The sequence below is a fragment of the Aedes albopictus genome, chromosome 2 (assembly GCF_035046485.1).
Source record: "Aedes albopictus strain Foshan chromosome 2, AalbF5, whole genome shotgun sequence".
In the NCBI taxonomy this organism is placed as follows: Eukaryota; Metazoa; Arthropoda; class Insecta; order Diptera; family Culicidae; genus Aedes; species Aedes albopictus.
In genome coordinates this window covers 460,345,455-460,417,543 of record NC_085137.1, presented here as the reverse complement: position 1 = coordinate 460,417,543, position 72,089 = coordinate 460,345,455, and the positions used below count along the sequence as shown (strand labels likewise).

The 72,089-nt window shown below is 40.4% G+C and overlaps 2 protein-coding genes across 2 annotated transcripts; one reads left to right on the top strand and one right to left on the bottom strand.

Annotated features, from left to right (window-relative positions):
- Positions 1 to 35,516: 35,516 nt before the first annotated feature.
- LOC109407760 (uncharacterized) lies at positions 35,517 to 49,044 on the bottom strand. The gene is made up of 2 exons (XM_062849210.1): positions 45,750 to 49,044; positions 35,517 to 35,932 (listed from the first exon to the last, which is right to left on the bottom strand). Exon 1 carries the CDS (start codon positions 49,026 to 49,028, stop codon positions 47,325 to 47,327), a length of 1,704 nt encoding a protein of 567 aa, XP_062705194.1. The 5' UTR covers positions 49,029 to 49,044; the 3' UTR covers positions 35,517 to 35,932; positions 45,750 to 47,324.
- A 13,605-nt stretch (positions 49,045 to 62,649) lies between these two features.
- LOC109418906 (uncharacterized) lies at positions 62,650 to 64,561 on the top strand. Its single transcript, XM_019693130.3, has one exon. It carries the CDS (start codon positions 62,755 to 62,757, stop codon positions 64,477 to 64,479), a length of 1,725 nt encoding a protein of 574 aa, XP_019548675.2. The 5' UTR covers positions 62,650 to 62,754; the 3' UTR covers positions 64,480 to 64,561.
- The last annotated feature ends 7,528 nt before the right edge of the window (positions 64,562 to 72,089 follow it).

Sequence of the window (72,089 nt, the reverse complement as noted above, 5' to 3'; positions counted from 1 at the left end):
ATTATAAGCTTAAGTAATTCCAGCAATTGGAGATATATGCGTTATATTCATCAATATTACTAATTTAGGGTGAAATGGGGTAAAATACGCCACTTATTGGACTGAGCATAGCATGATGTCATCGTCATTCCATTTTGTAGATGTAATAGCTTGAAATTTCTTCATTCATATACAAAAAATCTGAATGAATTGAAGTTACAGGCATATATTCATAAAAACAATAATTATAGGGTGAAATAGGACAAAATGGGTCACTTATAAGGCTCAGCACTGCATGAACTCTTCATCAGTCTATTATGTAATCATAATATTGTCATATTCGTCAAAAAAATCAGCGGCGTGTAGAGTTATGGAAGTATACCCATTGAAAACGGCTGATTTAGGGTAAAATGGGGCAAAATGAACCCCTTCCTGAGGTCTGCACAGGATGAAACCATCACCATTCGATTTATCGGCCCATTTTACATGGAAAATGCATCAGTTCGAGTTTCAAAACCAGCGGCTTCTAAATAAGTCCGATTACGGGCCCGTTTCTGCTCACTGTGCATTGCATGAATTTGTACATTGTGTGGCAAATGCAATGATACACTATGCCCAGGGAATCGAGAAAATTTACCCAACTGGAACGGGTATGGAACCCGCCGTTTCTGGATTGGCGATCAATAACCTTAACCACTAGGCTAACTGGAGACCCCATAACGTCTGAACTTTACATATTCTGAAGAAACGCGTGGATGATCCCCTGAACGAATTCTCGTACAAATTTCTGCAAGAGTCTATGAAGGATCTTCTGTGGAAACCCATACATGCTCTTCTAGTAGAATTTTTGGATAAATTCTGATGACAAATGAAAAATAATTTGTTAAGAAATCCGCGGAAGATGTTTTAACTTTCAAAAACAATCTAAGACTTTTTGAAAGGAATCCGTGAGTAATTTCTGAATTATTTCAAAAGGAAGCCTTCCTTGGATTTCTTTTGAAATTAATCAAAAATTCTGAATGATGGAATTTTTTAATTAAATTTAGAAATAGTCTCTAGAAAACTTTGAAGAATATTTCAAAGGAAACAGTACATTTACTTAAAGAATCCCTGGAAGAATTTCTTAAGGAATTCTTTGAGAAATCTTCAAGGAAGTTCCTGCAAAAAATTCTCAAAAATTCCCTGTAGGAATAACCGGAGAAGTTTCTTTGGAAATATCTGTAAAATTTCTTACTGGAACCCATGGAGAACTATCTGAAGATATCCATGGATGATTTTCTAAATAGATCTTTCGATAAATTTCTTAAGCAATCTCTCATAAAACTTCTGAAATAATCCGAAAGGAATTCTGAACAAATTTAAGGAACTTTTGAAGCAATCGATGTTAAATTTTCCAAAATTTTCTTTTAAAAAGTTTCAGGTAAAAAGCTAGAGAAATATTTAAACAAATTCTGGAAACTGAAAATAAAATCCATTAGATAATTTCAAAAAAAATCTTCGATATATATATATTAAGAATCCCTTGGGAAATTTCTAGAGGAATTGTGAGAAATCCTCGAATACACTTCTGATAAAATTCCTAGACGAACTTTTCAAAGAATCCCTGTAATGTTCTTTTATTTTAGGGAATTTCTGGAGAAATCCCTGAAAGAAGTTCCAATTTACTAGAGCTTTTTTTATGCGGGTACAAATAAGTTGTATGACTCACAAAGGTAACTTTTTCAATACATTTAAGACCACAAGCAATTTGAAGCTGGTTTTCTTATATTTAGTAGGAGAACTTTCCAATGTATAAGGAAACACAAATATTGAATCACATGAAAAATAGAAAAAAAATATTCTGAAGAACGGAATAAAAATGCCCCAGTATGAAAAAGGTGTTTTTTACTATTTGGAGAAGCACAAGATTTAAAAAATGAGCGTACAATATGCTTAGGATGCAAAAGAATAATTTCTAATGTCATAATAGAGGCATCTCTTACACGTCTGTAGGCGCTAAAAGTTAAAATGTTCACAAAGGTTATTTTTCTGTAATTTTTAAAATCTTAAAATTTCGTGAGCGATTTTTCTATCATTAACAGAGCGAAAGATAAATATCACATAAAAGATATCTCATACAAGTATAAGAGAGCAAAAAAAAGTAGAAAGCCAATATTTCTCATATTTTTAAGGGCGCAACAGTATCAAAGAAATCACATAGGCAATTTACTTATATCCCACAGAGTGGAAGCAATTCTTAACTTTATTTAGAATGTCAATTTCTCGTTTTTCGCTTAGGCTAACCAAGCCAAGTGGTAATTACAACATTTAATTAATCTGACATTCATACACGCAACAGAAACCGCGTGTTTGATGAACATATAAAGATTTGAATTATGAAAAGAAATCTATGTGCTCCGGTGGGAATCGAACCCACGACTCCCAATTCGTTAGACAGGCGCTTCTTTCCTTCAAGCTACGGATCCATTTGACAATTTCCGTCCCCTGAAGACTCACAATTGAACTCGATTCCACAACAAAGACGTGTAGATGTTCACCTAATTCCATCCGAAGGATATTTGGATTGTAAACGGAACACAAACCATGTGCATTAGTGATTTGAGTTCAGTTCTGTGCCATCAGAGGACAAAGATGGTCAAGTGGCTACGTAGCTTGGGGGAAAGAAGCGCGCGTCTAGTGAATTGGTAGTCATGGGTTCGATTCCCACCGGACCACTTTGCTTTTTTTTATAATTCAAATCTAATTTGTTCATCAAACACGTGTATGTAAACATGATAAATGAAAATAACAATGCGTATGTAGGATAACTTTCCTAGATTTGCGAGAATGTTCATACTGGTTGTTGAAACTGTTTTTATATCTCAAGAACTGGTTACTCAGTGAGTAACTAGGAGTAACTTCAACGACACCACTGCATTGCACCCTCACTTCCCCATACTGCAGATTTCCGAACCATGTCGGATCGGGGAACCGACGGACGACTGCCTCTAGCGGAAAGTGAGATAATTTCATGTTTGACCCGAAAACTTCTTTGTCCGCTCCGTTCGGATTGGCCCCCGGGGCAAAAGTTTACCTCAAAAGTCTCCTCTGCCGAACGTCGGAATGTTCTTTACGGATTTGACTCGCACACTGAAACACACACACACACACATATATTCAAGCTTTTAGCACGTGACAGGAAGCAGGAGGAGCGGACACAAAAGGATTCGGTCCCGAATGCGATGCTGGGGAAGGTGAGCAGGTCACACTTGAGTTCAGGATGAGAGAGGGGAGTAGCAGACGCACTAATTTCAAATACCCAAGAGATATGCTGATGAACTTTTGAAGTTTGATTCGTTTCTATGGAATCACCTATCTGGATGGGATAGAGACAATAGGATAGAAACTAATGCTTCATTGATGTGGGGCTTTCAAGGATGCATGCAAGGCGTTTGTGTTTGGAATAGTCCAACGTCTTAAAAATAGTCTTGGTTGTACAGGAAGTGAACATGCTTCAAAGAACAATACGAATATGTTTTGCAGTTTTCATTACAATTATTGAAGCTGCCAATCAGCTGCATTGTTGGTTTATAGCCGGTGAATTGCATCCTTAACTGACGTAGTCGTTTCCTCCGTTGCCTCGGGGATCAGCGCCTACATTTTCCACGCCATGGATATGCTCATCTAAGAATTGCTTCTACCTTTCAATCATCTTACGTCCGTTCATCAGGAAGATCCCATTTTTATTTTTGCAGATTTAGGCTCGCAGCACTAAACCGTTGCGAGATGCGTTGAGCTTCTGGTAGGATTTCCGTGTTTATTGGGAATAGCAGTTTGTGGAATTCTGTGAAACCAAATTAATTTCCGTAACGTTCTCTGTTGCAGACTGTATAGATGAATCACTTTCAAAGAAAAACGTTGAAATGTCGAACAGTAGTTATTTTTTCTTGTTTTGTGATTGAGATCTCATAAAAACAAATATAGCCCACTTGAAGCACTTTTTTCCAGGCTGCGCCGAGACTCTCTTTTCGCAGAATATGACAGCTCTGATTGTGTCGCACTGTTTTGCTTTCCAATTTCCGCTATTGTCACGCGGCGATAAGATGTTTCATTTTTTCCATGAATGCAGGACTTTTATGTCACTGTTGTTCTACGATAAGGCCTCATGAAAATTTCAATTACCGGCCAGGTCGTAAATTTTCTTGCTTCTGGTAAATTGGCAAATGGCACAAGTGTTCGGCTCAACAACCGTCGTCGTTGAAGATGAGCAATAAATGTTAACCAAGTCAACGCAGCCTAATACTTACGCACGGTTTGATAATTATAGAAAATTGCTCCCAATTTAATCTGCGTACCCCGAAAGTTCACATTATAATTAAAATATAATGAATGTGACTCAAATTACGCCCATTCCAAGCGGAGGAAAGTTTATTCAGAACTGGTGATTCCTAATAGGAGTGGGGAGAGACTTTAAGTACTGCCAGGCTTACACGATCAAGAAACAGGCAAGTAAACATACCACACTGACCCGCCTCTCCTGTGAGGGTTACGGAGAGCAAATAAGGTTTTTGCGGCTATTAAAGTACAAATCTAATTTATAATTAATAGAAAATAAAAACTAAAAAATACATGTTAGTCAATGATGAATAGACGCGAATGACCCGCGAGGTTAAAGCGTCTTTAAGGCTGATACAAATTTTATTTTCACTTTTTGTCTCCCCCCCCCCCCCCTTCAAAAATTTTTGCCTGGATTTTGCATTTTGAGGGGGCAGATAAAAAATATTTATCAAAATATCGGGTCTTGGCAAAAATTCTTTAACAAATCCGAGGAGTTTTTAATATTTTTCAAAATAAATACTTTATTATTTTTATCCCCCCCCCCCCTCGACCAACCAAAGAGTGGTGGGACAAAAAGTGAAATAAATATTTGTAACGGCCTAATAAAAAAAAAATGATGAATAGCGCACCTCCTTCTTCATTCCTCGCCGAACCTCCTCGCGTAAACGGGTTCAACGTCGCTCCCCCTGTTACACCACACTCGATCACGTTGTAACTGTTGGTGGAAGCCATGTACGTTGAGTCCCCCTTAGAGTTGCTATCCCTCACTGCAAATGAAGTAGTCACTAATGTTCCTGGTGGTTATCTATGCAAGGAGGGAGCACGCCCAAGAGTTGGCTCAGGCCCTTATAGGGACGGGGCTCATAGATGGGTCAGCGCTAATCAGGAGTGTTCATCTGAACCTAATTCCACCCAGTTAATTTCATAATCTGGGCACAGGTCAGGAACGTACTTTAAGGCCACGCCGTGGTTTTATGGGACGGAAGACAGCGTCGACTTTAGCCCATCCGCCGTTCCAAGTCAGTGTCACTAGACCTTACTTAGATGATAGAATACCATATCAGTTTCCAATTACCAAGCATGACTAGTATATGTACCATAATCAGGAACTTACAGGTGTCGTTCCTGATGTGCCCGAGGCACTCCTAGCTGGGTTGTTACAATTTGGAAGCGATGCCTTAACGCTTATACAGAGATGCTTCTGGATGTGTGGAATTACAGAAGAGGACCATCAAAGCCCACTGCTGGTCCCCCACCACGCCTAGGCTTACTCCACTTCAGCAGTTCGTATGTCCCGGTATTCGGTCACTTACCGGTGCCAAAGGTGATAAGTCCACACTGATGTGTGGATATGGCTTGCTTAGGAAAGCGCTGTGGGGTGTTTTTTTCTTCTAAACCATAGGGGGATAATCTGCAAACACGTACCCTTATAACAAGGATAGGGTAGTGTGGAGCTGAGGCCGTCTTCTACTAGGGTAGTAAAAGCCAGGACTACTCTATCCGAGACCCACTAAACACATTCCCACCCAAGCAACACACATGTTATAATAAAGTTACGACAGCGCAAGTTTTGGTTGTATATAAGTTTATTTTACGTTATTTCAACACAATGTTAGAATTACGTAAAATAAACTTCTATACAACCAAAACTTGCGCTGTCGTAACTTTATTATAACATGTGTGTTGCTTGGGCATGGTCGCCAAACCCTACATCTCTCCGGAACCACCAAGAAGGTATTGCTTCAGAAAGGGGCTAGTGCACAGAGTCCGTCACAGTAGAATGCTGGCGCTTATCCAGTTTCCCGAGTGGTCCTCACCACTCCCTTTGTTCTCGGAACTGATGCCCACATGCAACCCGATCTGACCTGCCCGTAAGGAAGAGTATCACTACCCTTCAGGCCCTATCAGATGCACCAGAAGGTTGCAGACAGCAGGGTCTCCACCTACCGGGGACCCCTGTCCAACCGTGGGCTCGGATCCAATCCAGTAGGTCGACGCCACGACAGCACCGCTACCGGGATTTCCTCTCCGCGGCCACTTAATCGCTGTAAGGGTCGATCTCAACCGCAGGGCACCGGTATGACCTACGAAGCCGAGTCCAAAACCCTGGACTACCTCTTGTACCGCATCTGAACTAGCCATTCTCCGAGTCCACGCGCCACCTCCTATGTAGCTCCCAGACGATATGGATGATTGCCGTTGAAACGGCGTTCCAGCCAAACTCATCCCTACACATCCTCTAGACAAGATTGTCCGGAGTTGTATCCTCTCCGCATGTGGCAAGCATGCGGTCACGCATTGTGCGAAAACGCGGGCACACGAACAAAACGTGTTCCTCCGTTTCCTCTAAACCATTGCACACTGGGCATTCGGGAGAATCCACATGTCCAGAACGATGTAGATACTGTCGGAAGCAACCATGACCTGAAAGGACCTGTGTCAGGTGGAATGTAACTTCCCCATGGCACCTATCAATCCAACTATCTACCCTCGGTATCAACCTATGGTCCATCTTCCTTCGGTGGAACTGTCCCACGCGCGCTGCCATTTGTCCATAGAGGCCATCCTGGCAGGCCTGCGTATGTCCCTTGTTCCGCGCATTTCGAAGCACTCCATGTCTTCACTGATAAGGATGCCGATAGGCACCATACCAATAATGATACAGAGAGCGTCGTGTAACACGGTACGGTACGCACTCGCAACCCTCAGGCACATAAGCCTGTAAGTACTTTCCAGCTTCCGTCGGTAGCATTCAGTACTTAGCGCGGTGCCCCACGCCGGGCCGCCATACCTTAGTAATGGACATAGCGACACTAGCCAGGAGCTTACGCTTACTGGCGTACACCGCAGAGCTAAATATTGGAGATCATCCAGGACAGTGCCGCAATAGTTGTGGAGGCTCTTTTATAGGCATAATCAACGTGGCTACCGAAGGTAAGCTTATCGTCGATCATCACGCCCAAGTGTTTGACGGAGTACTTTGACGGGTGCACTCACCTACACTGATCACCGCCTGATGCTCCGACTTCCGGTTGTTAACAACCGTCACCTAAGTCTTGTGGTGAGCCAGCTCCAGTTTCCTGGACCACATCCACGCCTCCACAACCTTGATCGAGTGGTCGGTAGTCAACTTCACCTCCTCGATCGTTTCACCGTAGACTTCCAGCGTAATTTCGTCGGCAAATCCGACAATCCGATACTCCCACTGGGTACTCTAACCTCAACACCTCGTCGTACATAACATTCCATAACACCGGACACAGGATGGAACCTTGCGGGACTTCTGAGATTATGTAAAAGCACTTCCGACCCACCTCCATGTCGTAAACTTGTACTCGAGTCTGGAAGTAACTTCCGAGAATCTTGTACAGGTACCCGGGTATCCCCAGACGCAAGAGCGCATCGGCAATAGCAGACCAGATGGCGCTATTAAACTCATTCCTTACATCCAGTGTCACTACCGCACAGAAACGAATCCCCCTTCTCTTAGGCTCGAGTGCTTTCTCGGCAGTTTTTGTAACCGACAAGATAGCGTCTACGGTGGACCTCCCCTGTCGGAAGCCGTACTGGTTACTCGAAAGACCATTTTCGCCCGGAGGATGATCTTTTCGAGCACCTTTCCCGCCGTGTCAATCAAGCATATTGGTCTATATGTCGACGGGTCTCCGGGTGGTTTCCCCGCCTTTGGCAATAGTACCAGGCTCTGCCTCTTCCAAGCTTCTGGGAAAACTCCCTCGTCCAGGAATTTCTGCATAGCAGACCTGAACATCTCGGGAGCCTCTGCAATAGCTACTTTTAAGGCCAGGTTCGGAAGTCCGTCCGGACCTGGGGCCTTACCTACGCTAAGGGACTTAGCTATCCCCGCAAGTTCCACATCGGTGATCTCCTCATCAACAGCCCCAGTTCCCGACTGTCCCACGAAAAGAGGCCAAGGACTAGGATCATGATGCGGAAAAAGCCCTTCGATGATCCCCTCCAACATCTCTGAAGATTGCCCTACAGGAAACCCTGGCTGGGGTCCAACTTTCCAGCATTGTTGCCAGTCAGCTCCTCACCCGACGGCTGCCTATGCCTTGCCCGCTTCTGCGAGTGCTTGACACGCTTGTCACGAGCATTCGCATCAGCCACCTTACTCGGACTACCTGCGAAGGAAAAGGCCTCCGTTTGGGTTAACTTTGGCACTTCTCCTTCACCAGTTTCGCAGCTGCAGCAGTCAGCATCGCGAGTACCGCGTGCTCATGCTTGGCCTTATCAATGGACACCCTAAATCGATACAAGGCCGTTTTCAGGTCCTTGTTTATATTCGACTTAGTGGACGCAATGTCGATGATTTTGCCAAGCTGCCACTCAGTCACCTCTATTGTGGGCCGTCCTTTGTTCTCTTGGCTGACGGCCCTCAGCAGCCACGCTCCGTCCATTATCCCGGTATGGCTTGCCGGGGAGTGGACTGGAGTTCCCACGCTTGAGCTGCGTACGCAGCTACCCACGCCTGACTTCTCACTTCTCCTTGTCGGAGACCACATCAACCCGCTCCTTGCGAAGGGGTTGATCTCACCACTACTTCCTACACCTTGATTTTGATTTTTTTTTGCTTTGAATTGTTCATGTTTACATTCCACGAGTAGCACGGGGAAGAAGGTCCACCACGCCAGAGTCCTGCATTAACCCGGTAAGGGACAGCTTAATGCGGTGGGGGGGGGGGGGGGGGGGTCGGGGGAGTGCCCAGGTCTAGGCCCAGGTACCCCACAGGCTCTGGTAAAGATCCACCTCGATTAGGGGTTAGTAGTCCTATTCTTGGCTGGCGACTACGCGGCTGACTCGCAAGCGGAGGGGTTCGTAAGGCCCCAGGACTATAGTCCCTGCTGCGCTGTTGAGTGTGAATATAGCAAAATGACATTCCCCTAGCAAGCATCAGTGACAGCCAGCACCATGACGAGGTTGTCAGTGTGAAGCTGTCTCATTGAGGAGAGGAGCTTTGACGGAGCAAGTCGCCTTTTTCGGGACGTTCCGTTTTATACTGAGTGATTCTGCCGTGTTACAAAGATTTACGCAATATTCACCAGCGCCTTTTTTGTACCTTAGGTGTTATGCATTCCGTAGAGAATCAGGCTCTGTCTTATTTAGAACGTAACTTGTGAGCCCGTATCTCCCGCATCCCGTTATGTTATTTGTTAATTCGTGGAGCGGACCTGGTGTGATGGTGAAAGCCCGTGACTATCACGACGAGGATCTGGGATCCAATCCCACTGAGCATGAGTATAAGCATCGATGACCGTATAATTCGTAGTTAGTACTCCGTGTTTTACCAGAACAATCGAAATTGTACAAGGAATCAACAAACGGAGTGTGGGAGTAGCTACCGCTCAATGTGCATTTTCGAGAATACCAAACTTTATTAAGGGGGCATCCATTAAGTACGTCACGGTCCTAGGGGGGAGGGGGGTTTGCGAAAGTGTGACAAGCAATGTATTAGACATAGGAAGAACCCGTACAAAGGAGGGAGGGGGGGGTCGAATTCCAAAAAAAATGTTTTAGAAGCAAAGTCGTTGTGTCTTTGATTTAAAAAAATAAGTACTTTGAAATAAATATACCATTTTGCACAAGTGTATCGACCGCCATTTTGTTTTTATTGTCTTAAAACGCAAAAAAATGAACTCGCCGGACGAAATAGTTGAAGAAGAGGTCGTAGGGTAAACAGGTATAATATGCCCCCCTTAAGCGGAAATGGCAATATACCTCAAACTGGCGCCTTATTCCATCTATTGTCCACTGCAAATCGTTGTTCCTAAAGTCAGTGAAGTGTTGCATGTGAACTTTGCCTTTGGAGGGGCGGCTATGGAAGCTTTGGAACGTTTTTCGAAAACGTTCCAAAATTTGCCGTTTCAAAACAAACGGGGCAATACGCCCCATCAAAAGAAAAACGTCCAGCCCCGTGATAAAACAATTCCACCACATGCTTATCGTAGAAGGATCTTTTAGTAAGTGTTTAACTGCATAAAAGTTGCAAAATAACCCCAGCGAACAGAATTAACTGAGTTTACAATGAAGTCAGCTTACGGGAGGTAAAATATTACGCCAAAAGCCTCGATTTCAGACTTTTTGATATTTTTACTGCTTTTCTGTACCAATCAACTAACGGACCAGCTTGATGGCAATTATTCTTCAATATTTAAGATTTCTAATCGATCATGCATGCGAAAAGCGCTTGAATCGCTAGAAAATGAAGGGGGGCGTCTTGCCCCGGTGGGGCGCATTATACCCTTTTACCCTAGTCGAAACGCTCGGCACCGACGATCTAGAAACCTTAAATTTGTTGAAAACGTTTGGTTTATCGGATGACACAGTGGGTGTTTTCCTTGGTAAGTACGATAACGTGAAACTAATTACCGTGACATACCCTAATTCCAATCACCATGCAAAACAAATGGCGTAAACGGGAAGCGAAAGAAAAAGTTTGGAATTGGAACTAGGTTATGTCACAGAATTTATTTCTAAAATTTTCATCATTGACCTGCTCAAGATAACACTAGTCTACAGCATTTTTGAACTCGGTAAGCTGATGATCATTTTTGGTGTAGAATCATGCCCTGAGCTCGAAAACGCAAAAGAAAAAAAAAATACAGTAGAGCAGAAATTTTTTCGACTTTCCATACAAGGGTGATGATTTGAAATCGATTTTTGTTCTATTTTTAAGCAAAGTCGCTCACTTCAAACATCTCATTCTCCGTAATCAATGCTCCGATTGAGCTGAAATTTTTACTGTAACTCGCCCACGCATGATATATCAAATAAACGTCGAGAAAGAATTTTTAAACAGGGTTTTTTCTTATTGAAAAAAATACATTTCTTCAAAAAAAATTTGGGAATTTTGCTAAAAATTAAGGAGATCGTCCCTAAAACTCGCCAATATCTTGAAATTCATCAATCTGACGCAAAACCTGTATTCAGATGATCGAATGGTATTGTATTCAGCTTTTAATTTATGGAAAAATATTTAAAATTGGTTGAACAAAACGCGATATATTTGAATTTTAGTAAATTACACACTTTGAAAAGTTGTAAAACTCGATATTGAGCTAAAACTCAAAAACTATTCTACTTAAAATTTTTTGAAGGTCGGTTTCGAAATAAGCGCTAAATTGTGCTTCAAAAATTTTGGTCGTTGACAGAAGTTCACGACTTTCGTTTTATTTTGTAAACTAGTGTAATCGAGTGTAAGGAAGTTGAGGAACTCATCCCGCAGCCGGAGCGGAGAGGACGAAGTGCATCTACGGCATCAACGAATGGAGAAAAGGCCTGGTAAGCATCTGCTGCTGTTCGTTTATTTATTTATTTATTATTTATTTATTATTTTTACTAAGGTAATCCTTCTTGTGTGACAGAATCTTCCTCCACTATCCATTGATTCTTCCGCCGAATCCGCATCTGCCAGTACGCCGCCTCCACCCCCGCCGGCTGTTGCTGATGTAACGAGAGGGAACTGTACAGCAACTTACTTGCTACAAACATCAGCAAAAGGCAGGGCCATCATCGAGAAGTATAAAACTGCAAAGTACTTGACAAGATTCGATAAGCGCGTCATTACACAAATCGTGGTAGACGGCTTTAAGGCGAAACTGGAAGCATTTCCTCACTTTTTGGTTTTTGAATTTTTATTAAATAACAAAGCAATATTTTCAAAATCGGTTTTCGTACACATGTAGAGTATGGATCAAGGTATCTTCTGATTTTTTTTTTGTAGTGGAAAATGTTTTTCGTTTTTACAGAAACCATTTTTGAACAAAATTTCACAAAAAATGGTTTCTGCAAAAATGGAAAACATTTTCCATCTCAAAAAAATGCCTTGATCCATACTCTACATGTGTACGAAAACCGATTTTGAAAATATTGCTTTGTTATTTAATAAAAAATCAAAAACCGAAAAAATGAGAAAATGCTTCCAGTTTCGCCTTAAGGACCGGGTTTCAAAATTGACGTCCTCCGAACTGCAAAACAGAGCTGTTGAGCTGCATTCTCTTTTTCCAAGTATTCTGTATCTAACTCTTTTCTAATTGTACCATGGAAACTAAATATGTATCTAGAAAATAATTTGTTTAATTTTCGTTTTACAGGAGACTTGGTATCAACCTACATGGACGATTGATAACGCAGGTCGAAAAGTTCGACTGAGGAAATTGCCAAAAGGAACACTACGTGACCGCAACATAAATTACAAAGAAGAAAGGCTGGCGGTTCAGGACGCGAGCCAGGTGGCTGCTGTAGACTGTGAAAGGCCTGGCTCGAGCAACGACCTTACGCAAGCAGATTGTAAGTTTTAACTATATTAACTCATAATACTGAAACTAACAATAAGCATTTCTTCCAGCAACGGAATACCAATGCACCAAAAAGTGGATAACCCATAATCAGGACGACTGGGAGGAGGTAAAAATAAAGTGGAAGCAGACGACAAAAATAAGACTCATTGAATTATTTGGCGAAGAAAAACGTAATACCGCTTCGATTTTGTCTGAGTATCCTATACTAAGACATCACCAAGTATATCAGCTAATCCAAATAGATTTCCAACAACGTTTTCCGGAAAAGGAAAAGCTGCTGTTTGACCGATGGGAAACTTTTGTCGGGAAGGTATTGCCTGTTTTGGAAGCTGAAGTGACTGATACCGCCGGAAAAGCTCTACTAAGTTGCCTGAATGATGATGACATTTCTGACGGTAGGTTGAATAGAAGTTTACCCTCCAATGTCTACATTTGTAATATTGGAATTGTTTGATGTTTGAACTAATTTACATTAATTGTTTTTTTTTTAATAGATGGACGAGGGCTCATCACCATCTGGTTGTTGCACCATATCATGCCGAGTGCCATGCTCAGGACGCGATGGAAGCCTTCTTTTGTTGAATTTGGGAAAGCGTAGCGATTTTGGTCAAGGATTTGTCAGAGCTCCAAACTACACTTGCAAAGATATTGAAAACAACACGTGAACAAGGTGTCGAACTAGCTCCATTTATTGTGGCTCACGCAGAAGACCCAATAAATCCATCGGCGTTTTCTGTATGGAACAACGTTACATCTTACAAGCTACCGAGCTTTCGAAAAGCACTCGACGTATGCCTGAAAATTTACAAATCATACGGTATTGCTTTTCCCCGCCAATCATTGTCGGTTTGGCACTTGTTGGCAAATCTGATGTTTGATTTTGAGGTCCCTCGTGAACAAATCAACGTGGTAGCATTGTGTTCTTCGCTGCGTACCAGTGTTCAACAACCCTAGCAAGAATCATGATTCGATGTGTAGCGCCTCGGTGTACCTGGAAATCGCTATCAATTCATCGTTTACATAACCATCTAAATAAACACCATGGAAACCTAGATGTATACGAATGCAACATCGGTGATTGTTCCAGGAAATATAACGTCAAACACTCATTTTACCGACATCTTAACAAACATTTTAAGCGAACCGACAATACTGTAAGTGATGGCACAGTAGAGCTGCCATGTAATGAAGATTCTTTTACACGTACCGAAACAACAACAGACGAGACCATTCATCAAGCACCGGTCAATGACGGTCGACAGGCGATGATAACTGAAGATGGCCATGATGACAAAAACGACGAGCGCGAGGACGGGCGTTCATCTGATGAGACGACACATACTTCAATATTCACACATAATCTACATATGATCATCAATCAAATGGAAAATGCTTCTTTAAACTCAATCTTAAATACCTAAGTGCGAACACTCTTCCGAGAAAAGTAGTTTTTGATATACACCAAGATATTCAGAACATATTCTTGAACCCGCTTCGTAACATAATTGGATTATTGGAGTCTTCAGGATGCATTACGGCAGATGGTAAAACAGTATTTGATGAATTAATCAATAACATACGTTGCAACGAAACGGAATACAAATTCATTCAGTATCTGAAGAAAAACGATTTATATGCAGATCCGAAAGAGTTTGTACTTAGTAACGAATTACGTCCGGGCATCGTACGAAATGAACAACAAATGAGCAACGACCCCATTACAGGTGAAATATTAATTTGTTTAGCTACATGTTAGATACCCTATAATTCTTATTAATTTTCAGCTATTCTTATGCCCTTGCAATTTCAACTTCGGAAATACTTGGAATCAGATGGAGTTTTGGATATCATTCTACAAAACTTGACGCCTTCGAGTGACGGATGCATCCGTACCATGATCGATGGTAATCTCTGGAAGCAACGCACGGTGAACTGTGACAAGAAGCTGATTGTGCCTTTGAATGTCTTTTTTGATGATTTTACGACCGGTGATACCGTTTCATCTCACGCGTCAAAAACTTCAATTTGCGGAATTTATTACTATGTTCCCTGCTTGCCTGTACATATTTTGACAAAACTGTCGAACATCCATATAACAGGCTTTATATTGTCCGAAGACTGAAAGGAATTTGATAACAGTTATCTTTTTCGTAATTTAGTAGACATACTCATCGAATTAGAAAAAGAAGGGTTAGAGATTCACGTTAGAGGAGAAAAACTAGTAGTGCATTTTATGTTAGGATTCATTGCTGGCGATAACTTAGGACTTTCCGGTATTTCGGACCTTGTCGAGTCCGCCCGAGCCAATTATTATTGTCGACTATGTAAAAGAAACCGAACTCAGAGAGAAAACGATACAGTCGAGTACGAGTTGAGACGTTCAGAACTATTAAAAGTTATAAAGAAGATTTAATTTTAGACGATGTGTCGCTTAGTGGCATTAAACGAGATAGCATATTTAATGAGATCCCTTCCTTCCATGTAACTTACAATGTTTATTTTGACCTAATGCATGAACTTTGGGAAGGTGTATGCGTTTACGGACTTGGCCACTATTTTAATTATTTTATAAATATAAAGAAAATATTTTCACTTGAAGAATTGAATTTTAGAAAAAAAAAATACGTTTGTGTTCGGAAACCTAAACTCGTCCAATATACCCAGCGATATTAAAGATACAAACATATCGAAAAGTAAAATCAAAATGACTACAAGTGAAATTAAAACGTTAGTAAACTTCCTTCCACTTATTATTGGAATGCTCATACTTGAGAAAGATGAGGTTTGGAACCATTTTTGTCTGTTGCTGCAAATTTGTTATATTATTATGCTGCGTTAAATTCCAATTCAATATCTGGATAATTTAAAAAAGCTAATACAGGATCATCACTCACAATATTTGACATTGTTTAACGATACACTCAAACCCAAGCACCATAACTTGTTACATTATGCTACATCTATTATGCAATCAGGTGCACCACGACATCAGTGGGCTATGCGAGTAGAAGCAAAACATCGAGACTCAAAACAGTATAGCAGAGCGACTAACAACAAGATAAATTCGTGTAAATTTCTAGCAATCAAGGCGGGATTCAAATTTGCTTTTGACGTATTCTGTAAAAATTTTGTAGTGCCTGAAATAGATCTACGAGAATCTCAAATACTGAACTCACCACTAAGCGATGAACACAAACAGCTATTATGTGCTGATGGCATAGTGATTGGTGACGTCACTCGCTACATAGACAAATTTCAGAAGCACGGAATGATTTTTTGCAACGATATGTATTTTTATATAAAGTAGCATAATTTGATGAGCATTTTTTAGTTGGAAAAGATAATTTTGGATAATAACGACAAACTCATTCTGATTTGTTGTAGAATACAGTCCCGTCAATTTATTGATCATTTCCAGTCATTTGAAGTATACAAAACAAATGAAAAGCAAATCATTATCAACATTGAAAAGCTGCAGATGCGGTCAGTCAATTTACATAGAGTAAACGAAAAACTATTATTAAGATTTTGTAATTATGTAAATATAGTATATATTGTTCCCTAAAAGTCTTATTCATACGATCTCATAACTAATGAGAGCATTTCGACCAATGATCTCAGTAATTATAAGATCGCAATCAATCAAAGCAAGTAATCCATTTAAAAAATATTTTTTTATGGTCTTTTTGAAATACATTACTATCGAAAAAAAATATTTTTTAAAACAAAAAAAAATTGTTTTTGATTCTAAAATATGTGTTTTTTGCTTCAAAAATAGATATTTTTGAAATAAAGTCGTAAAATATTTGTTTCAATGAAATTAAATATTAGAAACAAATATTTTTCACTTTGAATTTACATTCAAGCTTAAGTAAGCTAGACTTAAAAACAACAAAATAAATGCTTTGATGCTAATACTCGTTGTTTTTGATTCAATGAAAATCGCACTTAGGCCGTGGATCAATGGTATTTTATTTTTGATTCAAAGTCGTTTATTTTAGAGTTTAATATATTTTTTTCTGCGTGTATAGACGGGGACAACCTCATTTTCTCCACCTCCAACCTCTTTGGTAAGTAATGTGGTTATTGCAACCTTTATTTGAATCAAAACAAGTATTCATTTTGAATAAAATGTTACACAAGTCGTCTTCGGATCCAATGCCACTCCCGAAAAACTCACAAAGTGTGACTTCTTCCTTCGGAAAAAAAATCGTAAGCGCAAATGTTTTGTTCGAGTAAATAACTCACAGAACAATATTTGCATTTTATGGGCGCATTTCGCAGACTACCATATCAGTCACCTTCCCAAAAGGGGAAAGAGGAAAAAATTACAAAGATTTAATTAAATTCAAGCTACGCACCAACCAGCAGCTTCCACAACAGCACCTGTCGAGCCATTTGGTTCGAGCAAACAAACACATTCTGGAAGGCGGCTGCCTGCCTCCAGTATCCAGCATCCACCGAACGAACGTCCGTCGTTGACTCCGTCGTTCGTACGCAAAAAGGGTTCCAATTTCAACGCAACAATACTGCGGTGGAGGAGAGGAATAGCATTCCACAAGTCACGTCCCCACAGAATAACAGCAGCAGCAGCAGCATATAGGCAAGGCAATAATTTCCAGGAAAATGGGTAAACTCGATTTCGCCAGGCCCATCGGCCTGGGCGTAGTTACCGGGAGATTCCGACAAACTGCTTGCAAACCAAATGTTTTGCCTACTACAGTATCGGTTTACAGTTATGGAAAATGTTGCTCGGGGCAAAGTTGTGGGAAAAATCGTGCAAATTGACGGTTATGGGATTTGGTGATCGTATTTCATTGTATTTTATGTGGAGATGATTGCTGATGGAAAGGTTTGAAGAGAGGGTGTGGGTTTTCAATATGGAAATTTGTTATTAAGAAACAATTTGGCAAGACGGTCCAACCTTATATAAATGAGACACTCAGGCAGAATATACAATTTTGGACTTTTCCCTACAGATCAGTAAGCTGAAAAGTAAGTTGTGCCATAGTTGTGGCTGAAGTACAGAAGAAACGCTACCAAAACGACGAAAACGCTTGAATCGTTGATAAGTTCATTTACATTATCCGATACTAATTTCCTGACAATTGCTTCCACCAAACCTGCATTCATCTCACATCAACTTCTCATCACCAAGCTCCCCAGCCATCACTTAACACTAAATATTCTTCCCAAACAAAAGCAATTATTTCCTACTTTTGATCCTTGTCCGATATAGCCCCGTCCCCTAGTAGTCCTAGTATGTACCTACTTCATCACTCGAAAAGCTCCCTCTCGAATCAAATTTGCATCAGCTCATTTATCACCATCATCAAGCAGCAGCAGAGCAGCAGCCAGCGTCCTCTTGGTCTTTGTTGTCGTCGTCGGTTCTCATCGATGATGGTTTCAGTTTTAGTCGTTTCATCGTCATAATTTTCCCATTACGGTGGCCAAAACTTCAGCAGCTCCCAGTCTGCACGGCATAACGTAAATAGAATAAGTTGCCCGAGTTCGAATCAGTAAATCCAACTTGCTGTGTGTTCTGTTTCGAGACACTACACTTCGCAAGTCAGGATGTGACGGTTTTGATTCCCATCCAGTGCAAAGTGCAGTCAAGACTTGGACGTCGACAACAGTGGCAGTCAACGGTGATGAGTGTCACAAGAAGATGCAAAGATCGACGATTTGATGAGGCTTTCGAGGCTTCCGGATTGACACTGGTGCTTATGAGAGTTGCTGATGACCGACAAGTTGTGAAGCATTTGAGGGTTTCACGAACAAAGCTGTCGAATGGTGTATGCCAGTCTCTGAGAAATGCTGAAACGTCATTTAAAGTTTGACAAAAAAATTTTTTGAAGCTACCGGAGCTTTTATACGCCATTTGTGACGGGTCCTCAAAATTGCTTTTCAAGAATAGTAGTTTGTTATCGAATACTACGGGCAAATCCACGCGAACCACGTCTTCTTGTACTGGTCGGATGACTCTCGAGAACCATTTTAGTCGGGTTGCTATCCGACATCCTAATGACGTGACCCGCCCACCGTAGCCTTCCGATTATGGCGGTGCGGACGATGGTTGGTTCTCTCAGCAGCTGATGCAGTTCGTGGTTTATTTGCCTTCTTCAAGTCCCGCCTTCTATCTGAACTCCACCGTAGATGGTAGGCAAAACCTTCCGTTCGAAAACTCCAAGTGCGCGTTGGTCCTCTACACGTAGGGTCCATAGAGGACTACCGGTCTAATCAGCGTTTCCTGCCAAAATGCGTCTCTGAATTTCTCTGCTGATGTCGTTGTCGGCAGTCATCAGTGAGCTCAAGTACACGAATTCTTCAACCGCCTCGATTTCATCACCGTCGATATAAATTCCGGGTGGCGGGCGAGGTGATTCCTCCCTGGAGCTCTTTGCCATCATGTACTTTGTCTTCGACATATTAATGACTAATCCGATTCGCCTGACTTCACTCTTTAGACGGATGTACGTTTCCGCCATCGTTTCAAATTTACGAGCAATAATATCGATATCATTAGCAAAGCCACATAGCTGAACGGACTTCGTGAAAATTGTTCTATTCGTGTTTATTTCCGCTCTCCTTATTGCACCTTGTAAGGCGATGTTAAACAGCAAGCATGAAAGACCATCGATCACCTTGCCGAAACCCTCTGCGAGATTCGAAGGAACTCGAGAGTGGTCCATCACTTGATTCATCCTCGCCTTGATCAATCGTATCAGTTTATCCGGGGATCCGTATTCATGCATAATCTGCTATAGCTGTTCTCGATCGATTATATCATACGCCGATTTGAAACCGATGAACAAGTGCACGCAGAAAAAAGCATGGTAAAATCAAAAATATTTCAAGTAAACTCAAATAAATTGTCAATTTGTTCTGGCAACAAAAATAAAACTGTTTGGAGCATATCGAACGTCACATTTGAAGCAAATTCAATCCATTTTTGAAACAAACATGCATCTTCTGACAGGTTATGTTAGAAACAAATGTAAATTTTTTTGTTTTTTTGTGACAGGTCGGCCCTACGGAAATATTTGTTTTCCAATTAATTTTACAAAGTAATTTCCTTCTCTAGGAAAACCCACTTCCCGCGTGGCACTTTCAATGCCAGCATCATGTAGATAACATACGCTCTCGAAATCAATGGGATTTCGTGGAAACTTTTTTTGCAAGAGGAAATCTTGTTTGGTGCTGCAGCTGGAACTTGAGAGTTTTGTTTATGTTCTTGACGGCGGAACGGGGGGCTCTTCAATGGGTATTGTAGAAATCAATATGTAATTGAGTTAGTTTTAAAAGTTAATATTTTAGTTTTAAAAATTTTATCAGTTTACCGAATAAACATGAATATTTTTGTTTCAAACGAACAAAATTTGCCTCCGTGTGATGTGTGGGCACGTTGTATTCGCGGCATTTCTGCAACACCAACATCTGGCAAACATCTTGTCCGTTGTAGCGCGTTCACCCATAAATCCAGCCTGATATTGCCCCACGAACTCTCTTGCAATCGGTGATAGACGGCGGCATAAAATTTGAGCGAGTATCTTGTAGGCAGCGCTCAGTAGTGTGATCGCGCGGTAGTTCCCGCAATTCAACTTGTCGCCCTTTTTGTAGATGGGACACACGATACCTTCCATCCACTCCTCCGGTAATACTTCCTCCTCACAAATTTTGGTAATGACCCAGTGTAGTGCACTCACCAGTGCTTCTCCACCGTATTTTAGAAGCTTCTGCTCCAGCGGCTTTGTTGTTTTTCAACCGGCCAACCTCCTCATCAATCTCTTGGAGGTCAGGGGTCGGAAGTTTTTCGTCCTGTGTACATACTCCTAGATCTGTTACCACGCCACCTTCGGTACTTGCAACGTCGCCATTGAGATGCTCATCGTATTGCTGCCACCACCTCTCGACCACCTCACGCTCGCTCGTGAGAAGATTCCCGTGATAGTCTCGGCACATGTCGGCTTGTGATACAAAGCTTCTGCGTGAGCGATTCAGCTTCTCGTAGAACTTTCGTGTGTCCTTAGCGTGGTACAGCTCTTCCATCGCTTCGCGATCTTGTTCTTCCTGCTGGCGCTTCTTCATCCGAAAGACTGAGTTTTGCCTGTTCCGCGCCTGTCTGTAACGTACCTCATTCGCTCTCGAACGGTGTTGCAGCATTCTCACCCATACTGCATTCTGCTCTTTTTTCAACTGTTCACATTCGCCGTCGTACCAGTCGTTTTTGTGATTCGGAGTCGCGAAGCCTAGTGCTGTAGCCGAGGTTCTACCTATTAGCCTGTGCATGCCGGCAGGATCGACATACGAATGACACTAATGAGTGGAGCTTTTTTTGTCGATCATTTAAAGCTTTCAACAGTGTTCGACATTAGATAAGAAAATCTTATTGGAATTTTATTGGAATCGTAAACAACAGCTTTTCCTATTGAACCCTCGTTGACTGAAATTCAATTCAACCGTTATTTTAATTTTAAGATTATAATATCTCACAGATCGCAAAAATCGCAATTTTAAATTTTTAGCAAATACACATCAAGAGGTATATTTTGGTGTTTTTGAAATATTTGATCTTTTGTAATAGTATTAAGAAAGGTGGTGCCTCTCCAAATTTTCGACAGTATGTACAACAATGTATGCCTAGTATGTATTAATGTGTATTTGCTAAAAAAAATCAGGTTGCAATTTTTTGGCGTTTTGTGAGATATATAATCTGAAAATTACACCATTTAATCTATATTCTATCTATATATATAAAAATGCAGTGGCATACGTGGGACCGCACATAACTTGCGAACGGAAGGTCCGATTTTGGTCGTCTTAGTTTTGTTCTGTTAGTTTTCATCCAAGGAAGGTTTATGAGGCCTAAAACATGGACAAATTGAGAGTTTTCGAAAAACGATTTTCTATACCTCTTCCACCGGCTACTTGGGCTTGGCTAGAAACTTGAAACGTCAAAAAACGCAGTAGGTAAGACAAAGTTTGCCGGGTACAGCTAGAATTAATAAATTAATTAAAGACATTTTGTTAGATGGAGGTCGTTACAATAAATAATTAAATTTAACTTCCAACCGTTGAAAAAATCACCTTTCTAGTTTGCAGTTTTGCATCAACCGTAGTGTGGCCAGCAATAAAAAAAAACACCCGTAGAATGTCAATAGGGTACCCGGGTACCCAGGAAACTGAAATGATCATATCTCCGTCAATTTTCCACCGATTTTTTTTTGGCTCATTCAACTCACAAACTCATTACCTATCGAGATAATATTTGGTTGGACCGGTCCGATCACCGTGGGTGAAAATCCGGATTTCGCCCATGTTTTTATACAAAACAATGCTCGGGATTTTCGGTAGGTTAGTAGCAATATCGGTATCAATCTTGCCTCAATTGCTTCAGCACATAGTGTCTGATCAGCCAGGGATCATAAAATGTGTTGACTTCGAAGCTGCAATTCCAGATCAGGCTTCCCGTGGGGGTTCTGGCTGGTCATGGCTACTTTACGGTATCCCAGCCAGGCTCAACAATGTGGGCTTCAATAAGCACATGCTCCCGAAAAAACGATGAAAAATTGACGAAGATATGATCATTTCAGTTTCGTGGGTACCCGGGTACCTTAGCGGCATTCCACGTAATAAAAAAAAACAAAAGCCACTCCCCTGACCCTCGTCACTTGAAAATTCGGTCATCCCCATTAATAGATACATTAATTAGATAATATTTACGAGTTCTTGGATCTAGCAGAGTTTCTACTTCCTATTCTCAATAATAATTTAAATATCGAGATTCGAAATCGAAAAAGGTACCCGGGTACCCTGCCGGTCACATAAGGGTTAATTTTAACGAAAAAATGTATTAAGAAGGATTGAATTTCCAGCTATTGTTATACTTGCAGTAACGTTACTGTTTCTAACTAATTTTGTTAGTTCTAATCTAATTTGATCTTCAATTATTTTTTCATTTAACGAATGAAACCTACCTTCACGTAAGTCTATTGTCGTCGCGGTTGAAACAATAAATTTTTCTTCAAATTAATATGTGAAACATAACGTCGGACGTAATGCGCTGGACAGCAGATATGGCCCTCTATCCAGCGCAATATGTTCGAAGTACGTCCAACATACGGTTATCGAAAAAATCAATTTTCGCGTGACAAAAAAAAAATCAAAATTCTATCTTTAAAATAACGGTTGAATTAAATTTCAGTCAATGATGGTTCAATGGGAAAATCTTATTGGAATCTTATTGGAATCGTAAACATACGATTCTAATAAGATTTTCTCATCGAATGTCGAACACTGTCAAAAGCTTTGAATGGTCGACAAAAAAGCTCCACTCATTAGTGTCATTCGTATGTCGATCCTGCCGGCATGCACAGGCTAATGGCGGATCGGATGTCTCTCCAGCCATCTTCAAGTGTAGCTGCGTCAAGCTACTCTTCCCTTAGTACGGCCACTGCTAACTGATGCGCGTAGTCTTGAGCCACTTCTACGTTACGCAGCTGCTCGATGTTGAGCCGCAGCGTTCGACTTCGACGCGTGGTAATAACTGTCGAAAGTTTTGAACGCATGCATACAGCGACTAAGTAGTGATCCGAATCTATATTTGCACTGCGGTATGAACGGACATTGGTTTTATCTGAGAAAAAATTTACCATCGATTAGAACGTGGTCGATTTGGTTTTCTGTTTGATGGTCGGGTGATCTCCAGGTGGCTTTGTGGATATCTTTGCGGGGGAAGAATGTGCTTCGGACTACCATACCACGGGAGGCAGCAAAGTTTACGCATCGCTGGCCGTTATCATTCGATACGGCGTGCAGACTGTTTCGCCCGATTACCGGTCTGTACATTTCCTCCCTCCTACCTGCGCGTTCAAGTCGCCGACAACGATTTTCACGTTACGCGGCGAGCAACCATCGTATGTTTGCTCTAACTACGGGTAGAACGCTTCTTCTCGTCATCAGGTCTCCCTTCGTGTGGACAGTGGACGTTGATGATGCTGTAGTTGAAGAAACGGCCCTTAACTCTCCACATGCACATCCTTGCGTTGATCGGCTGCCACCCGATCACACGTTGTCGCATCTTGCCCATTACTATAAATCCTGTTCCCAGTTCATTGGAGGTATCACAGCTTTGGTAGAAGGTAGCCACTCGATGCCCGCTTTTCCACACTTTCTGTCCAGTCCAACAAAGTTTCTGCAACGCCACGAAGTCGAAGTTGCGGGGATGTAGTTCGTCGTAGATTATCCTGTCACATCCTGCGAAACCTAGTGACTTGCAATTCCATGTTCCAAGTTTCCAATCGTAGTCCTTATTTCGTCGCGTGGGTCTTTGCCGATTGTATCGAGTCGTATTTTCTCCTATGTTATTCGCAATGGGGATTTTTACGGGTGGCTTATTGGGCCTACGCCAACACTCCTGTCTCGCCGGAGGGCCATCGTGCCAGTTCTGTTTAACGTCCCAACCAACACTGGGACGACCACGCTGATGGGGCTACCACCTTGGATCTAGCTGGGCGTGGTGCAGCGTTTCTTACTCAGTCGCTGGATGCCAGAACAGACGCTGTTTGAGCCGCACCTCCTTGGTGAACAGACACTCGGATCATACCTCCTCAATCTAGCTGAAGTCAGAAGGACAACAGTGCCCAGGCTGCACTACCAGCTAGGCACACAACTCTTAGCTGTCGGTCTTTGTCATCGCTTGACCCGTGGAAGCATGAGGTAGGAACTTGTGAGGACCAGAGCTATGTTGGACGCTCTCCTTATCGACTCACCGTTTTGCAGCCTATTCCGTCGTTCTCTGCCCTTTTTTTACAAACAAGCCATATGACCGGGGCTCTGCTAAACCGAACTTAGCGCCAAAAACTTTATTCCGAGATAACTAAGTTTAAAGTTCAACCACTCACAAATAAAAAACAGCTAAGATTATTTGAAACATTTCCATACACATGTAACTTACAAGCCACAGTGTGGCTGACTGAGTTTCTTTGTTTCTTAGAAAACCATTCAGATTGTGAAAAAAATCTCGATTTTTCATCGTCTATAAAGTTGAAATCGATATCACTCACAATAGTTTGAAATATGAACGGCAGAATTCCTCCCAGCTCAGCCCTTGCCACCTATGTTTTTTATAGGAGGTGCATGTGCATTGTTCAGGCAAAGAGCAAGAGTGACTATGTTAAATGATGTCCTTGCATGTCCTGAGGACCTGAGATGTGAAAGTGGAGAAATTTATGTACTTTAAATTTATGCTGGTCGAAGAAAACCATGAAAATGATCTGCCAAAGTGAACCAAGACAAAAAAAAAATCGAAAATATTAAAGAGATTCAAACTTGGAGCACGTAACCTCTAGGTAATTTTGTCTAGCTGAAGGTCAGTTGTTAAGTCTGAATCAAGTTCTAAACATTCTTCTCTAGTGAACCAAGTGTTTGATTTATTTCAAGTTTTATTATTCTTATTAGCCTTGTTGTTCAATGACGGCTTCTGTGTTAAATTATCAGTATGAGGTGTGTCGACATAACGCAGGTATTTAAAGCCAGATGATTTTTGTCTTGTTGAAAATCAATAGATTCTAAAATGCAGTGGATTTGGTTCAGTCTGGTTGAATGTGATTTGGAAAAATGGCGATCAACACCATCGAAACATAAATGTATCCTCCAACATTCGTATTTCTAATAACGTGTTCAATTCTCTCACAGATTGTTACTACGAGTCGGTTAGAAGTTAGAAATTTGACAGCGATGAGCAGAACTTGAAATGTTCTTCATCTGGACCAAAACTGAAACATTCCGCTGATTCTATGGAATGGTTTACAGTTCACTCTGGCTGGATGCAATTTTGTTTTTTGTATGATCTGCCAAACAGAAATTTTGAATTTACTCCACGAAAGGCCTGTCAGAATTATTGCATTTTTACATGGAAGTAGGATCATCAATTTCTTCATCCAATGGTTAAGGAAACTCAATTTTGCAAAAAATGATCTTTGGTTCGGTTTAGCAGAACCCCGACCATATGTACGAGTATACTGTGAAAAAAATATTCAAATCCGTTGAGTGTAAGCTGAACGGCGAGAGTTTTAGTTCGTATGCGCTGACTCAGGCCGATACTGGTTAACATTGCATGTGAGATTTACCACAACAAGGTAAAGAAAACCCGTATAACATGAACAAGTTTTATCTGTCCCATATGTTTTTTTCATTTCCGATTTATCTACGTTTCTATAAATCGAAAGATAAAGAGTAGTTCTTTTAAATGAGGAAAAAAAATATTGTTTTGTTGGGAAATCTAAAAGTTCTAGAGAGCCATACATAGTTGAGCCATTTGTACTGCCCATGATGTGCATATGTGCATAATTTTGATCGGATTTATTCAATAAAGCGCAAGATCTAATCACTAGTCAGATGTAAACGTGAAAAAAAATTCATCGTTGAAATTTCAAAAGTGCGTTGAAAACTACAGTGGCGCTTACGTCAACTATGGGGCTGTCCATAAACCACGTGGTCATAGGGGGGGTTCGGCCAATGACCATTTTATATGGATAAATTAAAAAATTTGTATGAACAAATGACCACGGGGGGGTTGAAAAGTCCCAAAAAAATGACCACGTGGTTTATGGACAGCCCCTATACAAATATGGGCAGTGTATGACGATTTCACCTTTTAGCGCTCCATCCCGAAAGGGATATGGTCACAGCTGTTAAAACGTTGGTATTCAGTATGACCATGCTGAGGGTAACGGGTTTAACACGATATACACATGCAAAATAGTCATTTGCAGAGAAAGCTTTCATTTAATAGCAGAGGTAGTCCAAGTTGAGAACCAGGCTTTGGCCCAATTGGGCGGTATGCCACGAAGAAGAAGGACATTATTTTTGTTCAAACATTGATGCTTGTAGATAGTATCTTCCTTTGTCGGGACAGCTAGGAATAAAAGCTAAAGCTGGTTCTATACCTTCAGTGTTACATGTTTTCAACCAACAAAATGATGTCACAAAATTCCCCAGACAAATTAAATGTAAGCAGCAATCTCCTAATGCACATGCTACACGTATGCTGTTGTGTCCTTCGGCAAAACATCTTTGTAAAGAATGTGCAATCCAAGCCACAATAAATCAATTTTGATTACATAATCTTCTAGTTGTAATTCATCCCCTAGCTGGGAGCTCCTCCCAGCAAAACTGGAGTCCTAAACCTGTTCACATCATCGCCGGTACGGCAGTAGCTCTGAGGTACGGGAGACTGCGCAGCCAGCAACAGAGGGCCTGCTGTACAGGAATTGAGATAGATAAAAATGTTCCCGTAGCTGTCTTCATGAATGCGAATAATGGGTAGCGGGAGTTGTTTGGCTCGGTGGAAACTATAATCAATATATATCTCGGTCGGTCAGTTCGATGCACAACATTTTTCCCCTTTTCCTCGATTGACATCTGCTGGAGTTGCGTAACCTACTCTCCCCTGACCGAGCGAAGTGTCTATCGATGCGCTGAAAAAAGTCGTCATCCAACAACCACCCTAGTTATGTTATCGGCTTCCGAGGCTGACTACTAGAGTGGTTCAAAATCGGACAAATATGGGTGTTGCAAGTTGTGCTTGTGAATAACACAGATGAAGTGGTCAATAAGATTTTCCAAAAGATACAGTAATCAGTAATTTCTACTATTTGTGATTTTAAAACGACCTGTGCGAATGAATCTGATGTACCGAAAAGTTTTCAGATTTTCCCAAGTTATTTTCCATACAAATTTGAAGCTTCTGATGACTGCACACCAAATGGTTTCGAACTTTCAGAGGGTATTCCTGTAGGAAAATGGTTTAAAATTCCATATTTTCCCCGTTTTGAACCACTCTACGGTCCACGTTCGGAAAAAACATTTCGTTTATATTTATTTCATTTCGACTTCCTGCCACCGTAAACTCTTGCAGCCAGCAGCATTCGACTCACATACCCTACTTCTAATACTCGCACTGCTTCGAACATTACGTAGCGCCATTGTCGGTTACTACTCTTTCCCCCGTTATTTTTTTTTCCTCTTTCTTTCTGGGCAGCTAGCAATATGATTGCATAAATCCATTGCTGGTTATTATTTGTATCGTTTCTGATAATATTCTCAACTTGCTCTGGGTTCTACAGAAGCTCCAGCGCTCGTGTTATTTGCAGCTTCCTCTTACTTCTATAGCGAGCATTTTTTTTTCTACTCTGCTTCCTCTCATAACAGTTAGGAAACCCCGTTTGAAACTAGGTTATGTTTGTCTGTAAAGAGCTGTTGCTTCACGGATGCCGACACGACACGTAATCGGAGCCAGTAGGTAGGAGTAGGACTATTGTCGGTCCCCATCGCCATCAACAACTATATAACTACATACCTCAGTAGTAGAGGAGGCTACTTTGAAACAAACATCGTCGTTTTGTTTTATTTATTACCGAACGATTGCCTTGGAGCTATCCTAGGTGAAATGGGATGGGAAACGTTCCATGTGCGGGTGGCTGGACAACTACAAGGTCGATGTATCCGTATGATAGAAAACCGCTGGAGTGGAATAATTGGTGTACCTGAATAACAGTGACCAAAGAATTGATGTCTGCATAGATATTTTAAGAAAATTTGTGTTTTGAAGTATGTATCGTAAAAAAATGTCAAAAAATCCTTCAAGAGTCCCTCCAGGAATTTCTCTAGGAAATCCTTCAAGAATTCCACCAGGATTTCCTCCAAGGATCCCTCCAGGAATTTCTCCAAGAACTCCTCTAGGAATGTCTCCAGAAACCTGCAAGAAATCCTCTAGAAATGTTTCCAACAATTAATCCAGGGATTCCACCGAGATTTCTTTCGGGCATTTCTCCAGAAGTTCCTCCGGAAATTCATCAAGAAATTTTTCAAGGAATTCCTAAAGAAATCATTTCAGAGATTCCTCCAGAAACTTCTTTTCTTTTTTTTTTTTTCTTTTTTTTTGTACTGGATTTCACTAGGAGTTTGTTTTGTAATTCCTCTGGGGTTTGCTTGTGGTTCATCCAGGATTTTCTTCTGTGATTTTAATAGGAGTCTGGAATTGCTTTAGTAGTTTCATCTGGGATTCCTCCATCTTTTTTGTGATTTATCTTGGAGTGCTTTCTGGAATTCTTCCAGGAGATCCTTCTGGAATTCCTCTAATCCCACGGTTCCCAACCTTGACTCTCGCGACCCCCCAGTCTGTCGTCACTGCGCTTTTCGTAAAACAATCGAAGCGTGCCTGCAAGCGGTTGGGGGGTCGCGAAACGAAGGCTGGGAAGCTATGTCTAATCGTTTCGTAAGTGATTTATCCAAAAGTTTCTTTTGAGATTCTTCCAAGATTTCTTTCTGGGATATCTCCAGCAGCTCCGTCTGGATTTCCAAAAAAAATTCCTAGTAGAACTCCAGTACTAGGAATTTCTTTTGGGATACTTTCAAGAATTGGTTCTACGGGAAGCACTTCTGAAGTTCCCGAGAATGAGTCCAGGAATTCCTCCATCGCACCCTCTAGCTTTTTCTTTTTTCTCGCTCACTCTCTTCGATAAACACAAGGAAGAGCGAGATATAAGAAAAGGCAACTGCCCTCTCTTTTATCTTTCTCTTTCTCGTGTTTATTAACGAGAGCGAGCGAGAAAAAAGAAAAACATGCGCACGCTAGAGATGGTGCCCCAGAATATAACGGGAATTTATTTAGAAGTACCCCAGGAATTACTTCAGCATTTGTAGCAGAGCCTCCCCAGGATTTTTCTGGGAATTTACCAGTTATTACTCTGGAAATCACTACATATATACTCCGGAAATTCCCTACGTCAGGAGTTCACCAAAAAGTTCTCCAGCAATTACACATGCTTCTCTCCAGAATTTTCCTGGGATTTTTCCAGGATTTTCCCGAATACTTCCAAAGGACATACTCGGGCATATTTACACGAGTTCCAAAATCACTGGGAAACCCTCCAGAAGTTTCTCGGAAATTCCTTAAAAGATCTTCGAAAATTACCAAAGAATTCCTCCAGAAGTTCATCGGAAATTCCTCATGGAGTCCCTCAGAAATTCATCATGATATTTTCCTAGAATGCATCTACGAGTTCTAAGGGATTTCCTGCAGGACTTCCCATGAAATCCTTCACGAGCTTCCCGGGAGTTTCTCGAAAATTTCTTCAGGAGCTATTCTGAAATGACTCCAGGAGTTCCTTAAGAATTACTCCAGGAACCTTTCGAATAATCCTCCAGGAGTTCTTCGGGAATTTTTTCCTGGAGCTCCCCGAGGATTCCACGAGAGTAACCAAAAGATTTCTCCAGGAGTTCCCTGAAAACTCCTTTAGGTTATTTTCTCAAGAGTTCCTCCAGAATTTTTTTACTGGCATATTTCCAGGAAGTTTACCAGGATTTCCGCTTGGAATTCCTCCAGGAAATTTCTCCTAGTAATTTCTCTAGAAATTCCTACAGGACTGCAGGAATAACTGCTAATTCATCTAGGAATTCCTCCAGAATTTCCTCCACAAACTCATCCGGAATTCGTCTGGAAATTCCTACAGGGGTTCTTCCTGAAATTTGTCAGAATCCTTTAGGAATTCCTCCAGGAATTATCCAAGGGATTCCACCACTAATCCTTTCAAGGATGCCCAAGAATTCCTCCTGGAATTTCTCCATGAAATCCTGCAGGGATTCATCCCGGAATTTTGCCAGCAAATTCCTCCTTTACTCCAGCAATTCCTGAGGAGATTTCTCCTGGAACTCCGGCAAGGGTTCCTTCCTGAATTCCTTCAAAGTTTTCTCCAAGAATTCTTTCAGGGATTTCTCCAAGGATTTCTCCATGGAATCCTTCAGGAATTCTGCAACGGATATAATCAGAAGTTCCTTAAAGAATTCCATCAAAAGTTCATTCAGAAATTCCGTCAGAGACTTCTCAAGAAACTCATCAAGGGATTCTTCCATGGCTTCCACTAGGAACTCTTCATGGAACTCCTTCAGAAATTGCTCATCTAATTCCTCCATAAATTCTTCCCGTAATAGCTCCAAGAATCTCCTTAGAGAATTCATCCAGACCTCCTTGATGAAGTCTCCCACGAAATCTTCCAGAAATTGTTCCAGACATTCCATCAGTCATTTCCCAAGGATATATTCCAGAAATTCCTACAGCAAATACTCCAGGAATAACTCCAGGAAATCTTTCTGGAATTCCTTCAGAAGTTTCTCCAGCAATTACTCTACAAATTTATCCAGGAATTATTACAGGAATTCCCCTAGGAATGGATCAATGAAACCATCTTTTCTAGCGTTCACCGCATGTAAACAGAGGCGCCACCGTATATGGACATTAACATTGTGACAGCACTGGTGTTATGTCAAACACACAAGGCTGTAGTGGCGCTATCTGTTCATTCCATAACGGCCATTTTTAGTTATTTTAGCGATCCATTGTTCCGGGAAGTATTCCAGGAATTCCCACAAAAATCATTCCAGAAATTCATACAGGAATTCCTCCAGGAACTGTTCCACGAATTGCTCCAGGGATTCCTTCAAGAAATATTGAAGGAAATTCTTTAAAAGTTATTCTAGGGAATCCTACAGGAATTCCTCCAGGAATAGCTCCGAGAAATGTTCCAGGAACTAATTTAGGAATACCTTCCGGAAATATTCCAGGAATTATTTAAGGAATTCTTCCAGAAATTACTTTAAGAATTCTTACAGGAAATGCTCTGAGGAATCCTCTGGGAATTTCTCCAAAAATTCCCCCAGAAAATAAAATTAAAAAAAAAATACTCTAAAATTTCTCCAGAAGTTCTTCCAGTAATTCCTTCAAAAACTCCTGCAATTCTTAAAAAAGAATCATTCACAAATTACTACATGAATTCCACCCGAATTCCAAAATCAAGAAATTCCTGGGAGTATTCTTGTACAAATTCTACAAATTCTTGGAGAAATTCCCGGAAGAATTCTGCAGGGAATTCCTGTAAAAAACCCAGAGATATTCTTGGTGGCATTCTTGAAAGAAGTATTGGAGGTATTCCTGAAGAAATTCTTGAAAGGGAATTCTAGAAAGAATTGTTGGTGGAGTTCTCGGCGCTACGTTACTCCCTTTAGATTCCGTTTTCGTTTCCGTTTTGATAGATTGACATTTCAGGCTTCCACTCTTCATTTCGGTAAGTGTTCTAGATCGAGCGAGCTTAAGTCGGGGAGTTGATCAAAAAGGGTTCGGGCGATTACATTGGGCAGTATCGGCGCACTGTGTCAAAATTTCGATTATTATCGAACTTTCATGTACCTCGGATTTTTCTTCATAGAATGTTAGAATTTCGGCTATAATGTATAAATGCAAAATTTGAAAATATTCTATCGGGGAAAAATTGAGTTAGATGAGTTTTTGGGTATTTTCCATACTAAAACTCAATAATTATTATTTTAGCCCAAAAAACGTCCCATACAAAATGTATGGAAAAATTTTCGCCGATGAAATATTTTCTAGTCTTCCGATTATGAATATATAGCCGAAATACTATTCATTTTCGAAGAAAAATCCGAGGTACATGAATGTTCGATAATAATCGAAATTTTGACACCGTGCGGCGCATCCTCCAGGTTCGTTAAGGCGAAACTATTTTTTTTTGGTTTTTGATTTTTTTATTAAATAACGAAGCTTTATTTTCAAAATCGGTTTTCGTGCACATGTAGAGCATGGATCAAGGTATCTTCTGAATTTGTTTGTGGTGGAAAAAGGTATCCATTTCTGCAGAAACCATTTTTTTTGTGAAATTTTATTCAAAAATTCAAAAACGAAAAACATTTTCCACTACGAAAAAAAAATCAGGAGATACCTTGATCCATACTCTACATGTGTACGAAACCCGATTTTGAAAATATTGCTTCTTTATTTTATAAAAAATCAAAAACCAAAAAGTGAGGAAATGGATCCAGTTTCGCCTTAAGTTGAAAATTCGCTTTAATGTATAACCGTACATGAGTCCCCTGAGGAAAAAAGTCTCAAGTCAGTCGGGCAAAGACTAAAAAGACAGGTGGTCTCCCTGCGGGAGTGGCGCTAAAGCCACCTTGTTTGACAAAATCCTCGTGGCCATTTTGGACGGTTACAACGTCTTGGAGGAATTTCGGGAAGAATTCTTGGAGGATTTCCCGAAGGAATTCTTGGAAGGATTCCTGTAGGTATTTCTGGAGGAATTCCTGAAGATATTTATTTAAAAATCCCTTGAGGTATTCCTAGTTTGTAAAGGAATCCCTGGCCAAATTCCTGGAGGGTTTTCGGAGGAGTTTAAGACAGAAGTATTGGAGCAGGTCTTGGAGAAACTCTTATTATAGTTCCTGTAGGAACACTTGAAAAACTTCTAAAGAAATTCCTGGACGGATTTTTAGTGAAATTCTTGGAAAAACCCCGGGAAGAATTTCTGGAGAAATTTTTTAAGGAAATTTTGGAGAAATTTGTGGTGGGATTTTTGGAGGAGTTCTTAACAGACTTCTTGGAGTAATCTCTGCAGAAATTCTTGGAGGAACTCTTGGAAGAAGTCTCGAAGCAGATCCTGCAGAAACCACTAAAGGAATTCTCGGAGGAATCTCTAGAGTATTGTCTTGGGAAATTTCTGAAGGTTCTCTGAAGAATCTTAGAAGTATTCATGAAGGAGTTTCCGGAGATTTTTTTGGTTGAATTCTTAAAGCATTTTTTTTTTTAAAAATCCCTGCAGATATATCTGGCAAATTCCTGAGGGAATTGTGGGAGGAATTCTTAGAGGGTCCCCAGATGAAATTTTTGGGGACATTTCTGTAGGATTTTTTGCAGGAATTCTTGGAGAGAATCTTAGAGAAATTCTAAGCAGATTCGGAAACTTGGTGTTTTTTCGGCTTTCAGTCACAGAAAAAGCGTTGATTATTTTAAATCATTGCGTACGTTTCGATCCTGTGGTTGAAGATGCCAAATCCTCCAGAAATTCCCCCAGAAATTACTCCGGAAATTCCTTCAGGAAGTCCTTTAAGAATTCCTCCTGGAGTTGATCTTATAATAGCTATTCCTCAAGGAATTTCTCCAAGAATTCATCCAGGAATTCCTCCAATATTTCTGCTTTAAAACTTGGTGTTTTTTCGGCTTTCAGTCACAGAAAAAGCGCTGATTATTTCCAATCCTACGTTTAAATGCCTACGTTTCGATCCTGTGGTTGGGATCTTCATCAGGGCTCGATATGAATCAACTTCTGAAGATTGCGTTAATCACACGGAGGATTGTCGTTTTCATGTGGGTTGAGCTCTGCACTTGTAGCATTGGACCAACCCTGGTTCTAAACAAGAACAGAAGTGTTCCTAAAGTGCCAAGTGTTGCGACTCGAACGGTTAAGCGTACCACCCACCCACCATCTCAACCAGGGTGTTGGTTGGTCCAATTCTACAAGTGCGGTGCTCAATCCTCATCTCTCATGAAAACAACAATCCTCTGTGTGATCAACACGATCCTCACAAGTTGATTAACATCGAGTCCTGATGAAGATCCCAACCACAGGATCGAAACGTAGGCAATGATTTGAATTAATCAACGCTTTTTCTGTGACTGAAAGCCGAAAAAAACACCAAGTTTTAAAGCAGATATATTGGAGGAATTTCTGGATTATTTCTTGGAGAAATTCCTTGAGAAGTTCTTGGTGGAATTCTTGAAGCGATTATAAGATCAACTCCAGGAGGAATTCTTAAAGGACTTCCTGAAGGACTTCATGAAGGAATTTCCGGAGTAATTTCTGGGGGAATTTCTGGAGGATTTACTGGTATAATTCCAAAAATAATTTATTAAGGCATTTCTGGAGGAATTCCTGAAGCAGTTCCAGAAGGGATTTTTCTGAAAAAACCTGAAGGTATTCATGGAGGAATTTCTGGAAGAATTCTTGAAAAAAATCTTTGAAAATTCCTGAAGAAATTCTTGGAAAAAAATCTTCGAAGAATTCCTGAAGAAGTTCCTGGTGGAATTCCTGAAAAAAATTCTGTAGGAATTCCTTGAAAAATTTCCTGACGTATTCGGGGAGGTATTTCTGGAGACATGCCTGAAACAAATCTTGCAGGAGTCCCTGGAGTAACTTTTGGAAGAATTTCTGGAGGATTTCCTGCAGGTTCCTGGAAGAATGATTCGAGAAATTTCTAGAGAAATTTCTAGCGGGATTCTTGGAGACATTCCTTGAGGAATTCTTGGAGGAATTCCTCGAGGAATTTCTTGAGAAATTCCTAGAGGTATCCAGCTCTTTACGCTGGCCATGTTATAAAAATTTTGACAGAAGCTGCTTCCACGCACTGAACTAAAACTTATATCCTCAGCAAACCTTGACTTCTTGAAATAATTTACTATGTTCTGTGATTATTCATCGTGTATAAAATTTGGTTTAAAAAGTTGGATTTGTGGCACAAACTTCGGAGTACTTTGCAGGCATTAGAATAGCTCTGGGATGATAACTTCAACAGACTACGATGGGTAGTAATACAGGAGGTGGCCAAAATGTTTGGGATAGGCAACTTTTTGTCTCCCACAAAAAAAATCAACATGCTGTAACTTTTTATAGAGTGCATTAAAAAACTCAAATTTTGTCTGTTTGTCAACCTATTTCATATATGTGCATCATTGCACAGTGTTCGAAATCGATGATTTTACGATCAAAATTAAATAACTTTTTAGGTTAGTTCTAGAGGTTTGGCGTGTTCTACAAAGTTTTTCTGCATGTTAAAAGGCGTCTTTTGATAAAATGTAATAAATGATTAATCCCCCTAGAAGTGAGATAAAAATTTTATTTTTTCGAAATATTTTTTTAGAGGTTTGACGTCTTCGGCAAAGTTGTAGCCCATGATAAGAGAACAAAAATCGTAGAACATGTCAAAGCTCCATCTCTTACGGTTTTCGAGATATGGAGCGTTTTGTGTGAAGTACCCCTAAAACTAGTTTGGTTTTTGTAAAAACGTTGTAAAATATTGCCGGAAGAAACACAGTGCAGTAAAAATTACTGTGGGCTTCTTAATTATTTTTTTAAATTTATTTTTCTTGTATTACAGGCAAAATAATTAGTTTTTGTCATGTATTTAAACCACCTTTCCCACTATTGTCCACGAGGTTTTCCACCCCCAAGTGATAGTAAAAAGTCTAATCTTTCAACTACCGATTGAGCCATCTGCGCCATTTTGCGCCGGAAATAGTTACTTAAGGTGAAAGTACACCTTAAAATATGACAAATTTGCCCATAACTTTTTTGTTTTAAGATATAATGACTTGATATCTTTGGAAGAAATGTGTATTTTGACGTCCTGAACAAGTTTGTAGAAGGTCACAAAACTGTAGGATTTTATCTGTTGAAGCTACACTGAAAAAACTAGTTTTAGGGGTACTAGCATAGCATAGCATAGCATAGCATAGGCGATTGTACACATCGTGGGTGGCTATACAATGCTCAGCTCTATAGGTTTTGAAAAGTAACACGTATTGTCGCTAAAATAACGTGTTATAGTTGGTCAAAACAAGCATCACATTGTATACCTGGCCACGTCCTTACAATCGCTAGGAAAGGGTAGGAATGTTAGTTTAACGTTCACTTCGGACGATACAGGGCACCCAAACTATCTCCGTAAACGCTAAGGAAAGGGAATTTGTGTTAGTAGGGTGGGATTGTTACGAGGAGCTCTACACGACAGTTTAGAGCGCAGTTGGTATTTCATAGGCAGTTTACAAATCTGTTAAATGAGCTTACCTTGATATTCCTGAAAGAGAGTATGTTATTGTACAAAATAAAAATATAAATAGCATACAGGAGTGATGCATGCACAGCAAGGAAATACATAAAACTGTGCTATTTAAGGTTTTCAATATTTCACTAAATAAAGTAGAACACAGCTCATTCACACGCACATTTATTCTCAACCTCCCTATGGTTTATTCATCTGAATCCGAGGATTCCGCTAATTCGTAAATTTCATTGATTTTGTTTTTAACCTTTTCTCTGTCCTCTGCTAACTCTTCCCATTCTTCTAAACTTAGATCTCCAAACCTGTCAACATTTTGTCGAATGACGTCGAGCAAAGTGAATGATGGTCTTCCTTGCTTTCTATAACCATTCTTGTACTTAGCAGCTAATTTAAGTAAATGATTGTCCTCCATTCTCATGACATGGCTCCAGAACCTCATTTGCAATGCTCTGACTTTTTTGGTTACGGTTTTCCCTCGAAGTATTTGTGCCCCAGTTGGTGTGTCATGACGGTCTCCGGTACAACAACTGGCCAGTTCCTCAACTATTTGCCTCTTATATTTCCGCATAGACTTGCGAGTGTGTTTGGTAATAACGGAAACTTGTGATCCAAACGTCATTGTTGGTGAAATGATAGAATCGTACAACAAACTTCCAATTTCAACACTAGGTTTGTTTTCTTTGGCAAACGCGATAACTGCTTTGGATGATTTTATTGCTTTTTGGCACCGTGATTTGGTTGTCTTGCGACGGCACAGTCGGTCTGTTATTGTAACTCCCAAATAGTCTAATTCCTTGGAAACATCATATCTACAGCCATTGATTACCAGCGACGTTGGTGCTTCTCCTTTAGGTGCTCTCACAACGATTTTGGTTTTAGTATCGTTGAGTTTCAGATTTGCTTCCTCCAGGTGTTTTTTCAGTGCTGGTAGTAGTCTATCTAACTGTTCTTTGCTACAGGCAATAATCAAAATATCGTCAGCATACACTAATATCACCGGATATCGGATGTTGTGCACCTGATCCAGGACGAAGAAGCCTCTTAGGTCAGCTTCTGTTTTCCGCAAAACGTCCTCCATTATTAAGTCGAAGAGATAAGGGGAAAGTGGGCACCCTTGCTTTATTCCCATACGGCGGCTTTCCTCTGGCGTTTTCTGTCCGTTCCAAAGCGTTTGATATGACTCCTCTCTGATGCATTCGACAATTCTACGAATCAGCCCATTCGGAGCCCCCTTTTGCTCTAATATTTCTGGAACATCCTCAAGTGAAATTCTGTCGAATGCTTTACTAATGTCAAGCGACATCACTATCAAGTCATCTCCTGCGTTCCACTTCTCTTCGAGAATTCGTTTTGTAACGAACAGATGATCCATGGTCGATCTGCCATGAAGGAAAGCTGTTTGATGACAACCAATAGGGCTAGTACACTTGATCAGATCTTGAAGTAGCCATGAGGCATACATTTTGTACCCTGAACTACTCAAACATACCCTCCGGTAGTCGTTTTCGTTTTTCGGATGCGCAGTTTTAGGAATTGGTACAAGCAATGACTGCCTCCATTGAGATGGTAGTGAGTTTTCCGTCCATATCCGCTGAAGAATATTTTTAAACTCTTCCACCGTATCTGCATTCGCGTATTTGATTAACTCGGCAGGTATTTCATCTAATCCAGGTGCTTTATTATTTTTGCTCTCTCTGATGATTGTATCCAAGTCTTCGACGATCGGCATGCTGCATACTTCCTCATCCGTCTGGTTGATTTGTCCCGGTAGCAGAAAATCTCCTTCCTCCGCGACTCTCCATTTACGCATCGAGATATGGGGTTTACGGATGCCACCCGACTTTTTCCTATGTTTTTTCATATACTGATGAGCCCTACTGATCCTTTCTCCTAACTTGTACTTTTTCAGATTTTCGAAGAAATATTTTTGATCTCTGGTTTCTTTTTCCTTGCACAATCGAGAAAATGTAGCCTTTGCGTGTTTTGTCTGTTCAATAACGTTTTGGTTGTAAGGGTGCAACTTATTTCTAAAGGACCACTTCTTCACTTCCGCCATCGCTTTTCTGCGCGATGGTGACAAAGGTATCTTATGCATTTCGGAAATCGAACTGTTGGCAGCGTTCTTCAATTTAGCAACAAAATTTTTCCAAACTTCAGAAATTTGTTTTTCCTGGACATCTATTTTCCTATCCGATAACGCTTTAAAGCGATTGTACGACATTTCCCCGAAAACCAGTTCCCCGAATGAAGTTTCCCCGAAAGTTATTTCCCCGAAAAACGATTACCCGAACGAACCGTTTCCCCGAATGTACCGTTTCCCCGAAATATTTATAATACTATCTTTAGCACTGGTTTCTAATCATTTTCTTTATTAATTCCATTGTCTGAACTAGTCATTGAAACGTAGTAGCGGAAAGTTAGCCTGAGTACAAAGTGTGCCGATGTGTAGTCTTTAAAACAGATTTCAAGATCATGGAAATTTTCGCATCTCATTGATATTGTGCATTCCCTCTTACCATGAATTCTTCGAGATATAATGTTCTTCATGATGCTTCAATGAGGTTGGCTTTTTTTAAATATGGGTCGTTCTTTTCTGTTGCATGTACTGATTTAAAATGATATGGCACTCAATTAAGAACACGCTCATCATAATTTTCCCTTCTTTCATTCATAGGCTGTTCTTTCTATTTATTTTTTTGAATTTTCAATCGATGAAAACGCCTTTTAAACGCATAATACCTTTAAAACGAGTCATCGTTATTATGGTAGTAATATGCTAAAGTTTATTGTGATTATAAAACACATGATCCAGGCAAATAAAGTTTTGAAGTATTGTTGCCTGCGAAGGAAGTCTGTGAGCACAATTTTATTGTGTATTAACAGGCCTTAAACGAAAAATCGATGGAACTCAATTTCTTTGACAAATAGATTTGAAGCTAAACACTCTTCAGACTTTTTGTAAATCAATGGATCAATCATGGCCGAAGTAGTATTTGAAATTAACATTTCTACAGAACATATAAGTAGTTAGACTGCCGACAATATTTTGAAAGAACAGTATATGATGAAAGAAGGGAGAATCTTTGATGAAGATTTCTATTGTAATGCCTATAGATACTAGAACAGTTGATCACAAACAAAAAAAAAAATATAGCAGTAGTCAAATAACTGATGAATAATTGAGCAGTTTTTCTTGAATGAACAGCCTATGTTTGAAAGAAGGAAAATTTTATTAAATGAAAGGTTATCAATCTAGCCAAAAAGACGCTGCTGTATCTTTAGGCAGAAGTATGTCAGGCCGAAGTACGTTAGGCTGTAATCATTAGGCCGGACGAGCATCATTACGATTGAGTTGAAAGCCAAGAAAAAACCTAGTTTGATTACATATGTATGTTGGAGATATGAATTGAACATCCCTGAGTTGTATGATTAAATTGTACGGTGTGACTGCTTTGAATTCAATAAAGGAATCAGTTGTTGTTTTGCTCTTCAGCCGGTCGGTGTCGGTTGCGAGTATGAAGCCGAGTTTTGAATACGTAGTCCGAATAATTGGTGGGTGAATTGGTTTGATATCCCAGAGATTAACAAATTGGGGGCTCGTCCGGGAAACCAGAGGCCCAAGGATACGTTTTCAAAGACTACTAGTGAAGTATTGTTGCTGATATGGAAGCGAGTGGAAACTGGCACAGTGAATTTTGCCATAGTTCCCAGTGGGGAAGTAGTGCTCCATTTCAGTATACACACTACACAGTTTTATGAACATTATGTTGAGCAAATAATACGCGTTAATGCCGAAGTGGCGAGATTAAGTTATGAGTTAGCTGATATGAACAATGAACTTCTAAATTTAAAACGTGAAAACTATGAACTGAAACATGAACTAGCAAGAGTGAAAGTCGAAACAAATAAGTGCAATCCGCATCCTGTGAAGTATGGGAACAATATACAAAAGAACCATTCCAACGTCTATTACAATGATAAATGTGCTCCGTATGAGAAAAGAATGGACGAACCAAGTAAATCAACTGTGCGAACGCTGATGGAGTGGCGAAGAAAACAAAAAACGCCTCACAATCTGCTGCAGAATCCATTCGCCTTGACGGAGGCTCTCTGAGAGAATTGCGCTTGCGTGAAAACATTTTTTTTTAACATGGGAAAGGATAGGAGCTGCATTTTTAAATGCTTCTAATTCTTTATAGAAATTTTTTCAAGCAAAACGCTATATTATAGACATAACATTGTGATTTAAAAACTTTTGTCTAAAACCAGTTATAATGTAGCTAATTCAAAGTATATTGCAAAACATTAACACTTTTTTCAATCTAAAGTCCCTAAAATATTTTAGAAGCATTTGAAAATGCAGCTCCTATCCTTTCCTATGTTAAAAAAAATTGATTTCACGCACACCGCAATTCTCTCAGAGCGCCTCCGTCAAGGCGAATCATTGCGGCGATCTCCGGTTATTCGAACTAGGAATAGACGAAATGATAAACGGCGCAGCAGTTTTCGTAGATCACATCATCCCATATTTGTCAACACACTCTCATATGCGTACATCAAACTGCGTTTTACATCGTAAAGGACTTGGGAATCTAAAGAAGAAAGATGCCTCCAGCGGTGCTAATGACGACGAGAGTGATGATGACGATGGTCACGATAGTGATGATAAGCGGCAACTAGATGCACCATCGGAGACCAATGGTGGTCAGGACGGCCGATTGTTGGAGATATGAATTGAACATCCCTGAGTTGTATGATTAAATTGTACGGTGTGACTGCTTTGAATTCAATAAAGGAATCAGTTGTTGTTTTGCTCTTCAGCCGGTCGGTGTCGGTTGCGAGTATGAAGCCGAGTTTTGAATACGTAGTCCGAATAACTGGTGGGTGAATTGGTTTGATATCCCGGAGATTAACATGTATAACCCAATACTCAAAAGAATAGCCGATTTCTCAAAGAAGGGTAATCTGTCATGGGACAGTCAGTGGTTTGATAAATTACTACCGTCAATAAGCTATGCAATATTACAACTAAAAACAACTGCGTGTTATAAAAAGAGGCGAAATTTTCAGATGGAATGTTGGCAGAGTGATGACTTCCCAAGTAACATTGTTTAGTCAAATACACTAGAAGAAGTTCTTAGAACCATAATAAAAACAAAATAATAGATAGAAAGATTTATTGCGGTTTTCAAAACCTCTACAAGACTAATTGACTATCAACATGTTACTTGGGTTGATCATCAGTTATTCAGTAACAGTATAACATCAACATCAAGAAATCATCTATGTGAGAAAAGGGAAAAAGATAAAAGAATATTGTAAAATCATGGAAGTATATCCCAGTATCCATAGAATTTCCTAGATTCGAGGAATGTAAAACACTCAAGGGACTCATACATCTTCTAGACCTTCGAAAACAAATTTTAACATCGTTTATGAAGAAAATTGAGAAGACGGCCTACTGACCCATTCTTCCCTATGAACTTCAGCTTCGCAACCCATTCGGCTTAACGTACTTCGGTCTGACGTACTTTGGCTAAGCGTACTTCGCCCTAAAGACCCGATGCCCCTAGTTGTGCATTGGGTCAATGTTAAATAGCATATGCAATAATCTTTTCGGGGAAACGGTACATTCGGGGAACCGGTACATTCGGGGAAACATTTTTCGGGGAAATGGTACATTCGGGGGAAAAACTTTCGGGGAAACTTCATTCGGGGAACTGGTTTTCGGGGAAATGTCGTACAATCCTTTAAAGCCTGTATCCGCAATAATCGGGACACAGAAGTACGTCATTAGCTCTGTAATGAATCGGTAAAATTGACCAAATAATTGACTGAGAACTCTTTGTTGTATGTTTATTATTTGTGCTAAATTTCATAAAAATCGATACATTACTTTTAACTGTGGATGGAAAACAAACAGACGTGGTTTTAAGCATTTTGTACAATCATGGCCAATTTTCATTCGCATAGTAAATGGTTCTTTAACGCTACAGTTCAAAGTTCTGTGATGATAATTATGAAATTTCGTTAGCAGTAATGATACTTATAGAGACACTTTCTTGCAAAATTTCATCAACTTTGACCAATTGGTTTGAAAGCTACTGTTGTTGATAGGGGTGAGTGTTAGTGAAAATTTTTCGTGTTTTTCATGTGCGATTTTTGCCTATTCATAACTTTTGAATTTCTCTGCCAATTTTCATGAAATTTTCACGGAAGCTAGTTTATTATGTGTTTATTATGCCTGCAAAATTTGATGATTATTGGTGTAGTACTTTCAATAGTACAATCGAAACAATAAAGGGTGCTGACTAATTGCTGTCTGAGAGGCTAAAATCACGTTCACTCCCAAAACATGTTTCGACTATAAAATTGTTGATAGTGCATCGATTTTTTTGAAATTTTGCCCATGCAACAAATGTAGATTGAGAGATTTGTGTTCAAAATTTCAGCCATTTCCTTTGCCAAATTCAAAAGTTACAGCGCTGACAAGCAAAACTTGGGGCTGTACAAAATTCAATGGCGCACATTTTACTCTTTCGTTGCTACAACAAAAAGTACTGCACCGATTTACATGAAATTTTGAAGGTGAAATGAACACATCTTAAGATGTTATTAGACAAAATTTGAGCAATTTTAATGTATCTATTGCAGAGTTACAGCTGTGTTTCTGTGTCCCAAATATTGCGGATACAGGCTTTATGGTAGTCCCCCTTGGATTTTTCCTGTTGAAGCAACTTCAAGTCCCATTTAGTTCTTGTGCGATCATTCAAGGACCTCTCGCCAGACGAGATGTCTGGGCTGCATTTGGTTGTATTAATAAGACAATACAGCAGTTTGTGATCGGTAACCACGGATGTTTCCCAAGTAGCGTGAACCTGCCTTAAGAATAGTCTGGAGTTTGTTTTTGTCATTATGTGGTCGATCTGTGAGCCTTTGTTTCCTCTAGTCCATGTAACTTGAAATGATTTGTCAGACATTGTACTCCTCAGAGTAAGATTGTGTCGCCGTACGAAAAACTTCAGTTGCTCTCCATTCGCATTAGATTCTTTATGTCCCAAAAATTTTCCGAAAAGACATTTGTCAGCTTCAATCAAATCGTCCCCTCCTATTTGAGCGTTGGTGTCTCCGATACAAATAAGATTCTTAAGATGTTCAATCGTCATGATACATCGACCCAAGTCACTCAAGAATTTTCCATAACCGTGATTAGGAGCATGTATGTTAACTATATAAAGAGTGACCCTTTTACCGCCTATCGGAACTACGACCTCGATCTTCTGTATGTTCTCAAATGTGTTATCTATACTCACGATAGTACACGAAGTAGGAACGCCAAGCCCCGGATATGATTACCTCCATTTCTTGAAATGTGCCAAGTGTAATCGCTGGTGAGTAGTTCTTATGCATCCACATTCACCTCCTGAAGGCATGCCAGATGTATGTTCCGTCGTGCCAAACCATTGTTGATTAAGTCGCGCTTTGTTGAATCACAACAGCCCCGGACATTCCAGCTACATAGGCCTGGTAGATGTTGAGCGTAGTCATCGTTGGAAAACTGCACTTCTCGGACAACTCCTGACTGGTACACCCGCGTAACACTGTGAAACTGCCCTACTCCATCGTCAACTGTGTGGCATATGTTCACCTGTTTGACGTAATCCGCTCCTCTCCCATCGGGTACAAAACAATTCCAGACAGAGCCGCCCTGATCGTACAATTTCACTACTACCGAGCATGTGTTCACAATAGCCAATATTGTACTATAATCTGACAAACTAAGATTAATTTGGTTCATGCTCTCATATGCTGATATTGCCCTCATTTTCACAAATTCCTGATTTCGATGTAGACAGTTGGAAGAAACGTTAACGATGCTCTCCATTTTGTTTTTAAATTCTACCCTATTTACCAGGGTATTCAGAAGTTGGTGAGTAATCGCATAGTATAGAGATTCTGATGATGCTGGTGATATTAAATACTTCAATACGGCCGTACTTGAGCCTGATACATCAAAAAAGTATCTGAATTGAACTCTACAGTCATCTTCCCAATCTACCATATCGTTGTTAGCAAGACCATCATTTCCACTTAGTTCTGTATGCCCCATGGAGGAATCCTGATCTATTCGATTAACTGTGCCCTGACCAGTCAGTTCTATAACCTCTCGAACACTGTCGTAATGGTTTACCCCATTATAGAAAATATTGATCGTCTCATTTCCAGCTCTACCCTCGAACACTAGTGGACTAGATTCGACCGAAAAGACTCTTAGGGGCTGTCCATAAACCACGTGGTCATTTTTTTGGGACTTTTCAACCCCCCCCCCCCCCCGCGTGGTCATTAGTCCATACAAAAAAATTAATTTGTCCATACAAAATGGTCATGGCCCGAACCCCCCCCCTCATGACCACGTGGTTTATGGACAGCCCCTTATTGTTACTCCAAGGATATCTCGGACTGCAGCTATCGACTCTGACCCTGCCCATACGCCGTTCTGACTAATGCTATGCAAATAACTTGACACGATCGAGTCATGCCTATCCTCTTCCGGCCACGAATCTCCTCTCTCTATTGCCTCTGTTATGATAAGGTTTCTGTAAGTACCAGCGGATTGGTAGAGGTGCCTCACACATTCCCTGCGCATAACCGAAACGGCCTCGTGAAATACTGCATGAGTATGTTGCAAATCCGTCAACTGATGCACGATTGCAGAAAACAAGCAATTCCCGTCGCCGGGCATCAAGTCAATTTTGATTTTGTATTTGTTATTGACCGTCCTCTCCATGGTGTACGAGTTGGTGTCTTCCCTAACGCAACCTGGTACAACGAAATATGATATAGGATCATCGTAATTAATTTAACTATACTTCCAAAAATGTCTCGCTTCATTTTACCGCTTATAACTCGTTGAAAATTTAAAAATCACTCGATCTCGCGACAAATCCTGGCGTGCGATCTTGTTACCGCCTGTTACTTGTCTGAGTTCTTTACGTAACAATTCGATCAAAACTGTCAATTACCTACACGCAACATGAAAACTTTTTGCTGGAAAAACAAATACATCCATATAAATTAAATTCTTCTGTGTATCCCTACATACCTGTACATACCTAGCATTATGTGACCGACACTTCCTACCAACATAGTTTGCACGCTTGTAAATACGCATTCATTCATACCAAGCACACACATACTTGTACTCACGTGTTTGAGAGTTATGATTCTCAGATTCCCAACCTTCCGCGCTCCGTCTTGATGCAGCCTGATACCACACCTGATACGCTGTGGCAGACGTCGGTTGGTTCAGCCATATACATGTAGCAGTAGCATACACATATACACACCATCAATCTCCACCGCACCCGCAGCAGATCTTCGTCAGCAGTCATCATGATGATCATTACCACCACATACAGAGCACATTCTTCTCAATAATGAAAAAACTAGTTTTAGGGGTACTTCGCACAAAACGCTCCATATCTCGAAAACCGTAAGAGATGGAGCTTTGACATGTTCTACGATTTTTGTTCTCTTATCATGGGCTACAACTTTGCCGAAGACGTCAAACCTCTAAAAAAATATTTCGAAAAAATAAATTTTTTATCTCACTTCTAGGGGGATTAATCATTTATTACATTTTATCAAAAGACGCCTTTTAGCATGCAGAAAAACTTTGTAGAACACGCCAATTCTCTAGAACCAACCTAAAAAAAGTTATTTAATTTTGATCGCAAAATCATCGATTTCGAACACTGTGCATTGGTACAAATTTGGGCTCGATTGATTAATTTTTCGTGAAGTTAGAACCGTTCGAGTAAAACACTATTATTTAGACAACCAATTTTTGAACTGTCATATCTTGGAAACCAGTCGAATTGAATGAAATGTTTAACGTTTATCAACAATATATTGATGCTTAATACGACGATATAAAATGTAATATTTTCTCACGACGAATTAAGTTATACCGGTTTGAAATTTTTACCCATATAGAGGAAAATAATTCAAATTCACAATACCACACAAAAATTACTAAATGTGTTCTTCCTTTAATCTAGAAAGGCTCTAATATATCTGATTAGAGATATCTTAAGAACAGAAGTGGAAAATCTTTGTACACTACCCGTCATAAGTACGGACTCACAAAAAGTATTGCAACAATATTGCATCACCCTGACTCACCTCGGTATCTCCAAAACCTGAGGACTTACAAAGATGCTCTCTTCAGCAAAGTTATTCAGGAGCCTAAAAGCAACAACTTTTCTGAAGACGGCATTTTTGTAGGTGATCTGGTTTTAGAGATATCGAGGTGAGACAGGGTGATGCAATATTGTTGCAATACTTTTTGTGAGTCCGTACTTATGACGGGTAGTGTATATCAACACTACAATTTATTGACACGAATGTGAAAAATTTACATTTTTTTGCGAAAAATCCAAAAAGTGTCAATCTATGATAACTTTTTTCAGCGTTCCAAAAGTACCGTTGTTATAATAATTTGTGAAGCACTTATATATTGTTAACGCACGTTCAAAATTTCATTCAATTCGGTTCACTGGTTTCCGAGATATGACAACTCAAAAATTAGTTGTCTAAAAATATGGTTTTACCGGAACGGTTTTAACTTTGCGAAATATTAATCAATCGAGCCCAAATTTGTACCAATGATGCACATATAAAAGGTTGAGAAACAGACAAAATTTGAGATTTTTTGATGCACTCTATGAAAAGTTATAGCATGTTGTTTTTTTTTTATGAGAGAAACAAAAGTTGCCTATCCCAAACATTTTGGCCACCCCCTGTACATTGCATGTTAAGGATAAGTCAAAACTATTGATGATTGGCAAAACAATGGAATTTCAGCAAAAATATGTGGAATTTATAAAAATACCAAAAAAAAACACGTATTTTCGGTTACCAGCAAAAGGGCGGAGGGTGCAAAGGAAGAAAGGTATGTATAATGCATTTCTTAGCACAACTATTCCCCTACGGGTCAAAATCTACAAATCATCACCGTTTTTACGATGCACACTTCAAGTACCATTCGATAGTATCCTTCGCCGAAGAACGTTTCAGCCCTCGTACACCGTATCGCCCTGCCACCACATGTGGCAGATATTTGACGTCCATCACGAGCAAATGATCCACCTCGGCTTGCGTCGCCTTATACTCGTTGAATTCCGTCTGGATCTTCACGGTATCGTTGACATAGTTTGCATCCAGTATCCACTCGTCACTGCTGGATGGTTTCCTGTCCGGTTTGTTCGCTGTCGGAGTGCCAACATGGCTGTGCCACTGGTCGTTCTCAAGTTGTAGGTTAATGTTGGACAAGGCGTTTCCTGATGGTTTCACGAATTTGACCGATGCTTTGTTGGGGGAAGATTCCAAGCGGAATGTAGTGCAACCATACTTTGCCAGTACGACTCGATGAAACTCGGTGAGCTTTTCCTGTTGAACGTCGAAATGGTCCTCCGGTGCTACTATACACGTGTTGGTTTTGGCGTTGAAAATATGTACTTTGTTAAGACACGGTAGAAGTTGAGTGAGGCTGTTCGGAAGTGATTCGAGAGTGGCATTGAACAGCTTTGGAATTTCATCGGGAACGTGAAGATCAAAGCTCATTTCGTTGGCCTCCAACGTGGTCAGATCAAACATGATCGTTCCCAGTACATTACCGATCTTCCGATCGATCAGCTCCTTGTACGCCGCCACTTTGTAATAATTGTTGCAAACTACTAACAGTTTCAGCAAATGCCGAATTGGGGCAAATTCAAATGTATCGCCAACAATTCCACCAAAAATCTTCATCTGACTCACAAATAGATGGTCAAGTGCATATTTGATTATAGTGTCTTCTATTCCTTTCAGTTCCGTGGACCATGTTTTGAATACAACTGCAGACTTCTCCGCCAATTTCTTCAGCATCTCCTCGATTTCCATTCGTCTTTCATCCGTGATGTTAGATCCTTCTTTCAGCGTGGCATTCATTTTCAAAAGGCTTGCCTCCAGTAGAACGGCATCTTCCCCTTCCAGTCTCCCCTGCGTCTCGATAAACTTGTAAATCTCCTTGTAAGCCTCACCGCGGTCGTCCAAGTCCGGGATGGCCGTACTGAAATCCAGCATCGGGATAATATTAGCATATTTCGTGTTCAGTCGCTGCTGAATTATTTCAATCAGATAGGTCGACGCCATCTCTTTCACCTTGGCTTTAGCATTGCTCATCTGGTTCGAGTTCAGGTAGGTCAGACACAAGTCCCGTTTGACCTTTTCGAAATCCTGTTTGATACCTTTGAGCTTATTGTGCAGGTTTCCAACGTCTTCGTCCAACTTTTTGATGTCCTCTTTGAGCTTGACGATGGCTGCGTTTGCCTTGTCACTTGTGTGCTCCTGCAGTTCCAACAGCTCCGCATTCAAGGTTTTAAGTTGATTCTCGTAGTCTTCCGCCATCCGTTTATACTCCTCAACTTTGACGTAGCCCTTATTCATCAGCTTATACCGCTGGGTTAACCGACGCAGCTGGGCGTGGATCCCGTTCAACAGATTGGTGCATTCTTCATTGTTGCTGGTGTAGTGATCCTCCGAGTAAATCGGCTTCTCCATGTGTCTGAGAACATCGTCGATTTTGGACAGCTCCGATTCAGGAATGTTGCAGTTTTCTTCGGAGAAAACTGGGCTTTTTAAAAAGGCGAAGACTAGAAGAGCTATGTACACTGACCACTTCATTGTCAAGCTGTGATTGATGAATGACAACCGGCAGATATATGAGATATTAGGAGCAACAAAGAGTACCCATGTCGGTCAATATTTGTGCGATTTGTGTGTACAGACTAAGTAAACTTGCCTGGTATGCGCTAATGACTGTGAGTTTGAATCTGGTTTATCGCCAGTTGTCACAAGACTCACAAGTTGTTACAAGACGGAGATCATTTTTCCTATATCTAACTGAGTTCAATGGGTATGTGAAAACGGGGAATGATATGGGTATTCTTCAAACATCAAAGAGATGATTTACAAAAAAAAGTTGACATTAACTAAATTTTTCAGTGTTTTCCATTTTTTATTCTTCAATCACTTAACCTAATTTACAGCTCTTTAGTCCACTAGGGCACTGCGTGAGCGAATCAATTTGGCGGCTACACTTACACTTTGTACAGCGTCTAAATGTTTTCTATTCTTATTCTACTATATCGAACTGGCTGCCTTTTGCGCTGCTGTCACTCCCAGGATTTCTAGGGAAATCCTCCCTGGATTTCGAGGGAAATCCTCCAAGGATTTCAAGGAAAATTCTCTAAGGATTTCGAGGGATATCCTCCAAGGATTTCGAAGGAAATCCTCCAAGGATTTCGAGGGAAATCCTCCAAGGATTTCGAGGGAAATCCTCCAAGGATTTCGAGGGAAATCCTCCAAGGATTTCGAGGGAAATCCTCCAAGGATTTCGAGGGAAATCCTCCAAGGATTTCGAGGGAAATCCTCCAAGGATTTCTAGGGAAATCCTCCAAGGATTTCGAGGGAAATCCTCCAAGGATTTCGAGGGAAATCCTCCAAGGATTTCGAGGGAAATCCTCCAAGGATTTCGAGGGAAATCCTCCAAGGATTTCGAGGGAAATCCTCCAAGGATTTCGAGGGAAATCCTCCAAGGATTTCGAGGGAAATCCTCCAAGGATTTCGAGGGAAATCCTCCAAGGATTTCGAGGGAAATCCTCCAAGGATTTCGAGGGAAATCCTCCAAGGATTTCGAGGGAAATCCTCCAAGGATTTCGAGGAAAATCCTCCAAGGATTTCGAGGGAAATCTTCCAAGGATTTCGAGGGAAATCCTCCAAGGATTTCGAGGGAAATCCTCCAAGGATTTCGAGGGAAATCCTCCAAGGATTTCGAGGGAAATCCTCCAAGGATTTCGAGGGAAATCCTCCAAGGATTTCGAGGGAAATCCTCCAAGGATTTCGAGGGAAATCCTCCAAGGATTTCGAAGGAAATCCTCCAAGGATTTCGAGGGAAATCCTCCAAGGATTTCGAGGGAAATCCTCCAAGGATTTTGTGGGAAATTCTCCAAGGATTTCTAGTTAAATCCTCCAAAGATTTCGAAGGAAATCCTCCAAGGATTTCGAGAGAAATCCTCCAAGGATTTCGAGGGAAATCCTCCAAGGATTTCGAGGGAAATCCTCCAAGGATTTCGAGGGAAATCCTCCAAGGATTTCGAGGGAAATCCTCCAAGGATTTCGAGGGAAATCCTCCAAGGATTTCGAGGGAAATCCTCTCAGGATTTGAGTTTTTCGAGCGAAATCCTCTCAGGATTTCGAGCAAAATCCTCTAAGGATTTCGAGGGAAATCCTCACAGAACTTCGAGGGAAATCCTTCCAGGATTTTGAGGGAAATCCTCTCAGGATTTCGAGGGAAATCCTCTCAGGATTTCGAGGGAAATCCTCTCAGGATTTCGAGGGAAATCCTCTCAGGATTTCGAGGGAAATCCTCTCAGGATTTCGAGGTAAATTCTCTCAGGATTTCGAGGGAAATCCTCTCAGGATTTCGAGGGAAATCCTCTCAGGATTTCGAGGGAAATCCTCTCAGGATTTCGACGGAAATCCTCTCAGGATTTGGACGGAAATCCTCTCAGGATTTCGACGGAAATTCTCTCAGGATTTGGACGGAAATCCTCTCAGGATTTCGACGGAAATCCTCTCAGGATTTCGACGGAAATCCTCTCAGGATTTCGAGGGAAATCTTCTCAGGATTTCGAGGGAAATCCTCCCAGGATTTCTAGGGAAATCCTCCCAGTATTTTGAGGGAAATCCTCTCAGGATTTCCCTCGAAGTTAATTCTTCAAGAATTTTGAAGATAATCCTCTAAGAATTTCGAGGGAAATCCTGCAAGGATTTTGAGGAAAATTCTGCAAGGATTTCGAGGAAAATCCTCCAAGGATTTAAAAGATAATTTTCAAGAATTTCAAGGGAAATCCTCTCAGGATTTCGAGAGAAATTCTGAAAGGATTTCGAAGCAAATCCTACCAGAATTCCAGGGAAAATCTCTCCAGGATTTCGGGGGAAATCCTCTCAGGATTTCGAAGACCTTCTTTTCAGCATGCCGAAGCAAAACCACTCAGGATTTCTAATGGATTCCTCTCAGATTTTCGAGGGAGTTTGGTCTCGTAATAGAATATCTGTTCTATGTTCATTTCAAAGCAAATCGTATTGGTCCCCGCTTCGGAATCATTTGAAGTGTGATCATTTTTCCTTCTTGTTTTAGGGGCTGTCCATGAACCATGTGGTCATGAGGGGGGGGGGTGGGGTTCGGCCAATGACCGTTTTGTATGGACGAATAAAAAAATTGTATGGACTAATGACCACGCGGGGGGGGTTGAGAACTCCCAAAAAAATGACCACGTGGTTTATGGACAGCCCCTTATAGCTAATAATGCCACGATAACGTTGTGCATATCTCTGATATTGACTTTGAATAATAGATATTTTACCAAGAGCTGTTCATTGTTCATTACTTACAGTTCATGTCTCAGTCTTCACTAGTCACATAGTCCTTTTCACCCCTCATCTCATTCTTTACTTTTCGCTCCTAACTTCTCACTTTTCACTGCTCCGCACATTTTAAAACTCACTGCTTACTCCTTACTGGGGACTGATTAATTATCACACTTCATTTTTCACTGCTTATTAATAGCATACACTGCTTTCTTCTCACCATTCTACACTGCTCAGTAAGGCATGGTACACAAATTACGTAACGCTAAAATCGGCGATTTCAGACTCACCCCCCCCCCCCCTCTTGTAACGCTTTTTGTATGAAATCCAAAAATATTTTGTATGGCTCGTAACGCTAAGCCAGACTCCCCCCTCCCCCTATAGCGTTACGTAATTTGTGTACGATGCCTAATCAGAAATGAAAACACTCACTTGTACTCAGATACACTCGTTTACTATTATCTCAGCTCAGAAGCCCGCAGTTATATCTAAAAGTTCCCCGAATAGAGTAAGGGTCGCAAACACATATTGAAGCCATAAGAGACCAATGTAGGTGACTCTCCACACGATAAATGCCAATTATGCTCACACTGTGGAGAGTCGCATTCATAGCTCAGCCACGATTCTGGTATACGTGTGCGACCCTTACTTTGTTCGACAAACTGGTGATTTTAAATAAAACTACAAAGTAAAACCCTTCCATACACTGTTCACTTCTCACTCCTCATGTTTCATTGCTCACATCTCAGAACTCATTATTTACTGCTTAACAACTGGGTCTCGCGGACTGACTCAATTTGCTCTCTCAGCGGGAGCCTGAATCAGGAACCAAACATTGAAGATTGAGGTTATATTCAACCTGTATGATCGATTTGGGAGTATTGTAATCGGGGTTGGAAACATGGATGGACGACAAAACAATTGGTGAACGACATGCACAGTACCAAACAAAGTCAGAGAACTTATTCGGAGAAACACATTTATCATAATAGCATATTCTGTTATTAGTTTTTCTTCCAAACTATTTTTAATACACTTACCCTGTCATATTTACAAACTGGCAGTTGGGATAAAATTCATTCCCGCCAAAAACCTGCAAAACTCGATTGCCGAAAAGCACCTTCATTCTCATCAAAACCGAATGGCTTTTGTTCGTTGTATGAGAGAGCTCAGCGATGATGGCCTTAACCGTCGGTCGGTGATGCTGTTGATGTTGGTGATGCAAAACTATTCGCATGAAAATATGTTTTTAATTAAAACTTTTGATGATGGCTCCCGGTTCTTCGTTCCCGTTCGCATTCCACATAATTTTTGGAAGGCAGAAGCTGCCTCATTTTCGAGAACAAGATCATTCCCTGGAAAGCAACCCACTCGGCGTTTTTTTCTTCTTTTGTGCCCGTAATAGCTGCTAGTTGGCAGAATATCGAAAAAGAACCAATTTTCTCCACTCGTCGACGAGCGTCATTGATTCACCTGAGCAGCAAACACACAAAATCATCATCCGAAACCAAACCACAATGGGGATGGTCGGCCCAGCCAGCGATGTGGCGATGGACGATGAAAAGGGGAAAAAGTTTTCCCATTTGCACCTCGCTCCCCTCAAATAGAAGGAGTCCATTGTCGGCGATGGTCCGAATGACATTGTCCTCGTCACTCAGTCAGTTAGTTAGGGAGGACGGGGTGAAATGCACGCCACTAGCAGCAACTTGCATTTCAGGCCAAACATGTCTAAAGGTCCTATCTGCAGAAGAGAGCCTCTCTTTGGTTTCCCTCTCTTTCGTTAATATCTCAGCTGTTTATTTGTATTATGATTGTCTCCTTGCATTGAACGATGGTCAAAACAATCGTCTTTTGATTTGTACTGCAAAAATAGTTGAAAAGTGTACCATTACATTGCAATAATTGAAAGAGAAAGTGAACAAAGAGAGCCTCTCAAATGCAGATAGGACCTATTGAAATGTTTGGCCTGATTTAGTTTCGAAGAGGTTCTGAGAATCATCATAAATACAGCAGGAAATCAATGGAAAATAAGAATCTGACGCGATAAAGTCAAAACAGTACTGAAATTCAAGACGAATTCTTAAAACACAGCAACTAAAAAACCTTAGGAAGTTCATAAGATTTTTGCCGTAATTGAACTATATGAATGCCATGAGGAAAATCTTATGAAAATTCATTTTCATAAGATTTTCTTATGTCATGCCATAAGGATAACTCATGAAAACTAGTTTTCATAAGTTATTCTTATGGCATCCATAAGAATAAGTTATGGCAAAAAAATCATGAATTTCATTAGTTTTTTTCGCTGAGTGTCGGATAAAAACAAGATTTTTTTAAGTCATTCTTCTGACTGACAGCCTTAGTTTTGATAAAAGCTGAGTGTTTTGCTTTTTCCGTCGTTGTTGAAGCAGATGTGAAAATAACTATACTGTCAATTCCGTATGAATTTCTTTAAGATGTTCTGTAATGTTGCCTCACTCTACGTTTAACACCGATCACCCCATCTAAAAGACACCAGAATGCCGATGAATCCCATGTCTCTCAATCCAGTCAACGAGCCAAACCAACGCCAACGGATGACGAGCCCGTCGTCGTTGGTAGTGAACCCCCTTTTTCCGCCTTTTGTTCGGGTGTCCATTCAAACCGTTAAATCAGCTAGAAACACTGATTACATTGTTACATTGTTGGTTGGTTGGCTGGCTGGCTAGATGGATGCCTGGCAGATCAGCGTTGGTTAGAGTTGGAGTAAAATCGTCGGCTCAGTCATTGCTTGGCAGGAAGTTGGAGGAATGTGTTTCTAAAAACTTTGTCCGATTCCAAGTGACTTAATACTAAATTCTGCGTTTCATTGTAGAGGGGCGACATGATTTGTGATGGTTGGCTCTCTTCACGGAAGGTTGCAAATTGTCGGAAGGAATACCACAAAATGCATATTTTTCATTAGAATGGCATTGTACTCGAATCGTCATTTCCGGTAAAACATTTTTTGAAAGACTATCAGGTGTCGTTTATGTGATGCATAATTGTGCATCGGTTGATGTGACTAATAATAGTTCATTCGTTCGCTTGAGAATTGTCATAGTTGATTCCGAACATTGCAGTTTGAAGTGATTTGTATATATTAGTCCTGTTGAATGAAGTAGATTGAACATGGGCGAAGTTTCTGCATTCTGCTCGTGCATATTTGATGAAGAATAGGTAAGAGCAGTGCGTTTGTGCCCACTAACTACGTGATATGAGATAAGAGATGGTGATGATGAGAGATCATAGTTGAAATTATGCTGAGAAATGATATGAGAGATAAGCGAAGAGAGATAGTGATGATGAGAAATAAAATTTGAGATGAGATAAGAAAGATTAGAGATAAAAGATGAGAGATAAAAAATAAGAGATGGTGATAATGACCACGAGAGATGAGAAATAAAAGATGAGAGATGATGATGTGAGATGAGAGATGAGAAATGGGAGATGAGAGATATGGATGATGATGATAATGATCGGTGATGAGAGATGAGAGATGAGCGATAAAAGGTGAGAAATGAGAGATGTTAGATGAGAGATATGACATGGGAGATAAGGGATCAGAGATAATAATGGGAGATGATGGATAAAATATGAGAGATGAGCGATTAGAGATGATGATGATTATGAGAGAAGAGAGATGAGATGAGACATAAGTGATGAGAGATGGTGATGATGACAGAAGATGAGAGATGATATAGGAGGGATAAAAGATAAGAGGTGAGTTATGAATGATAAGTGATACTCACCTTTCCGGTCAGACTAAGCCCTAAGTGTCCTCTGCTTTACGTAGGAGTAGTCACCATTCCACTCAGTCCATGGCAGTGTCTCCAATTCCGCACTCTGCGAAGGGTCTGCAAATCGTCCTCCACTTGATCGACCCATTTTGCTTGCTGCGCACCACGTCTTCTTGAACCGGTCGGATAAATTTCGAGAACCATTTTAGTCGGGTTGCTAAGGACTGTTCAATTTATAAAACGGACAACTTGCTTATGCGATATCTTTTTTATTTTTCAAACAATCATTTTCAGTTTTTTGCATAAGTTTCTATAGCTAGTCTGAAACGTAGGAAAAATATAACAATAAGTGTCGGCGCAGGAGTCGGCAAGCTGGCAACCCAGCCTATCCACAATTCTGAAGGGGGTGCGACAGCTGTCAAAGCGTCGCTTCATCGCGAGTGACAGACGTCACCACGGAGATGACGTCTTGTTAACGCGGCATCCGGTCATACTTTCTATTAGTTCGTCACATCGAAGCAGACAGAAGTGAAAAATTAAGCTCTGTTACAGCAGGCAGTAAAGTGAATTAAATTAAAGATTAAGTGGTAGAAGGAGTTCGTTTAATAGTGTTCTGTCCGGGAAAAGCGTGATAACTACACCAGAGAAATTAAATTCGTTGAAATAGCGCGTCCAACTTTGGCGAAATTTGTTCACACCACGGGTGTGCCCGAATAAGGTTAGTCAGGTTTGTCCGCGAGATAGTTAGATGCTAATTGCTTGATTTATCCACGTAGCGTTTAGTCCTGGTCGTGTCTGCAGTCAGTCCGATAAAGTCCTTGATCCGTCGTAGTTACCTGAAAAGAAAGAAAGAGTAAGAAATCATTAATTAGTGTTAATATCAAATAATATCAAAGAATTTTGATCCAGGTTTATAACCCGGGTAGAGGTTAGAACCAAGCCGAGAGGGCGTGGGAGAATAAAAGCCTACCGAATTGTAAGTTAATAATTATATGAACAAATCATTATACTCACCATTGAATTTACATTCTAGTTTGAAGCAATACAAAGCCGCTATCAAAACCGACCGCTTCTTAATTCTTTCCGCCCAAACTCCGCTGACAATAAGCAAAATGTTTTTTATTGTGTAACTGAAGCGGTTTTCGTAAAACATCAATAAATCCCATTTCTCAAAATTCGACGTAACTTCGCACATTTTCACGAAGTTTTTAATGTACTGGAATCTTGTACTAATCTACTAAAGGTAAAGCTAAATAGTTGGTCAGTAATAATGCACCAAGCAGCCTCCAGCTTGATATAGTGAGTTGACTTGTTTTCATAGAAATTATTAAAACTTTTTTATTCAAGTCCTGTGTTGCAATAGCACAACGGATTCGGCTAAAAATTTGTCCAGAGTAGTAGAATATTGCTTTCTGAATGATACAAACGAAAAGTTTACTTTCATTGAATTCTTCATCAAAAATTTAATCCATAAAGATGGTCATATTAAAGAATTGCATAATTTTTGCTTCATTGATGCAGATTTTCTGACTCTAGTGAATCTTGTTATTATTTATTTTCAACAAAGTTGGTCCTATGTTATTGTACACCGTATTTAATAATAATCGGAAGTAAAATTTTTATTTCCACCATTATTGTTATGCAAAATTGGCATAAGGTTGCATTATTTGGAACAACCTTTAAAGAACGAAACTGTTTTGATTACTATACCTGTAATGGCGCACAGTAACCAAACCAGCAATGCAATTAAGAGGCAGTTTTCTGCATTTAAAATCACATTATTCCTACTTTCGACTGGATGCATACAAACATTGTTTATTGAATATCTTCATGCCCTTATTGCTTTACAATTGAATTTCATTCAAAAAATCGAATCTAACTTGAGACTTTAATACCTCAACAACTAACTTTTCCATTGAGTTTAAATTTCGCCTGAATGTTTATTACTCATGCTGGTGCAGCATGACACACGCTTTTCTGATATTAAAAACGATGTACCATATGTGAATAGTAATTTTATACATATTTTCAATTTTCAGCAATCGGAAAAGTCACCTCATTTAACACCTGGCCGATTTTTTATAAAATAAAACTATTTTTATTCGATTCAAAAATGATTAATATAATGAAAGATGATGTACTGAACCACGAAGCAGGGGTGGTTAAATTTGAACTACGCATTTTGTTTTTATAGCCTTGTAAAGTTGTCCGTTTTATAAATTAAACAGTCCTTATTCAACATCCTGATGACGTGACCCACTCACCGTAGCCTTCCGATTTTACGGTGTGGATGATGGTCGGTTTCTCTCACTAGTTGATGCAGTTCATGGTTCATTCGCCTTCTTCAGATCCCGTCTTCCATCTGCACTCCGCCGTATGATGTTACGCAACACCTTCCGATCGAAAACTTCATGCTTCGTGCCCATAAAGGACTACTGGTCTAATCAGCGTTTTTTAGATAGTTAACTTCGTGTGACGGCGAACTTTATTCGATCGAAGAGTTCTGCGGAGTCCAAAGTACGCTGGATTTCCTGCCACAATGCGTCTCTGAATTTCTCTGCTGGTGTCGCTGTCGGCCGTCATCAGTGATCCCAAGTACACGAATTCTTCAACCGTCTCGATTTCATCACCGTCGATAGAAATTCAAGGTAGCGGGCGCGGTTTATTTCTTCCTAGAGCCCTTTGCAATAATGTACTTTGTCTTCGACACATTAATAACTAATCCGATTCGCCTGGCTTCATTTTTTAGAAGGATGTACGTTTCCGCATTCGTCTTAAATTTGCGTGCTATAATATCAATTCATAAGCGAAACCAAGCAGATAAACGGACTTCGTGAAAATCGTTCCACTTGTGTTTATCCCCCCCTCTCCTTATTATACCTTCTAAGGCGATGTTAAACAGCAAGCACGAAAGACCATAATCTTGCCGTTACCCTCTGTGAGATTCGAAGGGACTCGATAGCGTCCCTGATACTCGAACAACGTACATCATTCGTACATCCATCGTCGCCTTGATCAATCATATCAGTTTATCCGGGAATCCGTAATCGTGCATAATCCGCCGTAGCTGTTCTCGATCGATTGTATCATACACCGATTTGAATTCAATGAACAGGTGATGTGTGGGCACGTTATATTCGCGGCATTTCTGTAACACCTGGCGGATGGCTAACACCTGGTCCGTTGTAGCGCGTTCACCCATGAATCCAACCTGATATTACTACACGAAATCTCTTGCAACCGGGGATAGACGGCGGCATAGAATTCGAGTGAGTATATTGTAGGCCACGCTCAGTAGTTTGATCGCACGACGAGAGATGAGATATATGAAATTAGAGAAAAGAGATAAAAGATGGAAAATGATGATGATAAGAGATAAGAGAGATAATGATGGTAATGAAGGATGAGAGGTGAGAGATACTGATGATGATGAGGAATGATGATGCTGAGAAATAAGGGAACGATGATGATGGGAGATGCGAAATGAGAGATGAAAGGTGAGAGATAAGAGATGTGAGATGCGAGATGACGGATAGGAGATAACAGATAATAGATGAGAGATGAGAGAAATGAGATGAGCGATGAAAGATGAAAATGAGAGAGGAGATGAAAGATGAAAGAAGAGAGTTGATCATCATCATCAACTCCCGTCTTTCATCTCTAATCTCCTCCTAGAGATGGTGATGGTGATGATGATCATGATGAGAGATGAGAAATAAGAGATGAGAAATGACATACTAGCGGACTAGGTGGAGCGTAATCTGGTGAGCATGAGGCGTAACCGAGGATGGAGAGCAGCAGCAATGAACTGAGTATTGTGCCGTACTATTGTTGAATAGGGTGAAGAAACAAAACAAACAGCGCTTCAGTAATTTCTTTTTCGTTGGATGAAAATCGGAGCCACATGCTAAATAAGGGCACCACTACCCTACATATGTCTTATCTTAAATGTGATGTTGAATAAATGAATGTATGTACATATGTAAAAGCATATAATTATCAACTGAATTTCTCTCATCTTAGAGGTACTTCTAGGTGACTCGGAGCCGTTGCACGGGGTCTCTGGGGGTTTTAGAGAGCCTCAAAAGCGTTACAAGGGGCGTTTGTAAGGGTTTCAGGGGGTACCTGGAGATCTCAGGGGCGTGTCGGGGGCTTGTAGAGTTTAGCCCCGCAGTGGGAGTTTAGAGGAATATAGGGGGACTCTAGAGCGCTTCAGGGGATCAGAACGTCTTATAGGCATTTGAAGGGTTTGAAGTTCGGAGGGTCTCTGTCGGACTGCCCGTAAAAGCTCCTGAAACTCCTTGAAATATCCCTCAAGCCTCTTGAAACCCCCTCCTTTTGGACTCTTTGGGAAATTCTTGGATACCCCCCTTGGACTCAATCGTCCAGCAGCAAACCCTATTCTTACCAACCATACTTCCTCATAAATGCCCCGGCTTAATTTATACACAAAGTTCCCTCTTGTTATGCCCTTTTTAATTTACGCACATTTTTCATTTATACATCTCCAGACTATGGCATAAAAAGGAGTATCAGTGGAGTTTGCAACGATTTAGAAAAAAAATAAGAGAACTTACGTAGCGTCCTATTGGACGCTCCCGTTGTCTGTGGGATAGTTCGATGATAGGTACCCCACCGATAGTCGTATAGTTTCTGAAATACAATAACATTCAAAGTTACATAAGCACTCTAGTAGGATGTTTGGGTCAATATGACCCAGCCAGGCTCGCTGAACCTATATCACGTCCTCGTGGTATGCCTAGCTTGACATCTAGGGAGGTTTAATATTGGGCCCATGTAGCCACAGCTGCAAAGGCGTGGGTATTCAGCATGACCATGCTGAGGGTTCGATACCCGGTCGGTCAAGGAACTTTTCGTGAGCAAAATTTTCTTGACTTCCTTGGACATACAGTATCTTCGTGCCTGCCACACTAGACCGGCCCACATTTGTATGGCACGAAAAAAAAAGTTGTCGAAATTCACGGGCACCCTCTAGAATCGTGCCTTGGGATGATAAGAACAACCTGTGAAAGTTTCAGCTCAATCGGCTAAAAAATGAGCTGGCGCAAATGAGTTGAAGATTTGTATGGGATTCTCAGCCCAAATATATGGGAAATTGAATGACCTCCAGTCTCTCATTCAGTACACTGGTTTGGCGCGTTCGATTTGGCTCAGAAATGAAAAATAAAGTAGTTGATACTGTAGGGAACAACTTTGTAGAAGGCTATATCATGATAAAACCTAATTTAGTTGTTGTTTTAGCCAACGAAAGCTGGATAAGATCTTCTGTCTCCGTTTACTCTCGGTTGCTACATGGAGCACATGTTCGAAACTTGCGCGCTACATCATAGGCAGCTATGTAATTCTCCATTGTCTCGATACCCGTCCACGTGCGTTAACAATTAAAATCAAGGCCTACATAGCCGCCTAGGATGCATCGCACAAATTTCGACCGGCTAACACGTGCTCCCTGTAACAACCGAGAGTAAACGGAGACAGAAGTCCTCATCCAGCTTTCGTTAGCTAAAACAGCAACTAAATTAGGTTTTATCATGATATGGTCTTCTACAAAGATGTTTCTTAGAATATCAACCACTACTTTTTCAATTTTGAGCCAAGCCGAACACGCCAAACCGGCGTACTGAATGAGAGACTGGAAGTCATTCAATTTCCCATATATTTGGGCTGAGAATCCCATACAAACCTTCAACTCATTTGCGCCAGTTCATTTTTTATCCGATTGAGCTGAAATTTTCACAGATTGCTCTTATCATCCAAAGGCACGATTCTAGAGGGTGCCCCGTGGAATTTTTCGAAATTTTTGTATTTGGGTCAGTCTACTGCCACACGATATACTCACCATACAAAAAAATCATTGGCAGAGAAAGATTTCAGTGAATAACTATGGAAGTGTTCATATATAACAGAAGTAGACTTTGTCTCAGTTGGGACGTTACGCCAAAATAAAGAAGTAGAAGAAGAAAATTAACAATATTAGGCCATATCTGAGAATAACTCAAGTAATAGGAAATGTCATAATAAAGTAAGGACTGTTCATTAAAGAAAGTGGACATCTGTTTACCAATAGTTCAAAGTTAAAACCATACAAAAAATTGTGAATTTTTGCTCAGTGTGTAAAAACATTGTTTATTATGGCAACACACTCAAATAAAATGGAAAAAAGTGAGAAATTTCGAGCGATAGATCGGATTAGTTAAGCGACTAGCTTTTAATTCTGCACAAATGGTGTTCCAAAAAGTTGTTGTTTCGAGAATTGGCATACTAGTACACTTCCGGGACCGCAATTTTTCAACGCTGAGCAGGGGACAGATGTGCCGGATGATGTAGGGTACATCAGAACCGAAAAAAATGGGAAAAAGTTTTTGGTGTGGCAAGCCAATTGTTCATGCGGCTCAAAGAGTTCTTCTTATTTCACAACGGGAACAATCAACGGTGAAAATAACAGAAAGGAATGCATCAAAAAACGACTTCTACCCATCTACCGAAAACATACGGATCCTCCATTGTTTTGGCCGGATCTGGCATCCTCTTATTACGCTTTTTATACACTAGAGATGCTCAAGACGGAAAAAGTCGATTTTGTCAAAAAATGGCAAAATCCACCAAACTTCCCTGAACTACGTCCTGTGGAAAGATACTGGACAATAATTACGCGGCATCTCAAGAAAGATGGAAGAGAAGCAAGCTCTGTTGATTGGTTCCAGAAAATTTGGCCTGCGGCACAACGAAAGGTTACGGAGAAAGTTGTGCAGAGTCTAATGGGTGGTATCAAGAGGAAAGTCCGAGCGTTCTTCAGAAATGTGAAGTAAATGTTCAAACTCACGTGAATTCGGCCACATGTATGTTGATTATCATTCATAAAAAATAAACTTATGAATTTGTTAGAAAATAAATATTTTATGTTGAAAAACAGGTGTCCACTTTCTTTAATGAACAGTCCTTACTTGGTAATAATCGACTAGGAAAGCTATAAATCAGACTCGCCATTAATGCACCTAATGTTATTGGAATAGATGTTTAATCAGCAGTTTCTTGAATAAACTGAAGCCTCATGGAATCATTCCAACCGTACCATATCGATCCATCAATGTTAACTATCAATCTCTCGACGATAGCAGTGCAGTCATAAATGTGTATCGCTCGGTGGAAAGTGGACTATAATGGATTGAAGTATTGCGAGTTCATCAACTTTCGCAATAATGAATCCCTTTACTCAAGTTTTCTGTCTAACAGTTGGTGTCTTTTTCTTTGCTTTCACTGCTACAGCTGATGAAGACTGTGAAATTCCTTTATCGGAATTAAACAAAATTGAACAAACCTTAACTCACATCGAAAAACCAATCTACACCGAAGAAGCCGAATCCGAAACGAGTGATAGTGATGAGTGTGCCCAGATGCTCAGAGGAATCCATCTGCAGCTGAGACGGCTCACCCAGAAGTACAAGTTGATGAACAAGGGCTACGTCAAGGTCGAGGAGTTCCACAAGATGGCCAAAGAATATGAAGAGCAACTATCTAAGCTGAATGGTGAATTGGAACATTTTAAAGTTGAGGCAAGAAGTGGTGCGGACCAGAAGATAAAAGAGCTTAAAAAAGATATTAAATCACTTGAGCAAAACGTTACCAAGCTTCACGATCGTCTCAAAGGCATTACTGACGAGTTGGGAAAGGTGAGCATGGAACTCTGCTCGACCTATCTCGAATCTAACCAACTTGACAGTGCTAAGGAAAAAGTAAAAGATCTTCCATCCAAGTACGTGATAGAACTAGTGGATCAGTTTTTGAGCAAAAACGAAAACAATTGGTTGCCGGTGGTTGATTTATCCACGGCCGTTCCAGACCTGGATGATCGCGGTCAAGTTTACAAGAACATTTACGAGTTTTTGCTGGCAAAGAGCCGACTGGAAGGGGAGGAATCTCTTTTATTGGAAGCGGAAATTCTAAAACTGAATGCCACCTTTCATCCTGGATCAAAAATCACCGACGACAGGAAGAAAGAACTGAATGATTTGCTTGAAAAATTGAGACAAAATTCGGAGAAGACTTTGGAGCAATGGACACAAGAATTGAACCAATCGAATATATCTGCTGTTGTTTTCAAGAACGCTATCGACCGTATGTTTCTAACGCAGATCGAGAAATTCGGAGAATATGTTACAGGTCGACACGATTACTATGGTGTACGCAATTTTTTGAAGCTTCTTGGAGTTTCGAAAAATTACCACAAGATTGCAGCATATAACAGTTTGGTGGAGAAGAAAATTGGACATGCGTTGGCGGTAGTCATGATAGACATGTTGTCCATCGATATAGCAGAAATCAAACACGATCCTCACGTTCCAGATAGGATTGAAAGAATGTACAACAGTACCATCAACTCGCTTCCTGACAGTTTAAAGGGTATTATTCCTTGCATAAAATCAGTGAAAATTAGAAACGAAGGCACCAATCGATGTATCTATGCAATCAATCAGAATATACAAGTGCAAAATCCCAATTTTAAAAACATTGTCTTAGGACAATATAAACGAGTAACTTCAACGATGAGCGCCTGCACCAGTTTTCGTTTGGAACTTTCTTCTAATAAACCTTATATCAAAATCATAACTAGCGAAGGAAATTCCTTAACGAACATCAACTCTGCAGTGCCAGGTGAGACTGGGTTTAGTCGTGTGGGAGCACCTTACAGCAACAAGCCCAACATGAAGCTAGACCACACTGGGGATTGGGTATTGGACGCCAACTTCGTTAATAATTCGATCAAGATACAGTCGGATTTTAACGCTTACCAGACAAGTAAGAGCATTGACCATCTGGTTGTTAGGAATGATGGGGACGTCGCGGTGGTAAGATACGGATTATCTGGAATGAGAAGTGGAGGGATACCGGATAATCATGCCGAGTGGAAGTTTGAATGCTTTTGAAATGAAGTAAATCAAGACCCTTCGGTGGACGCTTGTATACTTTTTTTAAATGTAACGTAATAAAACATGGAAACTCTTTGAACTTGTTATTATTTTATTTACTAATAAATAGTTTCAATTTTATATAAGATTTATTAGAAGTCTTAAGCTGCAGAATCACCTAAGGCTTTGACGATGCTAGTTGGTAGAGTTAAGCATTGGTCCGACCTTTGTTGCTTCACGTTTCTGGCCGGTGTATAGTATTATGCCACCGTTCCAAATGTTCTAGCAATCATGTCAATGTCATCCACAAAACAGACAAATTGGTTGGATTTCGTGAAAGTCATGCACCGGTTACTGCTGAGCACGGATCGTTGTATTACACCTTTCAGAGCGATATTGAGCAACATGTATGAGAGTCAATTACCTTGCCGTTGTCCCCGACGAGATTCTTACGAGCTAGACAGATTGCCCGAAACCCTTACGCAGTTTTTACACTTTCCATCGTCACTTTCATCTGTATAGTGAACTTCCCGAAGAAGCCGTTCTCGTCCATGACTTACATTGGTAAGTTGGGACATGGTTTTCGCGGCATTTTTGGGGGATTTGTCGCACGGTGAAGATCTGGTCTGTTGTCGAGCTACCATCGACGAAGCCGGCTTAATAACTTGCCACAAACTCATTAACATTAAATGAAAGACGACGGAAAATGATCTGTGATAGTATTTTGCAGGCGGCATTCAGAATTGTAATCGCTCGGAAATTCTCACACTCCAACTTGTCACCTTTCTGGTAGATGGTGCGTATGGTCCATTCCTTACACTCTTCCGGTAGCTGTTTGGCCTATCGGATCCAAACTATTAGCTGGTGCAGGCAGGTGACTAATTTTTCCGGTCCCATCTTTATAAGTTCCGCTCCGATACCATCCTTACCAGCTGACTTATTGTTCTTGAGCTGCTGGATGGCATCCTTGACTTTCCTCAACTTGGGAGTTGGCTCGCTGTTGCTCCCTACTGTCCTAACGTAGAAATTTCTTCCGCTGCTTTGGTTCTCCATGTCCACGCTCCCCGCATCATTTAGGTGTTCATCGTAGTGCTACTTCCACCTTTCTATCACTTCAGGTTCGTTCGTTAAGATGCTTCCGCCCTTATTCCTGTTCATTTCTGATCGCGGCACGAAGCTTTTGCGAAATGCGTAGAGCTTCAGGTAGAACTACTGGCACAGCAGTTCCGCTTCTTCCAGGTAGCGCTTTTCCTTCCGAAAGAGGCGGGTCTGTTGTTTCCACGTTCTTTTATATCGTTCTACGTTCTGCCGAGTCCCGTGCTGCAGCATGATCGCCCTGCTTTTTTTTCTTTTTTAAAATCTTTCTATTCTTATCATTGAGCCAATCATTACTTCGACATAGTTACAAACGTTGGGTATGTACGTTGGTCTCAGCTGTGTTGTTTAGGCTGCTTTTATCGTACTCAAGCAGTCCTCGTTCGGCAACACTGCCAGATTCTGCTGGCTGTGGAAGTGTTCAAAGAACACTAAGTTGAAGCGAGGCAGGCCAAGTCCCAGTGGGGACGCAGAGCCACAAAGAAGAAGAAGAAGACCGATCGGTCCTAACGTCGTCTATAATGTCGGAGAAGTGTCGTCCGTCAGTCAGTAAGTGGTCAATTTGGGAATCCGTCTGCTGTCGTGATCTCCAGGTGTAACGATAGGGGAGGTTGTGCTGGAAGAAGGTGCTACTAGACCTGTGCGCCGCCACGCCACGCCGCCGCCGCACAGTGGTGGGCCTCCATACAAAAGTCGGACAAAACCTCAAATGTTAACCGAAATTGCTAAAATTCACAGGTTATGATAATTTTAGTTCCCTTAATCTATTTCTGATATGGAACTTATCATATATTTTGATTTCAGTATATTAGGTTGGTTCAAAATTTTGAAATCTGCTGATTATGGAAAGCATGTAAAAATAATCGATAAGAAGCTATCACGATGTGCTCTCTGAGCGTAGGTTTTGATTAACCTTTTAATTTGGGGGTTCTTAGATCATGTATTGGTATTGAAATACACTATTATTGTGTATTTGTTGTTGTTAGGGTGGTCCAAAATCTTCAAAACTACATAAATCATTAGAAAAAATCGTTTATCTACGTTTTCTTTCAATGGATCAATTCAGATACACACCAATGTTGGCTGACGAGACGTGGTCTATTCTCAGGGACTGCCCATAGACCACGTGACATTTTACGGTGGGTGCACGGAGGTGTGTTTATTCAATCGTTATGGGGTCAGATAGTCTAATATAGTGAACTGCGTAAAATTTGAACTGCTTTTCATCAATCTCGTTTCAACAATTTCATATATGCTCTTCCGAGTTTGGATTGAAAGGTATATCGATCCCTGCTTGTCGAAGCAACCGAAACAACCCTGTCTATAAAGAATTGGCAATTCATATTCGCAATATTGAAGGGAGTTTTTGATAAACGATTATCGGAGATCGGTAATCATATTTATGAACAGTAGACTTCCAGCAAAAATTTTTAAAATCCTTTATCACTTTGTGTGTCGTTCAGTAGAAATGTGTTTAACGAAACTGCATGAATAACATACAATAAAACTTCAAGTTTAAAAAACCAATATAAGGGGTTTCACTAAAGAGCGTAAAATGTTCGTTTCATAAAATTGCGATTAAAATATTTAAAGATTGCCTTGGTGATAGCGACGTTTACACAGAAAAATATTTACGGTACGTTTAACGCCGTTTAGTGAATTCCTTTTATATTTTATAGATGATTGTTGCTTTGAACTGTAGCGAAGTGCGTGTAGAAAAGAAGCACGTAGATTTCGACGAATTTGTGTCACTATATATTGAAACTTCGATAGGAGTTCTTGAAGAGATTGCTTCCAAGACCAGTTTAAGAAAATCAATGGTTTTTAGTTATTTTTACATGTTTTCCGCGGTTGTTTTTGTCTTTCTTTTACTTTGAAGGTTAAAAGAGTTAGTTGTATCTGGTGAAGCAACATGTGGATAGATCTATCCTTTCCTCTCCTGCTTACTGTTTTTCACTGGAGCACCCACCTTCTTGTGTTTTTCTGTGCAAAAATAAAATAATATTAATAAAAATAATAATAATAAAAATGTTAAAACAGTGGCCATTACATTATCAGACATACCCACACCCCCCATGACCATCTGACTTGGTGAAAGTCTCTTACAAGAATGAAAATTACACTAAATTGTTAGTATTCTGAAGTCAATTTGAACTATATTAAGATAAAATTTAAACTTCAAACAATATCACTTCCTCCATAACCATGCGGCTCCATTGTGACCTGATAGAAAAAAAAAACATTTTTTTTTCGCGCTTAGCGCAAAAATGCGCAAACAGTGACCTATATAGCCAAAAACTAGACAAAATTGCACGTCAGATCCAGGATACGGCGTCGTTTTCTGGTGTTTCCTAAACAAGTACTAGATCTCTTTAATACGAAGTTTTTCTCCAAAATTTCATAAAAGTCAGTATGTTTGCATATTGTCAAAACATAATAATTTTGTGATTGAATTCCAAACAATCCCTGAAATGTAATGGTTATTCATACCCAAAAACACAAAAAATATTATCACATTATTCAAGTCTTCCTAACTTTTACAACGAACTCATGAAGGAAGCTCATAAAATAGAGACAATAAATACTAATATTGTAGCACATAAAACTTCAACTTCGAAAAAATCTACAAGACTCAATTTTCGACCAAATGACTTGAAAATTTGGGGTATTCCCAGTTGAAGTATCTATAATGGAAGAAAAATATCAGAAAAATAAAATATTGAAGTCGATTTTTGAGGTTTTGTCCGGCTTCCGGCCACTGTGCGCCGCTGACACGTTTTGTCCCACGCCGAAGCCGACCGAGGTATCGGCGGCGCGTCATACGCCGCTGTTTGTTACGCCACCGATTATCATTTTTCGCGCCGGCGATCTGTGCACGAATAAAATTAAGTTTACCTACACAAAGTTGAGATTAGAAAAATCTCACGATCACTATCATAAATGAATCAATTATTGTAGCCAAAATTGATTTCTCAACTCTTAAAATTTTTGTTTTAATTTTTCATTAGATTGTATTAACCTTCCGTTACTCGCGCGGTTGGCCACCACCGCCGGCACCACGCTAATGCTGAGTTCAAAAAGCGAGCTTTTTTTTAACGTGTTGTACAAAATACAACAGCGTGATTGCTCGAGGGATAATTATTCCTCAATCACATCTCTCCAGAAGGTTCTTCAGAGATTCTTCCAGAAAATTCAGTGATCCCTCCACCTGGGACTCCTCAAGAAAATTCTTTAGGGATGCTGTCGTTATTGTTGCGCGATGATTGAATTTTGATTCACTGTCCAGGAGTTCTATCATTCATTTTTTATTTCAGTAGATTTCTCAGGAAGATCTCGACAGGGAAAACTCCAGGAGTTCCTTCAGAAATTCTTTCGGGAGGATTCAGGGCTGCCTTCTAGAGATACATCGGAGATTCATCCAGAAAATCTTTCAAGGATTCTCATAGTAGGTCCTTCAGAGATTAGTCTGAGAGTTTCTTCATGGATTGCTTCTGGAGTTCCTTCTAGAATTCCTACAGGAGTTTCTTTAGGAACTAGTCCAGGAGTTTCCTCAGAGATTCCTCCAGGATATCCTTCAGAAATTCCTCTACAAATCCAACAAGGGACTTCTCTTGACGTTCTGTAGGGATTGCTCAAGAAGATCCTTCAGTAATCACTCCGGGAGTTTCCCCAAGGGTTCCTACAGCAATTCCTTCTAGCATCCCTCCTGGATTTTTTTCAAGAATTCCTCCTGAAATTCTTTCGGGGATTCCTCTTGGAGTTATTTCAGGATGCCTCATGAAACGTTTTCAGAGATTCTTTCAGGAGTTCTTTCAAGGATTGCTCCAGAAGTTCCTTTAGTGATCTCTTCAGGAGTTTGCTAAGGGATCTCCCCAATAGCTCCAGGAGCATTCAGGGATACCTCTCAAAACCATTTTAACAAAATTTCATTCAGGAACCCTTCCAGAAGTGCCTTCAAAAAATCTCAGGAGGATTCATAAATGCCACCTGGAGATCTATCAAGAATCCCGTGAGAAGGTTTTTCAGGAATTCTTGCAGGAGGTCTTTAGAAATTAGTCCAGGCGTTCTTGCAGAGATTCCTTCTGAAATTCATTTAGAAATTTCTACAGGTGCAACCGCCCCAAATTCAAGTGATTGTACTGAAATATTTAATATTCTTTTTCGGATGTGATATAAGGCTGAAAAAAAAATAAGTTTATCTTTTATGGACAAACGTTATGAAACCCCGATTCAACAGTGCATCAGAACTTCAGACGCACAAATCTCAAAAAGCAAGCTCCAAACAACAGAGCGTTTCATTATTCTGTTCTTGCTCACTTGTAATAAGCTTAAAATGAGAAGCTTAGGTGCGCTGGTTTTGATTACGAAGAGATTTGTGCCCTCGAAATCGTGAGTAGGTGCCAAAGTCGGCCATTGTGGCGGCCATTTTGGGATTCTAACCAGTCTGTCCTTAATATTATGTTTTTATACTTAGCTCTAGCCGAGAAGCGATGTTAGTTTCAGGAGACTAGAATTTTCTAGTTGGAATTCACAAACACACTTCCTGCACCTCTCTAAATTAATTCTCTCGATCAAAACCACTTTCTTGTAACTAACAAACTCACTAACTGACTTCGCACCCTCAGGTATCAGTAGGTCGGCTCTAGAGGCACGCACCCTACTCTACTCTACTTTTCTGCTAACTCCTGCACTACTTACTTTGCTTCACTTCACTTACTCACTCACTAACTCACTCCACACAAAAACTCTTCATAACTGACTGACTCCTTACTTGCTTTGCTCCGCTTTACTCACTATTTCTTAGCTGACTCCTCGATCAAGGGTCCAGCAGCAGTTTATTATAGCCTAAGAATTCAACCTACACATCAACTCTCATTACAATACATATGCACTACATTTTCAATCATCCCCACTCTGGAATCAGAATAGAATCCTGAAGTTCCTGAGCTAGAAAGAGATGTGCATATATCCTTTTTCGTTTTTGCTGTTTCCCCATTTGGTGTCTTCATGAATCAGAGAGATTCAAATTTCTCCTTTTGGTTGATTACATGAATTCAAACGGTTCATCTGACCAATCGCATTCCAAAATTTTCCCCCCGAACTTGCATGCGTTTCAGCCCCTGCGCCTAGAAAAAATCTTGAGCTCGGGATAAACTTTGATTTTTCATGGCGAGTTAAAAACAAATATTCAAATCTAATGAATCTTCGATTCTATTGGAACCCGACTCGTTCCTCAACATCAAACACATATATTCAAACCAATAGTTTTTCCCATACTCAAAAGTTAGGCATCATTCTATATCACTTATGTTCCCATTAAAATCGAACTCATCATTATAGAATATGATGGCAAAATCGAGCAGTCTTTTGTAGTCCCTAAAGGGGCCTGTTTTTTTTTCACTCCGAACACATTCGGGAATAATTATCCATGACGATAGAAAGTTTTCGTTATTGATCGGGATAATTTGGGTCCCATAAAGTATCCCTAAAGAATGGTGGGGAGAGATCGGATCCACGATCGTTCTGGATCGGGAAAATATTCCTAAAAAATGGTGGGGAGAGATCAGATCCATATTCGTTCAACTTCGGAATGTTTATCCGTGACGAATGCAAGAGAGAGATCGGATCCACGAACGTAAAGCTTCGAAATATTCATTAGTGACGAATGAAAGGGATAGATCGGGTTCACACTCGTCCATGTTCGGTATAGTTATTAATGAAATATGGTGGGGAGTATTCTAGTTCTAGTCCATGTTTGCAACCCCTACCCATAAATAAAATTCCACTACAAATAAAATAAGTTTGGACCCAAACACTATTAATACAAAGTGGTGGGGATAAGATCTAATCCGTGATGTAAATGATGTTTCCCAATTGATTGATTGATTCGTACTCCAATATATGAAGAAAATGTCTCGTACTCAAATTCGTTCGAGAACCTCTGTAGTACGAATACTCATAATCACAGTCGGACCGATTGTTCCTTAACCCAGGTTCTCACCTTGAACAAGTGGCTAAATCTATGCCTTAAATGAACCAGTGGATGGATTCCTGTCTTTATCCATCGATACTTAGGCCACGTCCCATAAGGGACTGTTCATAAAGGGAAGAACAAAAAGAAAACCCAAGACAGACTGTCACTTGCAAAACGCATTTCGTTTGGATCGCGCGTCTGATCAATATTTCCTCCAAACATAGACAACTCCCGACTGACTGAACGCCAAACCATCGGTGATCGTTACAGAGGAAGAGTGTTTATAAATATTGTGTCGCATATGGTGTATGCAAAGTCTTCCCCCCTTGAACTTGAAAAGCATTCAAAGCAAGGGGCTATATGTGGCCTGTTATACTCGCAGTGGCGAGTGGATCTAGGCCAGGGCTGCCCAACCTTTTTCGCATGTTTCAGACATTTTCAATTGGTACGTTCGCAAAACAAGTCAAACATGGAATATTTTGGCATCAAATGCAAGCTTAGTGTCACGTCTAACTCATCCAATTCAAAAAGTTATTATTTGTTGACAATTGTTAGCTAC

Coding starts and splice junctions, on each gene's coding strand:
- LOC109407760 (XM_062849210.1), bottom strand. CDS start 49,028: ATGAAGTGGTCAGTGTACATAGCTCTTCTAGTCTTCGCCTTTTTAAAA.
- LOC109418906 (XM_019693130.3), top strand. CDS start 62,755: ATGAATCCCTTTACTCAAGTTTTCTGTCTAACAGTTGGTGTCTTTTTC.